Source organism: Ursus americanus, chromosome 32, assembly GCF_024610735.1.
Source record: "Ursus americanus isolate L20-20 chromosome 32, mUrsAme1.1.p, whole genome shotgun sequence".
Lineage (NCBI taxonomy): Eukaryota > Metazoa > Chordata > Mammalia > Carnivora > Ursidae > Ursus > Ursus americanus.
In genome coordinates, this window is record NC_142158.1 from 28,307,190 (window position 1) to 28,379,278 (window position 72,089).

The 72,089-nt window shown below is 40.0% G+C and overlaps 2 protein-coding genes and 1 pseudogene across 2 annotated transcripts; 2 read left to right on the forward strand and 1 right to left on the reverse strand.

The window, feature by feature from the left end:
- The first annotated feature begins 25,602 nt into the window (after positions 1-25,602).
- LOC148107340 (SLA class II histocompatibility antigen, DQ haplotype D alpha chain-like) lies at positions 25,603-31,634 on the forward strand. The gene is made up of 4 exons (XM_087858127.1): positions 25,603-25,751; positions 29,941-30,177; positions 30,627-30,908; positions 31,153-31,634. Exons 1-4 carry the CDS (start codon positions 25,676-25,678, stop codon positions 31,293-31,295), a joined length of 738 nt encoding a protein of 245 aa, XP_087714253.1. The 5' UTR covers positions 25,603-25,675; the 3' UTR covers positions 31,296-31,634.
- A 2,657-nt stretch (positions 31,635-34,291) lies between these two features.
- LOC123794091 (HLA class II histocompatibility antigen, DQ beta 1 chain-like) lies at positions 34,292-52,259 on the reverse strand. Its single transcript, XM_087858126.1, has 6 exons — positions 52,069-52,259; positions 50,305-50,574; positions 48,309-48,590; positions 47,694-47,804; positions 47,172-47,195; positions 34,292-46,583 (listed from the first exon to the last, which is right to left on the reverse strand). Exons 1-6 carry the CDS (start codon positions 52,121-52,123, stop codon positions 46,570-46,572), a joined length of 756 nt encoding a protein of 251 aa, XP_087714252.1. The 5' UTR covers positions 52,124-52,259; the 3' UTR covers positions 34,292-46,569.
- Positions 52,260-64,423: 12,164 nt separating this feature from the next.
- On the forward strand, positions 64,424-67,363 carry LOC123791055 (microtubule-associated protein RP/EB family member 1 pseudogene; annotated as a pseudogene).
- Positions 67,364-72,089: the final 4,726 nt, after the last annotated feature.

Consider the following 72,089-nt stretch of genomic DNA (forward strand, 5'->3'; position numbering starts at 1 on the left):
GGTAAAAGAAACTGCCTGTAAGAATAACCAGTTGTTGGATTTAATAGAAAAAGATTTTGAAGCAGCCATTATAACTAGGTTCATAAACATTACTGAAGGTAAGGTTTGAAAAGTAAAGCAAGGTATGATGACAATTTTTGTGTCAAAGAGAGAATATCTCTAGTAATAAAAATTATTTTTAAAGAATGAAAAATTTTCCACAGTTGAAAAGTATAATAACTGAAATAAAGAAATCATCAGAGGGGATCAACAGTTAGAAATAATAGGTATTGAACTTGAGGAGGTATCAATAGAAATGATGCAAACCAAAAAAGAAAGGAAAGAGAATGAACAAAAATGAACAAAGCCTCAGAAAAACGTGGGACACCATAAAATGCATCTTCATATATGTAATGGAAACATCTGTAGGAGAGGTAAGAAAGAAGAAGAAAATTATCAAAGAAATAATGCCTGAAAACTTCCAAATTTGTTGAAAAATAATCTTACACATCCAGGAAGCTCAACGAACTCCAAGTAGAATAAATCTAAAGTGATCCACAGACACAATATACTATAAAATGTTGAAAGTCAGTAACAGCACAAAGGAGATAGGAATGAGCAAAGCTCTAATGGGCAAGGAAATAATAATAGATGATAAATAATTATAACAATATACTGTTATTTTTGCAACATTAATAAATGTAATACATATAATAATTCCACATAAAAGGGGGATGGGAAATAGAGCTTTGTAGAGGAATATTTACATATATATATATTACTCAAATTAAGCCAGCACAATACTGAACAGGTATAATATAGATAACTAATAAAATTAAAGTGCTACATTAGGAAATATTTACTCAATTTAAAAGAATAGTAGAGGTACAGAAGAGGAACAAAAAGATATGCCACAAAGAAAACAAAAAAATAAAATGGAAAATGAAAATTCAATGATATAGAAAATAACATGAAATGTGAATGGATTTAATAATCTATCAAAAGGCAGAGCTTATCAGACTGGGCACAATAATTATCCACGTGTATGCTGTCTGTAAGAGACACGCTTTATATTAAAAACAAATAAAGATAGAGGATGGAAAAGGGGTATATTATGGAAGCAGCAGCCACAAGAAAACTGGAATGGCTATACTAACAGACAAAACAGACTTCAAACAAAAGTATCTTATTAGAGGGGAGTTGGAGGAAGACAGCAGAGGAGTAGGAGACCCTAGTTTCATCTGGTCCCTGGAATTCAGCTAGATACCTATCAAATCATTCTGAACACCTGTGAACTCAACCTGAAATCAAAGAAAAGAATTGCTGCAACTCTATGAATAGAAAAGCAACCACTTTCTGCAAGGTAGGAAGTGTGGAGAAGTGAATCTGGGGGGATATATCAAAAGATAAACTGCGGGGGGAGAAAACCTCCGTAAACCAGCTACCAGAACGTGATATAGCAGCAGAGCACAAAACCAGAAATTTTAGAAGTCTGCTCAGGTGAGGAACATCCCTGTCTGAAAATCACTCAGGTGGTGAAGTACGGCCGAATCCTAGATGGGACAGTGTGGTCTCAGGATCCCCATGGTCGCAGAAAGAGCAGGGGTGCCAAAGTGCGACACAGTTCCCAGGCATCAGAGCAAGGAAACCAGCTGCAATCAGTGAGCCCAGGAGTGGACTATCAGCTTTCTGTTTCCATAAACCATGAACCACAGCACAAATGGGCTACTACTCTCCAACCAGGGGCCCAGAAAGTAGCAGAACCCCAGTGAGACACTTCTCCTTCCCCTGGGAGGAACGGTGCAGATGTATGCCACAGAGTCTGCAAAGTTTGGAGACTTGAAGCAGGGTCACATGCCTGAGATTGAAACACTCAGTCACAGGGTGGGTGAGCACCAAGTGTGTTCAGAGACCAAGGAGACAGGAGTGATTAACTACAAATCCTGAGCATTGTCCACATTAGCTAAATTGTGGAAGGAACCGAGATGCCCTTCAACAGATGACTGGATTAAAATGTTGTGGTCCATATATACAATGGAATATTACTCAGCCATCAGAAAGAACAATTACCCAACATTTGCAGCAACATGGACGGGACTGGAGGAGATTATGCTAAGTGAAATAAGTCAAGCAGAGAAAGACAATTATCATCTGGTTTCACTCATTTATGGGACATAAGAATTAGGAAGATCGGGAGAAGGAAGGGAAGAATGAAGGGGGGATAAACAGAAGGGGGAATGAACCATGAGAGACTGTGGACTCTGGGAAAGAAACTGAAGGCTTCAGAGTGGAGGAAGGTGGGGGATTGGGATAGGCCAGTGGTGTGTATTAAGGAGGGCACATATTGCATGGTGCACTGGGTGCTATATGCAAATAATGAATCATGGAACATTACATCAAGAAAGTAAGTATATACTGTATGGTGACGATCATAACATAATAAAAAATTATTATTTAAAAAATAATAAATAAAAATAAAAAAAGAAGACCTAACAATTATAATATTTATGCCCCTATCTTGGGAGCAGCCAACTATATAAACCAATTAATAAAAAATTAAAGATATTTTGATAATAACACAATAATATTGGGGGACTTTAACACCCAACTCACTGCAATGGAGAGATCATCTAAACAGAAGATCAGAAGGAAACAAGGGTTTTGAATGACACACTGCACCAGATGGACTTCACAGATATATTCAGAACATTCCACCCTAAAGCAACAAAAAACACATTCTCCTCAAGTGCACATAGAACATTCTCCAGAATAGATCACAAACTGGGTCACGAATCAGGTTTCAACCAGCACAAAAAGAAAGGACTACTTCCCTGCATATTTTCAGACAACAGTGCTTTAAAACTTGAACTCCATTACAAGAGGAAATGTGGAAGGAACTCAAATACTTGGAGGTTAAAGAGCATCCTACTATAGAATGAATGGGTCAACCAGGAAATTAAAGAAGAATTTGAAAATTCATGGAAACAAATGAAAATGAAAACAACTGCTCAAAACTGTTGGGATGCAGCAAAAGCAGTACTACGAAAGAATTACATAGCAATACAAGCCTTTCTCAAGAAACAGGAAAAGTCTCAAATACACAACCTAACCATACACCTAAAAGAGCTAGAGAAAGAAGAGCAAATAACCAAGCAGGAAATGAGAAATAATAAAGATTAAAGCAGAAATCAGTGAGATAGAAACCTAAAGAACATTAGAACAGATCAATGAAACTAGGAGCTGGTTCTTTAAAAGAATTAATAAGATTGATAATGCCTAGTCAGATTTACCAAAAAAAAGAAAGAAAGGACACAAATAAATAAAATCATAAATGAAAGAAAAGAAATCACAACCAACACCAAAGAAATACAAACGATTAAAAGAACATATTATGAGCAACTATATGTCAACAAATTAGGTAATCTGGAAGGAATGGATGCATTCTTAGAAACATAAATTACCAAAACTGAAACAGGAAGAAATAGAAAACCTGAACAGACCCATAACCAGCAAGGAAATTGAAGCAATAATCAAAAACCTCCCAAAAACAAGAGTTCAGGGCTGGCTGTCTTCCCAGGGGAATTCTACCAAACATTTAAATAAGAATTAATACCTATTCTTCTGAAGCTGTTTCAAAAAAATAGAAATGGAAGCAAAATTTCCAACTCTTTGTATGAGTTGCCTTAATCCCAAAACCAGACACAGACCGCACCAAAAAGGAGAATTACAGACCAAATTCCCTAATAAACGTGGAGGCCAAAATTCTCACCAAGATACTTGCCAATAGGATCCCACAATACATTAAAGGAAGTATTCACCACGACCAAGTGGGATTTATTCCTGGCTGCAAGGGTGGTTCAATATCCACAAATCAATCAATGTGATATACTACATTAAAAAAAGAAAACACAAGAACCCTATGATCCTCTCAATAGATTCAGAAAAAGCATTTGACAAAGTACAGATTAATCAATTTCTTGATTAAAAGAAAGAAATTAACCAATTTATTGATTAAAACTCTTCACAGTATAGGGATAGAGGGAACATACCTCAATATCATAAAAGCCATCTTTGAAAAGCCCACAGCGAATATCATTCTCAACAGGGAAAAACTGAGAGCTTTTCCCCTAAGGTCAGGAACATGGCAGGGATGTCCATTCTCACCACTTTCACTGTTGTTCAACATAGTACTGGAAGTCCTAGCCTCAGCAATCAGACAACAAAAAGAAGTAAAAAGCATCAGAACGGGCAAAGAAGTCAAATTGTCACTCTTTGCAGATGACATGATACTCAATGTGGAAAACCCAAAAGACTCCATTGCTAGAACTCATACAGAAATTCAGCAAAGTGGCAGGATACAAACCAATGCACAGATATCGGTTGCATTTCTATACACCAACAATGAGACAGAAGAAAGAGAAATTAAGGATCTGATCCCATTTACAATTGCTCCAAAAATGAAATATAACTGAAAATAAATCTAATGACAGAGGTAAAGGATCTGCACTCTGAAAACTATAAAACACTCATGAAAGAAATTGAGGAAGACACAAAGAAATGGAAAAACATTGCATGCTCATGGATTGAAAGAACAAATGTTAAAATGTCTACGTTTCCCAGAGCAATCTATTGGACCAACTACATGCTGAAGAATGAAACTGGACCATTTCCTGTACCATACACAAAAACAGATTTAAAATGGATGAGAGACCTAAATGTGAAGCAGAAATCTATCAAAATGCTAGAAGAGAACACAAGCATCAACCTCTTCAACCTTGGCCCCAGCAACTTCTGTCTGGACACGTATCCTAAGGCAAGAGAAACAAAGGCAAACATGAGCTATTGGGACTTCATCAAAATAAAAGACTTTTGCACAGCAAAGGAAACAGTCAACAAAACCAAAAGACAACCTACAGAATGGGAGAAGATATTTGCAAACGTTTTAACAGATAAAGGGTTAGTATCCAAAATCTATAAAGAACTTATCAACCTCAAAACCCAAGAAACAAATACCAGTCAAGAAATGGGCAGAAGATATGAACAGACATTTCTCCAAAGAAGACATTCAAATGGCCAACAGACACATGAAAAAATGCTCAACATCACTCAGCATCAGGGAAATACAAATCAAAATCACAATGAGATACCACCTCACACAGGTCAGAATGACTACAATTAACAAGTCATGAAATAACAAATGTTGGCAAGGATGTGGAGAAAGAGGAATCCTTTCACACTGCTGGTAGGAATGCACGCTGGTACAGCCACTCTGGAAAACAGTATGGAGATTCCTCAAAAAGTTAAAAATAGAGCTACCCTAGGACCCAGCAAATCCATCACTAGGTAAATTTCCCAAAGATAAAAATGCAGTGCTCCAAAGGGGCACCTGTACCCCAATGATTATAGCACCAATGTCCATGATAGCCAAACTATGGAAAGAGCCCAGATGTCCATGAACAGATGAATGTATAAGGACAATATGAGATATATATATATATAATGGACTATTACTAGCCATCAAAAAAACTTTGATGGAACTAGAGTGTATTATGCTAAGAGAAATAAGTCAGTCAGAGAAAGACATTATATGACTTCATTCATAGGTGGAATTTAAGAAACAAAACAGAGAAGCATAGAGGAAGGGAAGGAAAAATGAAACAGGAAGTAATCAGAAAGGGAGACAAACCATAAGAGACTTTTAACTGAGGGTTGCTGGAGGGGAGGAGGGTGAGAAGGTGGGGTATCAGGGTGATGGGCATTAAGGTGGGCTCACGATATAATGAGCACTGGGTGTTATATACAATTGATGAAGCACTGAACTCCACTTCTGAATCTAATAATACGCTATATGTTAATTAATTGAAATTAAATTTTAAAAATATATCTTAACTATAGACAAAGAAAGCATTTTATAATGATGAAAGCATCTTTCTATCAGGAAGCTATGACAATTATAAACATATACGCTACCTCATAACAGAATATCAATTACATAAAATAAAACTTGACAGAAATGAAGGGAGAAATAGACAATTCAATAATAATACTTAAACTTTAATACTCTACTTTCAATAATGGATAGAACGACTAGAGAGAAGATCAACAAAGGAACATAGAACTTGGCTAATGCTATAAACCAACCAGACCTAACCAACGTCTATGGAATACTCCATCCAACAACAAAATATACATTCTTCTCAAGTGCACAGGAAACATTCTCCAAGAGAGACCACGGAGTAAGCCATAAAAAGAACTTCAATAAATTTAAAAGGATAGAAATATTATAAAATATGCTCTCTGACCTCAATGAAATGAAATTACACATCAAATGGGGGGAACTGTGAAACAAATGTGTTGAAATTAAAAAACACATTCCTAAATAGCCAATGGGTCAAAGAATAATCAAAAGGGACATGAGGCAATACTTTGAGATAAATGAAAAGAAAGACAAAATATATCAAAACTTATGGGATACAGCTACAAAAGTGGTTAGAGGGAAATTTATAGCTGTAAATACCCGTAATAAGGAAGAAGGATTTTTTTTTTAAATCAATAATTTAACCTTGCAACTTAAGACAAATAAAGAGAGGCGGGACATCAGAAAAATGGGGGGCTAGGAGGTTCTGACACTTGTCTCCCCAATAAAAACAATCAACAACTACAACCAAAATAGCTCTGGGAAAGCTCTGAATTGCAACAAAGAAGCAAAAAGACTGGCAAATTTCAAAAACTGAAGATGGCCACATAGAAAAGTAAAGGAAGCACTGATCCGTGTCTTCCCATTCTCCAGCCCCAAGAAATTTGGTGCCAGAAGGGATCCTCTCAGGGGCGCCTGGGTGCACAGCGGTTAAGCGTCTGCCTTCGGCTCAGGGCGTGATCCCAGTGTTATGGGATCCAGCCTCACATCAGGCTCCTCCGCTATGAGCCTGCTTCTCCCTCTCCCACTCCCCCTACTTGTGTTCCCTCTCTCGCTGGCTGTCTCTGTCAAATAAATAAATAAAATCTTAAAAAAAAAAAAAAAAAGAAGGGATCCTCTCAGAAGAATTATACCCCACAAGGAAAAGAAGAGCAGGAGAACCCCAGCAAGTCCCATCACTATGGATGTTTGGCAGCCTTTGCTCCAGAGACCTCCCATACTCTTCACCAATGTTGATCCTAGCTGATGGAGCTACCTAGAGCCCCCCTGCCTGCATCTACTTCCCCAGGCTAGAGCTGTCACTTGCAGTGAGACCTGTCTCCAGGGCCCCAGTTGCTGCCGTGCCCCACTGACCAGAATTGGGATGCCTGAGCACCTCACCATATACAGAGCCAGAACTGCCACTGCTCTGCACTCCCCTCCATGCTCCAGGTAGGTGCTTTGCAGTACTTACTGGGGCAGTCTCCTGATTACCACCCCCATCCTAGGTCACCTTCAACACCAGCCGCCCTACCAGCTGCCCTGAGCCCCTCTCCCATGGGTCCCACGTCATAGACCTGAACTATCGCTGCCAACACCACTTCCACTTCCTCAAGCCCCCACTCTGCTAGGTTGCAACATGGGGCTGTGATGAAGCATTTTTGTGGACTGACACTTCTGTCCTCTGACTCACCCCGGGCACAAGCTATGGCTACACCTTCCCATGCCAGGACCCTTGCTTCTGTGTTTTTTTCTCTCATCTTCCCAGACTCACTGAAGGGATCCCCAAGACCCAGATCTTGGTGCCATGGGATACCGGAACACACACATGCCTTAGACACCATTACCACTGCCTCAGAAAACTCACTTGAGCCCCAGGACCAGGTGTTGTGGTAGTTTTTGTACAACTGACTCCAGGATCCTGGGTCAACTATTCCTCTGGGTACCAGCACACCGGAGCAGTGCTAACATGGGTCCCCTAGGCTAGAACTTCCAACCACAGGCAAAAAAGGAGAACAGGAAGACCTCAACAACCTTCACCTGCAAGGATCTCATTATCCCCATCCACCACTGCCACTCTCAGAACCTCTGAGTCTTGACCACAAAAGACCACCACAGTATGGCCAATGTCAAGGTCAGCTGATGGAGCTGCACAGAGATATGCCGCTCTGCTTTCTAAGAACTAAAATGCTGCATCCCAGCCCCTGGTGCCATATCGTCAGGAGATATAACAATTGGAAAAATACATGCACCCAGTAGTAGAGTACTAAATATATAAAACAATTGTTAACAAATCTGGAGGAAAAAATAGACAGCAATGCAATAGTAGTAGGGGACTTCAATACCTCACTTTCAGTAATAAGTAGAGCATCCAGACAGAAAATCAATAGGACAAAAATGGGTGTGAAAGACACTTTAGACCAAATGGACCTAACAGATATGTACATAAAATTCCATTCAAAAGGAGAATATACATCTTTCTGAGTGCACAAGAATATTCTCCAGGATAAATCATGTTAGGTCACAAAATAAGTCTTAATAAATTTAAGAAAATTGAAATCATATCGAGTATCTTCTCTGACCACAGTGATATAAAAGTAGAAATCAGTAACTGAAGGAAAAGCTGAAAAATTCACAAATATGTGGAAATTAAACAACACACTTCTGAACAATGAATGGATCAAAGAAATATCAAAATGTATCTTGAAATAAACAAAAAGGGAAGCACAACATATCAAAATCTATGGAATGAAACAAAAGCATTTCTAAGAGGGAAGCTTATAGTAATAAAAGTCTACATTAAAAAAAAGAAAGACTTAGGGGCTCCTGGGTGGCTCAGTCGTTAAGCATCTGCCTTTGGCTCAGGGCCTGATCCCGGGGTCCTGGGATCGAGCCCCACATCAGGCTCCTCCGCTAGGAGCCTGCTTCTTCCTCTCCCACTCCCCCTGCCTGTGTTCCCTCTCTTTCTGGCTGTCTCTCTCTGTGTCAAATAAAAAAACGAAATCTTAAAAAAAAAAAAAGACTTAAAAAATAACATTACACCAAGGAACTAGAAATGGAAGAAAAAATTAATCCCAATGTTAGCAGAAGGAATGAAATAATAAAGATTAGAGCGGAAATAAATTACATAGAGACCAGAAAGACAATTTAAAAAGATCAATGTTTGGTTTTACGCATTAAAGTGCCAGGAGTTTAATGCATCATGAATACACAAAAGTATCATATCACATTTGGGAAACTCCCAAACATCAGTCTGAGTTTGATCCTGATTTTCATCCTTCATAATAAAACTGGAAATGTAAGTGTAGCAAAAAAATCAATGAAACTAAAAGTTATTGTTTGGTTGGTTGTTGTTTTGTTGTTGTTTTGTTTTGTTTTTTGAGAGAGAGAGAAAGAGTGCACAAGCGGGTGGCAAAGCACAGAGGGAGAGGGAAAGAAACCCAAGCAGGCTCCTCACCCAGCACGGAGCCCAACACAAGCCAAAATCAAGAGTCAGGCACCCAACCAATGAAACAACCCAGACACCCCTTTAAAAGTTGGTTTTTTTGAAAACACACTACATTGGCAAAGTTTAACTAAACTAATAAAAAGAGTCGGGGAAGCTCTCTTACAAGGACCTGGAGATTGTCCTCTGCAGTGAGCCCCCATGTAAAGGAGGGACAGGGGCTGTTTTTCCACTTCCCCCAAACCCTGCCTTCCCCTGTTGCCCTGCCACTTCTACCCAGACCCAAAGATGGTGAGCCCACCTCCTCTGTCCCTGCAGCCTGCACACACCCACCTGCAGAGCAGGAAAGGAGACATGGAGGGTGGGTTGTGGACGGGCCTTTGGGAGACCTTTCAACCTCCCCGAATCTGACCCAGCACGCTGCTCTGCCCGCAGTAGGGCACCACTCACCTGGAAGGTGGGCAGTGGGAGAAATTACAACTGATACCACAGAAATAAATAGGATCCTTAAAGACAACTGTGGACAATTATATGCCAACAAATTATATGATTTCAAAGAAATGGAAAAATTCCTGGAAACACATAACTTACCAAGACCAAATCATGAAGAAACAGAAATGTGAGCAGAACAATAGAAGAAAGGAGTTTGAGTCAGTACTCAAAAATCTCCCAATGAAAAAAATCCCAGGATTAGATAGATAACTTTACAGGTGAATTCTACCAAACATTTAAATAAGAATTAGTTAACAATCCTTCTCAAACTCTTCCAAAATATTGAAGAGAAAAGAACACTTCCAAACTCATTTTACAAAGCCAGAGTTCCCCTGATACTGAAGTCAGACAATGACACTGCAAGAAAAAGAAAATTACAGGCCAACATCCCTGACAAACATAGATGCAAACATCCTAAGCAAAATACTAGCAAGGTGAATTCAAGAACACATTAAAAGAATCATACACCATGATCAAGTAGGATTCAACCCTGGAATGCAAGGAAAGTTCAAAATATGCATGTAAATAAATGTGATACATGACACATACAGAATGAAGAATATAAATCATATAATTGTTTCAGTAGAAACCAGGAAAGCATTTGACAAAATTCAAGGTCATTTTATGATAAAAGTTCTCAACATACTGGGTATAGAAGGAATGTTCCTCAACATAATAAAGGCCATATTTGACAAGCCCACAGTTAACATCATACTCAATGATGAAAACGTAAAAGATTTTCCTCTAAGATCAGGAATAAGACAAAGATGGCCATTCTTGCTGTTTCATTTAAACTAACTAAAAGTCCCAGTCAGCAATTAGTCAGAAAGAAAGAAAGAAAGAAAGAAAGAAAGAAAGAAAGAAAGAAAGAAAGAAAGAAAGAAAGAAAGAAGGAAAGAAAGAAAGAAAGAAAGAAAGAAAGAAAGAAAGAAAGAAAGAAAGAAAGAAAGAAAGAAAAGGAAGGAAGAAAGAAGAAGGAAGGAAATAAATAAAAAGCATCAAAACCTGAAAGGAAGAAGTAAAACTATCGTCATTTATAAAAACCATAATCTTTGATATTGAAAATCCTAAAGACTCCACCAAAAATTGTTAGAACTAAAAATGAATTCAGTAAATTTGCAGGATACAAAATCAGTGTATAGCAATCAGCTGCAAATGCTATACACTACTGAGGAACTATCTGAAACAGACGTAGAAAAAACAATCCCATTTACAAAGCAACAAAAGCAATAAATACATAGGAATAAACTTAACTGAGGAATTTAAAGAACTGTACTCTAAAAACTGTAAGACACTGATGAAAGAGATTAAAGAAGACACAGAAAGATAGCCCATATTCTTGGATTAGAAGAATTAATATTATAAAAATATCCACACTACCAAAAGTGATCTGCAGATCCAATGCAATCTCAATCAAAATTCCAATGGCATTTTTCACAAAAATAGAAAAAATATCCTAAAATAGGTATGGAAACAAAAAAGACTCCAAATTGCCAAGGCAATACTGAGAAAGAACAAAGCTGAAGGCATCACATTTCCTGATTTCAAACTATATTACAAAGCTGCGGTAATCAAAACAGTATGATACTGGCATAAAAATAGGCACATGGATTGAGGAAACAGAAGAGATACTAGGCATAAACCCATGCATAGATAGTCAACTAATATTTGACAAGGGTGTGAAGACCACACAATGAGGAAAAGACATTCTCTTCAATTAATGGTCTTGGGAGAACTGGTATCCACATACAAAGAATGAAACTGGGTCCCTAACCTACACCTCTCTCATAAATAAACTAGAAATGTGTAAAGACTTAAATATCACACTTGAAACTGTAAAGCTCCTAGAAGAAAACTTAGTAAAACAGATCTCTGACATTGATTTGGCAATGATTTCTTGGATAAAATATCAAAAACACAGGAAATAACAAAAATAAGCATTTGGGACTACATTAAACTAAAGAGGTTCTACAGCAAAGGAAACCATCAATAAATTGACATGAGAACCTACAAAATGGGAGAAAATATTCACAAAGCATATATCTGATGAGGGTTTAATTCCAAAACATATAAAGTACTCACACAACTCAATACCAGGGAAAAAATCCCGAATAACCTCATTTTAAAATATGCAAAGGACCTTAAAACTATTTGCAAGGAAGATATACAAATGACTACTAAGTATATAAAAAGCTGCTTAACACCAATCATCAGGGAGATGCAAATCAAAACAATATCACCTCAAACCTCCGTGAAAATAGCTGTTATCAAAAAGACCAGAGATAAATGTTGGTGAGGATGTGGAGTAAAACGAACCCTTGTACACTATGAGTTGGAAAGCAAAATGGTAGAATGATATGGAAATCAGTATGGTGGTTCCTCAAAAAATTAAAAATTGAACTACCATATGATTCTGCAATCCCATCTTGGGTATATATCTGAAGTAATTGAAATCAGTATCTTAAAGAGATATCTGCAGACTTAGGTTCATTGCATCACTATTCACAAAAGCCAGGATATATAAACAACATAAATGTCCTTCAAAAGATGAATGGATAAAGAAAATATGGCATATGCACACAATGGAATATTACTCAGCCATAAAAAGGACATATTGCCATTTATGACAACATGGATGGACCTTCAGATTGCTGTGCTAATTGAAATTAGACAGGGAAAGACAAATACCATGTGATCTCACTTATGCGTGGGATATAAAAACAAAACAAACAAAGTCAAACTCATATTACAGAGAACAGGTTGGTGATTGCCAGGAGCAGGGAGTGGAGGGTGGGTGAAATGATTTATGAGGCTCAATGATATTATCTTCCAGTTAAAAATAAATAAATAACAAGGTTATAATGTATGGCATGCTTGTTATAATTCATAATACAGTATTGCATATTTGAAAGTAAAGGAAGTAGAAATTTTAAAGCTTTCATCAGAGGAAAAAAATTTGTAATTATGTATGGTGACCAATGTTACTAGAATTATGGTTGTCATTTTGTAATATGTACAAATATTGAATCATCATGCTGTACACCGAAACTAAGATAATGTTATATGTCAATTACACACCAACTTTTTAAAAAGGCAATTGTATAAACATGTATATACAAATAAATCAGATAAATTAGATTAACTGGATTAATTCTCAGAAAGACACAAACTACCACAACTGATTCAAGAAAAAATAGCAATGTGAAATCACCAAATTCTCTCACAGAAAAGGTTTCTAGAAACATTCTCAGAATCTCTTCACCATTTACCAGGGATGTGCGGAACCTTGATGTGAAGGAGATATTTTTTTTTAAGATTTTATTTATTTATTTGACAGAGATAGAGACAGCCAGCGAGAGAGGGAACACAAGCAGGGGGAGTGGGAGAGGAAAAAGCAGGCTCATAGTGGAAGAGCCTGATGTGGGGCTCGATCCCATAACACGAGGATCACGCCCTGAGCCGAAGGCAGACGCTTAACCGCTGTGCCACCCAGGCGCCCCTGAAGGAGATATTCATATCAAAATGTTCAGGGTGGAGAAGACAACAGTGGCCTTCACTGAATTACTTGACACAGTGCAGCTGATCTCCCCAAACCAACCCTGCAAACTCAGGCATATCCTTCATTTTCCCCATATGATATAGAAATAACTCCCATATTAAGGAGCCCTCAATAACTGAGATAATTAGCAGAGAAATGTATCCTCTGCTATGGAGAATAGACTCTCCATTTGATCAGACCTGTTGAGAAAACAAGGAAATAGAGAGATGCTTGTTTTCAGTGTCCAAGTGTCAGAAAGGATTCCTAGTCTTACATTTAAATTTTATTCAGGAAATCTACTGGGACAAAGAGATTACAGAATTTGCAAGCTTACTGGAGAAACAAAATCCAGGACAGCTAAAAGAGAGACTTTCATGGTACCAATCTTGTTATAAACTCCTTAATGTCATGTATCTTTATTCAGCACCAGAAGAGAACAGTGTGTGAATGGGTAGTGAGACAGAGTGTCTGTCACTGATAAATTTGCACAGCAAAACAAAATCCTATTCTTACACTTCGATTACCACATTGCTCTGGAGTCAGTAGCAATGTCAACCAACTTGGCTCGAATTATTAGCTCTCACTTTAGAAAATTCTACAATACAAAGCAAATTAGGGCTGATGGATCAGATTTACCATTAGGTAAATGGTAATGGGGTGAAGGGAGAGGAGGGTGCTGGTTCATTTAGCCCAGGCCCTGAGGGACTCACTATTCTGGAAAATACACTTGTGCCCTTTTTAATGGTCAGCATATATGCATATGCTGGCCTCCAGCAGGGGACATTTACTGCCTAGACCCTGAGCTGGCAGTCAGCATGGTTCCCATCTCTGTTTAAGTGTGAGTCCTATCGGCCCAGCCCCCTGTTAATGCAGCCCTCACCCTTCAAGCCCAGTCTCTCAGATGTTGAGACAGTGGCCCTAAGTCTGTCTGGCCTAGAGCTGAACACACTCTTACTCTCATACCAAACAATCTCAGATTCTTCTTATTGTAATGGGTTTCCCCATTGTGTTTAGAAAGTTTGGAAATGTGGTTACTAATATGTTGGAGTCATGTGCTTAGAAAGTGTCCTGTAAAATGTAGTGCTTAAAAGAAAATTGACTTCACAGTTGGGAGTATTCACATACACTCCTTGGATGTCTTTACTTATAAATAGTTTGTTCTGATATACTTCACATCTTGTGTGAAGCTTTTTGGAATTTACGTTGAAAACCTCAGAGAAACTAGCAACACATTTGCTGGTTGTAGGAAGGGAAAAGCTGTCTGGGCAAAGGAAGTAGTGATTAGACCAGGGTTGTGGTCAAAGAGGAGGGATGATGACGTAAATCTTTGCATAACCACACTTAAATAAAACCATAGTACATTATTAAATACTTTTCCTTCAAGCTAACAAGGCAAAGGAGGAAAGGCAGCATCATTTGTCTCTGGCAGACTAAACCGTCAAGAAGGCCTACCAAACCTGTGGGGGCATGTGGGGTGGGGGAGAGAAATCCCATTCACATCTCAGTTCAGGGAAATTGGCGTATGGAACACTCATTTATGGGGCAGTGTGCAGAACTTCTGAAGTTACTGCCCACGCTGTCCCCACTGGGTCTCTTCTCTGCCTTTCTCCTGTTCCCACAGGATTTCATGGTCCCCAAAGGCATCATGGTCACAAAGTTTCCAATCTTAGTTGGGCTCCCACCCACTTTTCAATCCTTTTGTATCTTAGTCATTTCTATTTCGCATTTCCCTCCAACGTGTTCTTTTTTTACCCATTCATCTCATGGAACTAAAATAACTACTAGTTTGTACCTCACACATAAAGAAAGGAGGAAAAACCTGAACACTCCCCAAAATCCAACAAAGCCTTAAATTCGGAACCCATGAACCGTGGTAATCAAGTGAGCACAGACAGAAGAGCACTACTGAGGTTCACCCTGCTTGCCCTGCAAAAGGAAACCTTCAGAAGAAACGCCCGGTCTGCAGTTAAAGTACAGCCACTTTCGTGCTGGGACTTCTGGGGTCGTGTGTGGCCTTGACTCTTCAGCTGCATTTAGCAATGGTCTCAGCACAGGAACTCTTGTTTGGTTTTTGAAGAAGCTGGAAAGTTTTTTAGCCTCAGAGTGTTTGAGCCTGTAAGATTTCTAGTTGACTGAATGAAATTTCAGCATCTTCAGCAGAGCGGGGTATCGCCCAACTGTGCCATCCCTTTAAACAACCCGTGGATAAATGACACAGGCAGGCACGCATGAACAAATGCTTCAACAGGTACAGAAACAGAGATGAGAAACAGCTCTTTTCTACACATAAGGTGCCCACAGGGAAGAGCTACAAAACAGCAACTCTCCACCTCGGGCTTATGCTGGTGAAACACTGCCAGGCAGAGGCAATCGAAGGTGTGGCCAGATGCGGCCGGACCCCCAAGCAATTCCTTCTTCAGAAGAATTATGTGAGGGGAGGTGCGGTCAGTGCCCTTCTGGGTCACAGGTAGCACGGCTGCCCCTCTACCACATCACCCTGAGGTTAGACTGCCTGAGTTTGAGTTCCGGCTCCACCGCTTCCCAATGGAGCAGCCTTAGGCAAGGGTCCTCCTGCTCCACGCCACGATTTCCTAGCTGGTAAAATAGGAAAGGGAGGGGATAATAATACACCTCTCCATGGTACCATGAAGATGAAGACAGTAAATACAGTAACAGTACCTAGAAGAGTGTCTGGCACGTAGAAATCACTCAGTAAATATTAGGCATTATTGTTATTATCATAGTTTTTATTAATTATCATTACCGTCATGTCTGGAAGGTAACCTGGCAATCTGTCTTTATTCTCTCACTAGCTGGGTTGATCAGGATCCAATACATCTGGGGGAAAGTCTCAGTGTCAAAAGCCAGAAGAAGCCTGGCTTTCTTTATATTAGGTGGGGAAGGGGAGGAGGGAAGGAGTAGGAGAGAGCAGCCATTCATACTTCAGATTCTGCCCTTTCCCTACTCACCTCCAGGAAACTAACCAGCAACAAGACATCTAAGCAAACAGCCGCATCCATCCCCTCCCTCCCTTCCGGATTTCCTTTCCACCATCGACATGTCCCAGAATGTGTTGGTTGACTCTGAAACTGCAGGAATCAGGTTCACACCTGATTGATTCAGGTCAAACATAAGTTGATTTGGGGATTTATTGGCTGTTTGGTGAGCAGAGCACATCCCCAAATTGAGCAGACATAGATAAATGAAGTAACCTTTGCATTTCTAGAAGTGGAAACACTTTAAGATGTTGATATTTATAGCTGTCATTTCCCTACAGACCCATGATTGGGAGCCCAAACTTGGTTTAAGTGCAACACTTGGTTGTGGTTAGATCAGAGGGATAATATGTATCCTGTCATCTGACTGCTAAGCCCTTCGCTTCTCTTTGCCTATGGAACATTTTTCTCCATAGAGAAGCAGAGCACTCTGAGAGGCACACCCATATTCACCAAAATCCGCAAGTCCACAACCCAGTTCTCTCTAGCCAGGCTGTGGTGACAATCTTTAGGGAAGTTGGTTTTAAGTGAAACCAAAATAAGACATGTGGTACATTCCTCTCAGGCCAATTAAAACCATGTGGGAGGCAGCATCATTGGTCTCTGGCAGACTAAGCCACGAAGGAGTATAAGAAAATCATATTTAGATATATGAGAAGAAAAAGATATCCATTAACAAGAAGAAAACAACAAAAACCCAAAATACTAAGTCACATATTTAACAAGGGATATAAAGAGTCATCGGAGAAAACAGTACAAAACTTTGCTGAGGACACCAAAGGTGAAAAAGTGGGGCAGAATACAATGTTCACAGTGAAGAATATAAACTATGGGTTTAATGCAGTTTCCATCAAGATCTGCATGACATTCTAAAAATTAGTAATGTGTTTCCAGAAGTCAGTATTCAAAGTACTCATAAATAAATAAATATGTGTGTGGGTGTGTGGGTGTATGTATATCTGACACTATACTGAGGAATTTTTAAGAATAATTAGCTTTTGCCTCCACTGTATTGCTTCCTTTATAAAAATATTTTCTTTTTTAAAACATTTTGTCTTCTTCTATGGAGATGATTTATTCCATCATCTCTGATTACAGTATTAATAATTGCCATTGGTCCAAAAGAGCTAAATCCTGGAGACAGACTCAGGATACCAGGGGAAGAGGAAAACACATCCGGAGTGGCTTTGCAGCCCTGCCTTGCTCTGTTCAACTCCCATGCCACCACCGCCTCATGCCCACAAAGAGGACATCAGCTAAATGAGAACGAGAACTTACTAAGAGCATTTGCAGAAGTCGTGTTTAGGTGGAACAGCCATTTGACATTGAACATGTTCTCTCCAGCCAATGAGGATCAGATCTAGTGCAGCATCACTTGTCTCTGGAAGACAAAACGGTCAAGAAAACTCACAGGAATAGAGCTACTGTGTATAGAAAAGTGTCTTTCTCACAATACCGACAAAATCTAAAAAGTAGGAAACAAAGAACATAATAACTTCACTAATGTATTTAGTGTAACATGAAAATCAAATATCACATAAAATTCTAAAATTAACAACGTGAATCTACTATTCAGTAGAAATAATAAGTAGGCAAGACTAAGGAAGAACACTTTTACTGAACCCACTAACATGCTTTATAATGACCCTCTTCTCAAGCACGCTATTTAATTTTCACAAGTGTTTCCTTCTTTAAGCATGCATTTCCTTTACTTAAGGAGACAACAGTTTCTCCAATATTTCTGTAATTTGGGGAAATACAAGGCTGGATAAAATCTTCTCAAAAATCTATGATGACCTCAACACGCTTGTAGCCTGGACACGGGACCCTAAGAAACATATCTACTCTCCCCATACCCAACACGTGTGCTTTCACCTACAAAAACTTGTCTCGTCATTCTCTTAAACTCCACTGCTATGTTTTCTTAAAGAACGAAGCTCTTCCAGATTTATGGCAGCTGTATTCAGTTATCTGGAGGACCAAGAATCTCTCCTTTTCAGCTACAAAATCTGGAAGGCTCTAAGAAAAACAGATGTCATTATATTCGTTATATTAATCCATGGGATGGGGAATGAAAAAATAAATTTCCATATTTTAGAAGTAGTCATCACAATATCATCTTTTTCATGTGATTTGGGCAGTACGTTATCCCGTCATATCCTAAAAGTTTAAGTTCCCCAAATTTTTCTTCTTTTTCTTTCAAAATTATTTTGGCTACCCCAGGTCCTTTGCTTATCTATACAAATTTATAGTTAGTGCAGCAATTTCTACAGAGGAAAAAGAAGGGGGAGGGAGAGTCCTGCTGAGAAATTGATAGACTCCATAAATCAACTTGAGAGAATTTATCTTAACAATACTGACCCCTCACTTTCATTATACATATATATCCACACATATCCATGAGGTATATTCATCAGTTGATTGCTTTTCTGATATATATGTCAATGTTTTAGATCTTTATAAATTTCTCTCAGCTGTATTTTGTGAGTTTTGGATAAGAGACCTTCCTTTTTTTTGTTATAATGATTTCTAATTATATTACGGGTTTTGATAGCTATGATTTTGGTTCTTTTTAAATTAAGGTATAATATAGAGAGTAAAATTCACCTTTTTTAATTCGCAGTTCTGTGAGTTTTGACAAACATATATAATCATGTGACCACGACCACAATCAAGATGTAGGATAGTTTTGTCACTCCAAAATATTCCCTTGTACTCCCTTGGAGTCAACCCCTCTCCCCATCCTTATAATTTCCTTTTACAAAAATGTCATATAAATGGAATTATACAGTATATAGGCTTTAGAGTCTGGCTTCTTTCATATAGCACAGTGACTTGAAATTAATCATGATGTTGCATGCATCTTTAGTTTGTTCCTTTTTAGGGTTGAAGATTATTCCATTGTATGGATGTAGGATGGTTTATTTACCCATATCCTAATGGAGGGATATTTGCAGTATTTCCCATTTTTGCTGATTAAAAATTAAGCAGCTTTACCTTCTTCTGGAAGTTTTATGATTTTAGGTTTACCTTTAGCTCTATAATATATTTTGAGTTAATTTTTGTATGAGATGTGAGTTATGGATCAAGATTTATTATTTTGCATAGGGATATCCAAGTTTTCCCACACCATTTGTTGAAAACTCTATCCTTCATTGAACTGTTTTTGCACTTATGCCAAAAATCAATTGACCATATATATGTGGGCCTAATTATGGACCATTCTGTTTCATTGATCAATATGCCTGTCCTTTCACCAATACAGTCTTACTTACTTTAGTTTTAGAGTAAATCTGGTAATCAGGTAGCATGAGTCTTTCAACTCTGTTTTGCTTTTTCAGAATTGTTTTTGGCTATTTTGTTTTCTTTTATTTGCATCTCCATATAAATTTTAGAATTCCATTGTCAATTTGTACGAAAAGAATCGTGCTGAGAATTTAAATAAGATTGCATTGAATCTATAGATCAAACTGAAGCGATTGACACCTTAACAATATTGAGTCTTCTTATCAAGGAACAGGGTATCTTAGGTCTTTGATTTCTTTCATCAGTGGTCCATAGTTTTAGCGTGCAGACTTGCGTATGTTTTCTAACACTTATAGGTAAGTATTTTATGGGTTTTGGTGCTAAGTAAATGGCACTTCTTTATTTTTCAATTGTTTATTGCAAGTAAATAGAAATAAAATCAGTATTTGTATATTGATCTTGAACCTTTGACCTTCCTAAACTCATCTGTGGCAGTAAGTTTTGTAGATTCTTTGGGATTTTATACATAGACAAATATATTGTCCGTGAATAGAGAGACTTTTATGTCTTCTGTTCCAATCTGTATGCATTTATTTCTTTGTTTTGTTTTACTGAACTGGTTAGGATCTGCAGTATGATTCTTAATTGGAATGATGAGAGCAGGCATCCTTGTTTTCGTCCCAATTTTAGGAGGAAGCATTTAGTCTTCCACTATTAATCATGGCGTTGGTTGTAGGTTTTTTGTAGATATCACTTATCAGGCTGAAGACATGCTGAGAATTTTTATCATGAAAGGAGGTTTAATTCTGTCAAGTGCTTTTTTTGCATCTCTTGACATGATTATATTGTGGGGTATTTTTCATTCACGGGAAGCAGAGCAAAGAGGATAGAAGTTTATTGTATACACCGCAAGGGAGCAGCTGGCAAGACCACAGAGCAGAGGCTGTTTGCAAGGAGGCAGTGGGTGGGGGCTGTGTTTAAAGGGGGAAGATGACTTACAATTCTCCAAGTTTCTGTGCTCTCATCTGGAGACCCTAAAAGGTTTTTTGTGAGAACAAATCATAACATCTAGTGCATGTTGGAATTCAACAGGTCTTCGTTCACATCGCCTTTGAGAAAGTTATGGGGAGGAGGTAAACTTAGTAGGTGAGTGGGTGGAATTCAGGTCATATATGGAAGCACTCCAGCTCTCACATGCAAACTCATTGATCTATTGTAACCCAAAGCCAGAGAACATTTGCAGTAAATTGCAAAAATAGTCACAAATCCTTGGCAGCTCGGAGTATTAAGAAGGGCAGTGGTAACTCACCTCTTGAATTGACATAGTACTGCGATGTGCTTTGACTAATAGAATGTAGGGAAGTGATGTTGTGAGTCTAAATTTAGGCTGAGGGAGCCCTGCAGCTTCTCTCTTGCCCTAGGGAGACTTCCAGCACCTTGTGAAGAAGTCTGAGCCCTCCTGCTGGATGATGAGCCCAAATGGAGAGGCCCGGCGGTCTGGGCTGACGCAGTGGATGCCACACACATGTGAGCACCTGAAAACAGCTGAGCTGGCCCAGAACAGAGTGCCCACATGGGCGTGGCTCAATCATGAGAAAATACTAAAACATTATCTGAAATCATTACATTTTACAGTAGTTTGTTATACAGAAAAAGCTGACTGATACAACATCCTTCAAAAAAAAAAAGTCTATTTCCTGCTACTCTCTGGGTGCTCCTGTGGCCCACAGGCTCTCCATCCCACCCTGCCACAGGGAGAAGGTTGGATGAATGAGGGAAAAGCTATAGGCCCTCCCTGGCCCAGCACGATTAATATTGGTCAGTATAGAGTTGCTATCGTTGGTGAGCATTGCCATGTGCCAGGCACTGGACCGCATTTAAACCTTCTAATTTGTACTTACTTATTATTTCATTTCATCCTATACTATCACGTAATGGTTTTCATCTCATTTTATAGAAACGTACACTAAGGCTCGTGTATTTTGAGTGACTTGCCCAAGGTGATGCAGCTGATAAAATCACAAGCATGTTGAATAATTACTTATTTGATTACAAAGCCCGGCTCTTCCCACTTTTGCTGCTCTGGACTCAGTAATTGCTGTGAATCATCCTGAACATCTGCAAGATGCAAGAGGCGTTGGCCTTTTTAGTAAAACCTCACCAATGCATAATAACTAGGGTTAGAACAGGGCAAAAGAGTTGAAAGTCAGAACTAAAGAATTTGAAAATACACAAGTCCTTAGAAAATGTTATAAATGTTAATTAGAACTAACCTACATTCTAAGTAATTTCTTAGAGGGTTTCCAATGATGTAAATTATAACGACACATTCCATTTGTATTGACATTTTAAGTATTAAATCAACTGAGGAAATTAGTGCTTTTTGAGGAAATTATTGGACAAAGTAATATTTTAAACTCCAATTTTATTTCTACGATGAATTAATGAAAGGGTCTTTTATTTTCCTTTTAGACAGTAGTAAAAAATTAGTTTTTGTCAAAAATGGTACACCATTCCTCTGAATCTAATTCACTACTAATTTTACCTTATGTTTAAATTATGACCCGAAGACAAAAGTGACTAGAACAGGTGCCTTGGGTGACAGCAAGAGGAGGTGAGACCCAGAGTCAGGTTACACACAGAGCTCATCTTCTCTTAGTTAATGATATGGGCTTGCTTGGACTTCAACATCCCCCAGGATTTGAGATCTGAGACTGGACCTTCAACTTCCCATCCAAGATGCAATTCTCTCCCACATGGCTGACACCCTAACTTCATAATTTGAGTTGAAATTTCTTTAAAGATGATATTAACAGGTAAAATTCTGGAGCATCATCAAGAAAGGTTTTGTCCATTTGTCAAAATCTTAACTAATTTCTGCAAGGAAATATCAAAGGTTCAAAACAGCGAAAGTAAAACCAATGAATCACTAACATAACAATTAGTAAAAATTTATTGTGCACACGCTAAAAAGACACTTTGCAAACCAGAAGCAATTAAATCGGAAGGCGGAAGGAGGCTCAGGGGTATCTTGTTATAAAGCAGCTTATGTTATGAGAAAGCAGTGACTGCTTTCTTTAGTCTTCACAGGGATTGGCCACAATACTACAGTTTTCAGTGATTACCCCATATCAACCATGGGAAACAGTTCAAGTTCCTTTGTCATTTCCAAAGGCACAAGAAAGAAATGATCCAGTTCAATTAGCCTTGAAAAATAAGCTGAATTAAACTTTGTTTATATGATTAAACTGGTTTTGTCTGCTTAGGGAATTTTCGAGGCTGGACTCCATTTGTTTCTGATTTTAGCAGTACAAAGCAGGTAAGTCTGGATCCAGGGAAAGCGTAGAAGCATGTTATTTCCTGCACAGGAAGAAGGACGCTCCACGGTAAATGAAACATGCCTCACTGGCACCGCAGCATCCCTCTTGATCCATAATGGCACAGACTTGAAAGACTAAATTCACCCATAGGGTCAAATATGTATCCTAATTACATTAGGACCCTGTATTCCACACAGGAATCCACACAGGAAACCCCCAAACCCTACAAAGACTTGTCACATGTCAGCTCTGCACTCACAGCTGCGTGACCTGAGCAAATTCCTTCACCTTTCTGAAACTCAGTATCCTCCTTGAAAAGCAGGGATGGCATTAGTGTGCTGCAGGTGCAGTAGGAGCCCTAGGGGTTTTTCATTCCACGTGCGGCGTATGTATGTTCCTCACAGCACCCTGACGAGGTGCCCTTAATGCCTCCAGCCAGAGACCATCAGGAGCACACCCGTGAATGAACAAGTTGGTTTTATTGTTCGTTGCAGTGAGAGAGAAAATCCCCATGGAGAATCACGGGGCATCTCAGTGGGAGGGTGTTGGAACCGAAGAAGCAGAGCCAGTCGGAAATATCCAGTAAGAGAATTCTTGCAAGGAGGTAGTTTACACAACTGTGAGGTGCACTAGGCAAATCCGATCCACAGGGCTGGCCGCTGTCAGGAAAGGCAGCCTGCGGCTCCCAGCACAGGGGGGTGCTACAGCCCACAGTGGAATCTCTTCTCCCTCAGGGAAGCCTCGTCTCTGCCCTTTTCTTTTCTTTTTTTTTAAAGTTGTCTCCACACCCAACATGGAGTCTAACACGGGGCTTGAATTCAGGACCCTGAGATTAAGACCTGAGCTGAGGTCAAGAGCCAGACGCTTAACCCACTGAGCCACCCAGGTGCCCACAGCTCCGCTCTGAAGACTTTGCAGCTAGTTGGTTCTGACTCATCCAGATTATCTAGGAAGACCTCTCTTACTTAAAGTCAACTGATTATGGACTTTAATCACATCTACAAAATATTTTCAGAGCAACACCCACATTAATGTTTGATTAAATAACTGAGGACTAGAGCCTAGCTGACACATAAAACTGAGAAATTAACTACTATAAGATTTCTGCTTGTGTTAGGTGATTTTGCAGAGGATTTAAGAAGCAGGGACTCTCCTCTTCATTGGGTTGGCAGGAAGTAGATGATGGGAGGGAGGAATTCTACCATTGGACATCCTAATAAATCTTACTTCGAAGGAAGAAGACTAGACTTAGGCTAAATCTCTAACTGGTAAGGAAGCAGAAGGCAGTTGTATCATCTAGGAAAGACGGATGCTTGGTCTTTTTTGTGGCTTGGACAATGTTTGTATTTTGTCTGTGTGCAGAAATGATTACTGAGTGGCCTTGTTTTCTGTGTTGATCCATTATGGTCACTAAGTGGCTGTCTGATGCTGCTGTTCTATGACGTGGTTTATGTTCACCAGGAAAACACCAGAACCTGGCTGTGAGCTGCAGACCAGCTCCTGGCAACACCAAGGCCTGCTTAATAGTACCAGGCAGCTCCCAGATGCCAGGGCATTTCCTGTCTACTCTTCTGACAGTCTCTGTCATCATGAGGTATGACAGTGTGCCGAGAAACAGAAGGCCATCTATCAGGGACAGAGCGATAGACTCTAAATTTAACCCTCCCCCCCCCCACATTAGCTTACGTCTTCCAAAACACACAGAAAATCAATTCTTCTGGAAAAAAAAATAAGTCTCCCTCTAATGACTGTCTTTGACATTAGCTCAATTCCTAGTCCCTCACGAATATCTGGAATATGTGACAGGATAAAGAATATGAAAAGATCTAGGAGGTTCTGGAAAGAAAACCAATTTCTAAGTCACAGAAATTCCCTTCATTCTGCCCTCCACATTTCACCTACATTCTTCATTGTAAGAAAAATTTAAAAGCTAAAAATCATAGAGTGAGATAGCCCAAGCTGTCTTCAGTGTAATCAAAGTCCCCAAATTGCCTTTAAAGGTAGATAGGCAGCACTAAAACACAGAGCACAGAGAATATTCCAGGCAGCGAAAAACTGTGAAAGACAGTGCAATTACTGTAGGCAGCATTCATGACATTACGACTTCTTTTATTGTCCCAGGTGCACATACTCGAGCTTTTGAGAACATGACAAGAGCTTACTGGATTTACATAAGTAAAAAGGCAAAGGTATCCCTTGCCTACCACCAGCAGAAATACCCTATGCATGTGAGTCAGCTCAAGTTTTGGAGCATGTTATATGCACTATGGAAGCAAAAAAAGAAAGACAATTAACCCACATTCAGAGGCCAGGAAAAGGGGAGGAATTAGGGATTGCCAAGGAGGGGAATCAATTTATGGGAGAATTTCTGGAGGTTGTTACCCAGAAAAGCCTGAAGAACACTATGTAAGTGATGAGTACATGAAGCTACTCAGAAATTCCCACCCCTCTTGCCACCAGCAAGCATACACACCCATAAGAAGATTCTAATTTAATACCCTCCCTCCTTCCCTAGATAATTCCCCCAGGTCTACTCTGAATGGAGGTTATATCAGAACAATTTGATTTCCCAATCCCTTCAAGTTTCTTTGTACAAACTCTTCAAGTGGCAACAGAGGTGTCATCATAGGGGATTTTTCTGATTGGCCAGAACCTGACCTTCCAGTGTTTGGTTTGGGTGTCTTTAGATTTTCTTCTCAGCTGGGTCCTCACCATTGCTCTGCAACTCAGAGCAGCAACTTCAGAAACTGCATTGAGAAAAGGATGAACAGAGCTCTGATTCTGGGGACCCTCACCCTGACCACCATGATGGGCCGCTCTGGTGGCGAAGACATTGTGGGTGAGTGCCCAGCTGAGGGATGTGGGGACTAATTTGGGAAAGGGTTTGGAAGGGGGAAAGATAGCGATTGTCATAGAAATAGCAGAGACTCCTCAAAGGTGTTCTCCATATTAAGCAGATCTAAAAATTATGGTCATTTTTCCTTTAGGAAACTAGAGAGCCAACCCACTCTCTTTGCTACCTGTGCTGTTGCAGAGTTCATCAAGGACATTATCCCTTTCTAATATCAGATCCAGTGATTATAGCCTGCAGGGCTCAGTGGCATTCATTTATGATTGTCTCAAAGATTAGAGATGTTTTCATGAGTGGATGTTTTGTTACTAAAACTTCATGAACTATTGTTCCCAAGTGTCTCTAAACAACTTCTGAGTCTCACTTGTGGTAAAGAGTTCCATGAATTATGTATATTATGTAGATATAGAGAAGATTGTCCTCTTCTTTGTCTCAGATTTGCATACATTTTCATGCTGGAAACTTGCATGGGGGGAGTGGGTAAACAAGCCCAGCTAAATACCTATAGACAAGTCATTCTACCACATGACCTCATATTGTCACTTCACAAATAATCAAATAAAATATGTATTTAGAAATGCTTTTCCACTAATGAAGACATATAAATGTTAATGTTCATTCTTGTTTCTTAATTGTTACTTTTACAGCTATGGCTTAATATTTTTTTTATTTTAATTCCAGGTTAGTTAACATACAGCGTTATATTAGTTTCAGGTGTACAATATAGTGATTCAACAGTTCCGTGTATTATTAGTGCTCATCAAGATAAGTGTACTCTTAATCCCCTTCACTTGTTTCATCCCTCCCTCCACCCACCTGACCTCTGGTAACCATCAGTTTGTTCTCTATAGTTAAGAGTCTGGGTTTTTTTATTTGTCTCTTTTTTTGTTTGTTCACTAGTTTTGTTTCTTAAATTCCATATATGAATGAAATTGGATGGTTGTTGTCTTTCTCTGGCTGACTTATTTCACTTAACAGTATGCCCTCTAGATCCATCCATGTTGTTACAAAGGCAAATTTTTATTCTTTTTATGACTGAATAATATGTCATTATAGATAGATAGATGATAGATAGATCGATAGAGATATATATGCTGTATATTTCTATATATATGAGAGAAATATATATATATAGAGAGAGAGAGAGAGAGAGACCATTATATATATTGGTCTATAGATAGATAGTTAGATATATAGACAGATACCATATCTTCTTTATCCATTCATCTATTGATGGACACTTGGGTGGTCCATAATTTTTATCTTTAACAAAATAGAGAATATCTGTATTTCTATTTTAAAACCGAAAACTTTATGATGAAAAACTTCATTAATACAATTATATTATCCTCAAATTGTCAACTCAAATGACCTGTATTTCATTCTATCTAATGGAGACCCCTTAAGAGGAAAACTGGGCTCGCATACACTAATTATGTAATCCCTCCAGCTCTTCTACCTTCATTGTCCACCTCTTCCCACCTTCTCTTCATGAATTCTTTTATCATCCTTTCCTTCCAGGATCTATCCCAGCCTTTTTCCTTGTTTTTTAATTTTTTTAAAGATTTATTTATTTATTTTAGAAAGAGAGAGAGAGCAGGCACATGAGTGAGGGGGAGGCAGAGAAAGAGAATCTCAAGCAGATTCCCTACTGAGCATAGAACCCAATGCAGGGCTTGATTCCATGACCCTGAGATCATGACCTGAGCTGAAACCAAGAACTGGGTGCTTAACAAACTGAGCCACACAGGCTCCTTTTGTTTTATTGACATGCAAAATGGGTTTGTAATAACCAAAGTAGAAAAACAAATAGTTAAGAGGAGACATGAAATGGAGCATACTTCAATTTTCACCAACTTTGTTAACTATGACTGCTCCCATTCCAATTTCACTTGGTGGTTTCACTTGCTTTTCCAAAGAATTTCTAATTTCCTTTCTTCAGCGTCACACCAGATCACCCCCATCAGGCTCAACTTATCCATTAGGTACAGTTAGAGCAGTCCCAAGGGCATGTGATGCTTGTAGGGTGCTGTGAAAATGTTTTAATTTCTTTTAAATTTAAAAGAAAAAAGTGAACTTTTAGGGAAGAAAAAAGTTTTAATTTTTAATTCAGTCCTCATTATATTTGTCTTTCTACCAATGCAGTCACACAATATGATTTTTAATATTTTTATGGAGAAAGAGGCCCATGAAAGCAATACTGCTTAAGTTCACAAGTCATAATACAGCCTTGGTTACTACTGATTCTGACTGCCATATGGTTCTGCTACTTCTGTGTCTGTCAATCTCCATGCCCCTAAATTTCTGTGATCCTTGAGAATAGCAATTGACATTCAATACACACTTTTGAGCACACAGTGTGACAAGTTTTGGGGATTCAAAGATGAAAAGACATGCTATCTGCCCCCTGGTTCAGGAAAGCAGAAGGACCATTGCTGAGCAGGACCATGGACCCAGCTGAGACTGAAACTACAAAAGTGAATTGCTTCCAGTTGGCCCAGCAGTGTGATGTTCATCAACAGTTGGCAACCCAACACAAGTACCAGATGAAAACAATAATTGCATATATTCATATTTGAGAAAGGAGTCAAGGATAAAGGGTAGAGTTTATACAGACTTTGTTGAGGCCCTTTAAGTTATCAACCAAGGGGGTCATACTGGGCAGGGAAGAGAGTCAGTTGGTTGAGGTATAGATAAATTTGGAGAACAAGACACTGGGATGGAGGTACTGGAGGTTTTAATGTGGTCAAAAACATGTTCAATGAGAGAACTTAGCTAAAATGTTGGTAACTAAGCAGGAACTTCGAAAAGGAATTGGAGATGTCCAGGAAATCTGTAAAGATAACTTTGTGTTGAAGAGAAAGACCGCTGCGAAGACCAAGGAACATGAAAGAATAATATACTTTGGTTTGACTGGCAGATGACGTATTTGCACAGGAGGAGGGACCAGCGGACACTTGCTATTCCCTTGCAGGACTCACCACAGAGCACTGTCTTTGTTCCTGTACTCACTTGACTCTCCCGCCATGTAATAAGCTCCTTGATGACAGAAACACCATGATTGGTGTTTCACTCCCTGCTCCTCATGATGTCTGAAATCTTGCTGATGTTGAGTAAATGAGGAAGAACATAAAGAGGAAATGATAAAAAGCTCACATATGTCTTCACAAAATTGTCCAGTTAGGCTCACTGGGTGGAGTCCTACTGCTGCCATTCTACTTCCAGGTCCTTCACAAGTACATTGTCCTTTGAGGAAAAGGGCCATAGTTTACCCGGAATTCTAAACAGATAGATATGTTGAGTCAGAATAAGGAGAGAGGTTTAGCAACCTCCTAGAAAAAAAAAAAAAAGAGGGGGGTGTTAGGGAGTGACAAAAATCTAAAATCTAATAAAGCTTTCATTTTGTATTTCTGATGAAATCAAGTGCTCTCCCCTGAGGATTACTACTGTTCACAAAACAGTGACCTTAGGAACATTGTTTACTTTTTATATTTTTTGTAATATTGTCACTGTCTTTGTCATACTCTTTCTTATACCCTAAATAGTTAAGGAACACTTTTAAAACAATATGGTCCTGTGTGCTCTTCTTTGGAAAAATAAAAAGTAGAAGGAGGAACAGGAGGAGTGGGGAGAAGGAAGGAAGGAAGGAAGGAAGGAAGGAAGGAAGGAAGGAAGGAAGGAAGGAAGACCTCTGTAGAAAATGTTCTACTCTGAACCAGTCCTGGGGGGAGAGGAATCAAAATGTATGTGTTATTAACTGATGAAAGAATTCAGTAAGAGTTAAAACTTATGAAGCAGAGGGAAGTAAAGTGAATTTCTGAGAAAGGAAGCTTAAGCTGTGATAATTTACTCATTCCTTCATTCATTTCATTATAGTATTTGTCATAAGCCGACTGAGTGTCCCAGGTGCTGAGCTAGGCACACAGACAACAGCAGTAACAAGACTGTTGTAATTCTGCTCTCATGGAGGCTACATGACGTGGAAGAGCAGACTGTATTCTAACTGGAAAGTTACCAACACTGAGAGAGAGGGAGCAGGAGCAGGTGCTGGGAACTAAAGACTGTGCCACAGATGAAGCCCACTATATTTGAAAGCCAGTTTCTTCTGTCACTTGGTTTATTAATATTCTTCTCTCCCTCTGTTTTCTACTTCTTGCTCCTCACCCCTACTGACCAGCTGACCATGTTGCTTACTATGGTATAAATGTCTACCAGTCCTATGGTCCCTCTGGCCAGTTCACCCATGAATTTGATGGAGATGAGGAGTTCTACGTGGACCTGGAGAAGAAGGAAACTGTCTGGCAACTGCCTGTGTTTAGCACATTTGCAAATTTTGACCCACAAGGTGCACTGAGAAATTTGGCTATAGCAAACATCCTGATTAAACTCTCCAACTATACCGCTGCTACCAATGGTATGTGTCCAATGCTCTGCCTCTCTTTACTGAATCTTCCCTACACACCAGGTCTCATTCACTTCCTCCCTAAGATAGATATCCTTGACTGCTTTCCAAGGATCTTTCCCCAGATTTTCTCATAGTAATTACTGAACATTCATCCTCTCCCATCTCAAAACTGAAATATTGCTATCTAACACAAGGATCCTCACTCCCATACCATGTTCCTTGAATCCCTCAAGGACAAGTCCTGTAGATCTCTACTTTAATAAGCATGCCCACAGAAGGAAGGGCACAAGGATAATGTACAGGCAGTGTATATACACCATGTCCCATGCAGAAGGTGAGCAGGAACTCTTCTACCATCAGATGGGGAACCGTCAGTGGGAGGACTCTTGCAGGACACAGTGCAGAACCTCAGGGCAGAGCTATTTACAGTTCATATCAGTGCTGCTTCCTCACCACAGAGGTTCCTGAGATGGCTGTGTTTCCCAAGTCTCCTGTGATGCTGGGTCAGCCCAACACCCTCATCTGTCTTGTGGACAACATCTTCCCTCCTGTGATCAATGTCACATGGTTGAAGAATAGACACTCAGTCACAGAAGGTGTTTCTGAAACCAGCTTCCTCGCAAAAACGGATCATTCCTTCTTAAAGATCAGTTACCTCACCTTCCTGCCTTCTGCTGATGATATTTATGACTGCAAGGTGGAGCACTGGGGCCTGGAGGAGCCACTTCTGAAACACTGGGGTATGTACGAACTCCACCCGCCTCGGCACCTTCTTTCTCTATCAACTCCAGAATATCCTACCTTTTAGTCTGTGAATCTCATTTCTTCCATACTTCAAAGGTTTTGAATAATAGACTTTACTCTCTTCCCTAACCATGGTGCCCTGAGTCCTCCTAGAACGAAAACCATCCCCCCCGTTCCATCCTACATATGTGTACATGAACCACACTCTGTATTCTGACTTCCACAACCTCATTTGCACAGAACCTGAGATCGCAACCCCTATGTCAGAGCTGACAGAGACTGTGGTCTGTGCCCTGGGGTTGGCTGTGGGCCTTGTGGGCATCGTGGTGGGCACTGTCCTCATTATCCAAGGCCTCCACTCAGGTGGTGACTCCAAACATTAAGGACCCTTGCAAGCTGCACCCTAGAAAGGAAGGTAAGGATTCAGATTTGTCAGAGCCGAGAGCTGGAGACACAGCACAGGAGGAAGGAAAGTAGGAGGAGTTTGTGAACACAAAAGTGGTTGAAAAGTTGTGGGAGACTGGGGGAGGGCATGGTGACAGCACAGGAGCCCCCTAGGATCCAGCCATCTCATGTCTGTCGTATTGCAGGTGCACTGCATGCCCACCGACCAGAGCAGAAGAGTGGACTTGATAGGTGACCTAGCACTATTTCCTAGCCCAGTTCATCATATTCCTTCTCTCTTCCAATGCTCCTCCTCTCACTCTCCCCCAATTCAGACATTAATGAAAGTAATATAAGCCCTCTGTCTTTGTATAGACTTGTTATAGAAAATATTCAAAACAAAGAATTAAGTTCATACTCATTTTAATATAGTTTTAAAAAGCTAGGACAGAAAAATAAGTTAGAATAATTGAATTTTGAATTTCAAAAGTACTGAAAGTCAAAATGGTTTTCCAAAACTTTAAAATTCCAATTTGTGAAGAATGAAAGATGCTAGGACCAGCTTTCCGCTCTTCTCTTCACCCATAAGAAGATAAGAATTCTTTAGGCAGGAAAAGAAATGGAAATCAGTTAGGAGAACATTAGAACAAGACCATAAGGTACGTATCTGAAAAGAACCAAATACTTCGTTCTTACTTAGGGATAGTAACAACAGGACGAGGAATGGGAGTAGAAACCACAGACATATTTAAGTTTCTGAGAACACAGGTGTAGTTTGCCTCACCTCCTACATGAATCCCTGCTAGATAAGCACATAAACTTGTCTGTGCCACCATGGCATGTCAGGGACAGTAGAGTGAATGTAGCTGCAGGATGTTTCTAGGCAGATCAGCTTAGGTCAAGCTCACCGAATCCCTGTGCAGCCCTGTGCACCCTAGAAAACAGCAAAACACTCCCATAACCCCAACCCCCTGCCCCTCACCCCTCACCCCTCTTGGTTAAGGAAAAAATGAGCCTATGAGTGAGACGTCTCAGGAGGGACAACATGGTGGAGATAATGTACTGGCAGCTATGGATGCTGACTCTTCTTCTAGATACGTTGTCTTCTAGCAGTAACTCTGGCAGAGGAAATGGATCAACAGATGGATTCTCTGGCATTCTTGAGTGTGTCCAAGACTTCACTCTTGAAAGTGTATGTGACTTGACTTGGAGTCATTTTGCCCTTTGAAATTGTTTTAGGCACAAATTTGCTTCAGTCTGTTCACTCTTCAACTACTGTGTCCATGCACTGTATCTAAGACACTACTATTATGGAATAGCTGTAAAATGTAGGAGGCTGTCCCTGTCCATGCCACCTGCATCAATGAGCTTGAAGTGTAATTGGGGTGAAAAAAGACATAATTTTAATACAATAGTTGATGCCACATAGTTTGATGGAAAGAAACCTAAATTCAATTCAGGATTCAGCACTTTATAGCTAGTATTTTAAACATTATAACACTGAGTAAATATATTCTGCGTTATATATTTCTCATCCATAATATGGAAGTGATAATACTTTCCTTACAGTTATTGACAGAATTTGAATAATCTTGATATATAGTCTGGCCTTTACTCATAGTATGCAAATACATAAGAAAACATTGCTAGTTATATCCATAATTAATTTATTAAAAAGAATGGATCATATCATATAAAAAGCACTTCTGTTTTTCTGAGTCCTTTAATAATTTAGGGGATTCAAACATGCAGCTATGAATTAATTTCTTTTCATAAGTTAATGAGAGGATTTTTTTTCCCCAGAAACTCTGAGAAATTGAGGTTGAGTTAAGCTAAGAGAATAGATAGGGTATAGCAGTGAGTGACATATCACTGGTGGAGGGCTTCTAAAAGAATTGTTAGAACAAGAAGTTGTAATACTTGACCTTGGGATTTCAATCTCTAATAAAAGATGTGTTCCCCACTATGGCACATAAATTTTTAGACAAGGTATGTTATATGTAAGAGAACTTATGCATGTCTACTTTGAGGGGAAAGTGGGAAAGATTCAAGGAGAAAAAGCTGCCTGTGACTTAGAAGTAAGATAATAATTAAAAATTCAGACTAGGAATGGTAAATTTCACTCAGAGGTGCTCATGAAAATGTAAGTAACAGAACACAGGATTTGAGGCCAGTGAAACTACTCTGCATGATATTATAATGGCGGATACATCCCATTACACATTTATTCAAATGCACAGAATCTACATCAAGAGTGAAGCCTAATGTAAACTACAGACTTTGGGCGATAATAATCTGTCAATGTAGTGTCATCAATTGTAATAAATGTACCACTCTGGTAGGGGATATTGATAGTAGGGGAAGCTGTGCGTAGTTGGGACAAGGATATATGGGAAATCTGTGTACTTTCCATTCAATTTTGCTGTGAACCTAAAACTACTCTAAAATAAAGTGTATTTAAAAAACAACAACAACAACCCGCGGGACGCCTGGGTGGTTCAGTCAGTTAAACGTCTGCCTTTGGCTCTGGTCGTGATCCCAGGGTCCTGGGATGGAGTCTCACATTTAGCTCCTTGCTCAGTGAGGAGCCTGCTTCTCCTTCTGCCTGTCACTCCCCTTGCCTGTGTGCTCTCTCTCAGTTTGAGAAATAAATAAATAATGTTTAAAAAAAATAAAACAGAAAAGGTCAGCAATTAAGATATCAAATGTATGAAATAAAAATTTTAGTGCAAACAAAGTAGATCACCTGAAAATGCACACATGTCCTCAGGAAGAGTTTTTGGCAATAGGCTTTCAAATAAATGTTATATGAATTTAAATGACTCACAAGGTGAGAACCCAGGAATTTAGACATGGTGTGTGTGTGTTTGCACATGTGTGTGTGTGCACGTGTGTGCATGTGTGTGTTATTGAATCCCACGACCAGTGTTCCAGGAAAATATAAATGCTGACCTACTCAGACTCCTTCCCAATGAAATACTGAGGAAAACAAATATAATGGAAGCTGCGTTTTATTAAGGGGATTCATTCATAAGGTCTTCATATAATTTTAAAATAGAATTCAAATTGTTTCTTAAGAAAAGAGCAATTATTTCATTTTATCAGCTAAAAGTTAAAAGTGGATCACCACATGACATTACCGTAAACAAAGTTAGGTATAAGTCCTCATGATATTAAATTAAATGTGATTCTTAAAAAAAATTATTTGAGTTATTTGAATTATTTCTGACTTCTTACATAAAGTATGACTTTATTAATATTTATTATTAGTATCATACTATTTAAAAGATACATAATTAGAAAACCACATTTTTTCAGCAAATAATTTGCAAGAAAAATAGAGAACAGAGAAACTTCATATTAAAAAAAAAGAACTGAACACGTATCAACCAAATGTTAGGCTTTGTTTGGATGCATATTCAAACAAAACAACTGTTAAAAAAATTCTTTTGAGACAATCACAAATTTGAACACTGGCTGTATTAAGAATTTTTTTTTTCCTGATTTTAGGGGTGGTAATGGCAATGTTAAGTTTCTAAAAAGTCATTATATTTTAGATTTTCATAATAAAATATTCATCAAGAACATGACATGACATGTAAGATACCTTGAAAATAATCCAGTATATGTGTAAGAGTAAGTGGGTGGGTTTACAAAATTATCCATGAATTAATAATTATTAAAGACAGACTGTTGACACATGGCACTATTGTCTCTACTACTACATATAGTTGAAACATATAGTTGAAATTTTCCATAAGAAAATAATTTTCAAAAGTATTCCAGGAAAGACAAAGAAAAAAAGATACAGAAGAAGCTTTCTTTTGAAATTATGTTGGTTTTTAAGGTTTCCCTCATTTTTTCCCAATTAGGAAAATGGGAGTATCCAAATCCTCCTCCAGACCATAGACCTCCCAAAAATATAACACTAAAGAATATGTATGTCACAAGCAATAATAGCAAAGGAAAGCAAAGTAATGTTCACTATATTATTGGCTGACCTAAGCCCCAAATTTGCTAACATATACACTAATTTAATTAATAATGCAAAAATAAAAATGGTCTTTGAATACCAGTGTTGTGGTATATACCATACTATGTTCTGAATGTATTAAAATAATGTAAAAGTAGATACATTCATTGTCTTCACAGAATTTACATTCCAGTGGGAAGAAATATACATATATAAAATAATTCCACTAGTGTATAATTATAAACTCTAAGAATTCATAAAGGAAAAGAACAAGGTAACATAAGACTATGTTATTTGGTGTAAGTTAGAGGAGGCTTGAATAAATATCTGAGATGAAATAGACATTGTATAATATGTAAAGCAAAAAACTAATAATAATCCAAATAAAATAGAAATAATGGACTTGAACTATATGTTAGACCAAATGGACCTAATAAACATTTTAGTGATCTAAGTAACATTTTCAAAGAAAGGCATTCAGATGTCCAACTGGTACATGAAAAAGTGTTCAACATCCTTAATCATTAGAGAAACGCAAATTAAAACCACAACGAGATATCACCTCACAACTGTCAGAATGGCTATCATCAAGAAAATAAGAAATAACAAGTGTTGGCAAGAATATGGAGAAAAGGGAACCCTTATACACTGTTGGTGGGAATGTAAATTGGTTCAACTCTATAATATGGGGGTTCCTCAAAAAATTGAGATATCTGCACCTTCATATCCATTGCAAGTTTATTTACCATTGCCAAGACATGGAAAAATTTAAGTGTCCCCTGGTGATGAAGGGATAGAGTAAATGTTATACGCACACACACATATACACATCACACAATGGAATACTACTCAGCCGTAAGAAAGCACGAAATTGTGCCATTTGTGACAACATCGATAGACCTTAAATGCATTACACTAAACAAAATAAGTCAGAGGGAGAAAGACAAATAGCATACATTTTCACTTATATGTGAAATTTAAAAAACAAAACAAATGAAAAAATAAAACCAGACTCCTAGATACAGAGAACAGACTGACTGTTGCCAGAGGAGAGAGGGGTTGGGTGGTGGCCAAAATGGGTAAAAGCGTCAAGAGGAATAAACTTCCAGTTATAAAACAAATAAATCATGAGGATGTAATGTACAGCACAGGCCATTATAGACAGTAATACTGTATTCTTCGTGTGGTGACGTGGTAACTAGATTTATTACACTGATCATATCATATGCATATAAATATTGAATTACTAGGTTGTACACCTGAAACTCATATAATATTGTATGTTGATTATATTTGAATTAATTTTGTATGGTGACAGATGTTAACTAGTATTATTGTAGTGATCATTTCACAAAATATACAAATATTAAATCATGTTGTACACCTGAAAATAATATAATGCTATCTGTCAATTAAACCTCAAGATAAAGGAATGACTGTTTTAACTCTGAAAAAAATGTCTTGACAACAATATTTTGGATATAAAACCAAAAGCACAAGCAACAAAAGCAAAAATAAAGAAGTGGGACTACATAAAATTTTAAAACTTCTGCACAGCCAAACAATCAGCCAAATGCAAGGACAAACTATGGAATGTGAGAAATATTTGTAAACCATCTATCTGACAAGGGGTTGATATAAAGGTGCTCATACAAATCACGAACAAAGAAAACAAACTGATTTAAAAACAGGCAGAGGAGGACTTCCAGGGAAGAGGACAGAGTAGGAGGATCCTAAGCTCACCTCATCCCATGGATACAACTAGATAACATCCACGTCACTGTAAATAACCCAGAAAACCACCTGAAGTCTGGCAGAAAAGACTCTCCACAGCAAAATGAATAGAAGAGGCCACATCCAAGAAGCAAGGAAGGGCAGAGATGCTGTTGGGAGCTAAATGGACCCACAGGGCTGGTCCACAGGAGGAGGGATGCTGTGGGCTCCAAGAAGGGGGAGAAACAGAACTTCCCACCACGCACTCCAGGCATGTGGAACCCACACAGGGAAGACAAATCCCCATAACATTTGACTTTTAAAACCAGAATGACACAATTCTCAGTTCTTATATTCAGTAGGGCTTAACACCTAGAACTTTAAAAAGCAGCAGACTTGGCTCCTGGGGAGCCAGAGGGCAATAGGAAACTGGGTCCTTGCCCTTAAAGAGACAATACAGCACACAACCCTGTGAAGATACAGCATGCAAGCAGCAGTTTGAAAACCACCTGGGGTATACAGGAGGGAGTTTTGTTTACTAATCTCAGAGCATGTGTTGGAGTGGCAGGGATCTTTGGGAGACTTCTTCAAGAACAAAAGAGCTAGTGGGTACCATTTCTATCTCTTGCCCTCCACCCCAGACACACAGACACCTGTAGGAACCAGAGTAGCACCAATACTTGTTACCTAACTTGCTAACAGTGTGCCCCACCTCCACATTCTCCTATGGGCACACCCACTTCAACCAGACCTCAGCATCAGGATTCTTCCACATCAGACATATACAAACCTTGATAATACCTCACACCCTGTCCACCTTCTCATGTGGACCTGCCACCTGCAGGCAAGGAGAACCTCTGCAGATGACTGACCTGAAGGATAGAGCATCCAAAACACAACAACAGAATATACACATCACACACCAGAGACACTCCCTGAAGTGCCAGGCCCTGAACACTATATGGCCTCTTCATAAAGCCATTACTCTCAGGAGCAGGAAATATAGTGGACTATTCTAAGATAGAAAAGAAGGCAGAGGCTTAGACAAAGTGCCAAGATGGAGTACTTTATCCCAAATGGAAGGGCAAGATAAGGTCATGGCCAGAGATCTAAGTGAAACAATATACGTAATATGCCTGACGGAGAATTTAAAGCAACAATCATAAGGATACTCGCTGGACTTGAGAAAAGAATGGAAGACTTCAGGGAGGCCCTAACCACAGAGATAAAAGAGTTAAAAAAGAGTCAGAAATGAAAAATGCAGTAACCGAGATTGGAAACAGGATGGATGCAATGAACACAAGGCTGGAAGAAGAAGAGGAATGAATAAGAGATATAGAACACAAATCAATAGAATATAATGAAGCTGAACAAAAGAGAGAAAGAAGGATTATGGAACACAAGAACAGACAGGGAACTTAGGGAAATTCATGATTCCATAAATGCAATAACACTCCTATTACAGGGGTCCCAGAAGAAGGAGAGAGAGAAGAGGGGGCAGAAAATTTATTTGAGTAAATAATAGCTGAAAACTTCCCTAATCTGAGGAAGAAAACAGACATTTAGATCCAGGAAGCACAGAGAGCTCCCATCAAACTCAACAAAAGCAGCTCAACACCAAGACATATTGTAATTAAATTTGCAAAATATAGCAATAAAAAAATCTTAAAACCAGCAAGACAAGAGAAGTTCGTAACTCACTATAAGGCTAGCTACAGATCTCTCAACAGAAATTTAGCAAGCCACAAGAGAGTGGCATGATATAGTCAACGTGCTGAATGGGAAAAATATGCAGCCAAGAATATTCTATTCAGCAAGGCTGTTGTTCAGAATAGAAAAGAGATAAAGAGTTCCCCAAACAAATACTACAGGAGTTTGTGACCACTAAACCAGCCCTGAAAGAGATATGAAAGGGAGCTTTCTGAGTGGAAAGGAAAGACCAAAAGTGACAAAGACAAGCAAGGATCAGAGAAAATCTACAGAAACAATGACAAAACAAGTAATAAAATGGCAATAAATACATATCTATCAATAGTTACTCTGAATGTGAATGGACTAAATGCTGTAATCAAAAGATGTAAGGTGTCAGAATGGATTAAAAAAACAAAACCTATCTATATGCTGCCTACAAGAGACTACTTTTAGACCTAAACACAACTGCAGATTGAAAGTGAGAGGAATACAGAAACACTTATCATGCAAATGAATGTCAAAAGAAACCCAGAGTAGTAATACTTACAGCGGACTAACTAGATTTTAGTCCAAAGACTGTAACAAGAGATGAAGAAGGACACTATATCATAATAAAGGGGGAAATCCAACAAGAAGATCTACAAATTGTAAATATTTATGCCCCCAACAGGGGAGAATCCAAATATATAAAAAAAATAATAAACATAAAGGAACTAACTGATAATAATACAATAATAGTAGGGGACATTCATCAATGGACAGATCATCCAAGCAGAAAATCAATAAGAGACAATAGCTTAGAGTGACACACTGGACCAGATGGACTTAAGATATATATTCAGAACACTCCATCCTAAAGCAGCAGAATACACATTCTCTTCAAGGGCACATGGGACATTCTCCAGAACAGATCACATACTAGGTCACAATTCAGGCCTCAACAAGTACAAAAATGCTGAGATAGTATCATGCATATTTTCTGACCTCAATGCTATGAAACTGGAAGTTAACCACAAGAAAAAATTTGAAAAGGCCAAAAATTCATGGAGGTTAAACAGCATGCTACTAAACAATGAATGGGTCAACCAGGAAGCCAAAGAAGAAATAACAAATACGTGGAAACAAATGAAAATAAAAACACAATCATCTAAAACCTTTGGGATGTGGCAAAGTGGATCTAAGAGGGAAGTATATGATAATAAAGGCCTACCTTAAGAAGCAAGAAAAATGTCAAATAAACAACCTAACCTTATATCTATAGCAGCCACACCTAAAGGAAAAAGAACAGCACATAAAGCCTAAAGCCCAAAGCAGAAGAAAGTAAATAATAAAGATTAGAGCAGGAATAAGTGATACCGAAACTAAACTAAACTAAACTAAACTAAACTAAAATAAAATAAAATAAAATAAAATAAAATAGAACAGATCAAGGAAACCAGGAGGTGGTTCTTTGGAAAAATCTGTAAAATTGATAAACCCTTAGCCAGAGTTATCAAAAAAGAAAAGAGAAGGGACCCAAATCACAAATAAGAGATCAGAAATAACCAAAACCACAGAAATACAAACAATTATAGGAGAATACTGTGAAAAACTATATGACAACAAATTGAACCTGGAAGAAATGGATAAGTTCCTAGAAACATATTAACTACCAAAACTGAAACAGGAAAAAATAGAGAGCTTAAACAGACCTATAACCAGCAAAGAATTTAATCAGTAATCAAAAATCTCCCAAAAAACAGAAGTCCAAAGCCAGATGGCTTCCCAGGAGAATTCTACCAGACATTTAAAGGAGAGTTAATACCTATTCTTCTCAAACTATTCCGAAAAATACAAATGGAAGGAACACTTGCAAATTCATTCTATGAAGCCAGCATAACCCTGATACCAAAACCAGAGAAAAACTCCACTAAAAAAGAGAACTACAGGCCAAAATCCCTGATGAACGTGGATGCAAAAATCCCCCATAAAATACTAGCACACCAAATCCAACAGTACATTAAAAGAATCATTTCAATCATGATCAAGTGAGATTTATTCCTGGGCTGCAAAGGTGGTTCACTACCCACAAGTCAAACAATGTGATACACCACGTTAATGAAAGAAAGGATAAGAACCATATGATCCTCGCAAAAGATGCTGAAAAAGCATTTAATGAAGTACAACATCCATTCATGATAAAAATCCTCAACAAAGTAGGATTAGAGGGATCATATCTCAACATCATAAAGGCCATATATGAAAAAACCATTCCTAATATCATCTTCAATGGGGAAAAACTGAAAGCTGATCCTCTCTGGTCAGGAAGAAGACAGGAATGTCTACTCTCAGAACTGTTATTTAACATAGTACTGGAAATCCTAGCTATGGCAGTCAGGCACAGAAAGCCATCTAAATTGACTAGGAAGAAGTCAAACTCTCACTATTTGCAGATGACATGATACTCTATATAGAAAACACAAAAGACTCCACAAATAAACTGCTAGAACTAATACACGAATTCAGTAAAGTAGCAGGACACAAAATCAATGTAGAGAAATCTGTTGCATTTCCTTACACCAGTAATAAAGCAGCAGAAAAAGAAATCAAGGAATCAATCCCATTTGCAATTACAGCCAAAATAAGGTGCCTAGGAATAAACCTAACTGAAGAGTTGAAAGACCTTTACTCTGAAAACTATAAGACACTGATGAAAGAAATTGAAGATGGCACAAATGGAAAGACATTCCACGCTCATGGATTGGAAAAGGAAATATTGTTAAAAAGTCTATATTTCCCAAAGCAATCTACACAATTATTGAAGTCCCTATCAAAATACCAACAGCATTTTTTTCACAGAGCTAAAACAAACAGTCCTATAATTTGAGTGGAACCACAAAAGACCCTGAATGGCCAAAGCAACCTTGAAAAAGAAGAGCAAAGCTGGGGGCATCACAGATCTGGACTTCAAGGTATATTATAAAGCTGTAGTGATAAAAACAGTATGGTATTGGCACAAAAACAGACACATAGATCAATGGAACAGAATAGAAAACCCAGAAATGAACCCACAACTGTATGGTCAATTAATCTTTGACAAAGCAGGAAAGAATATCCAATGGGAAAAAGACAGTATCTTCAACAAATGTTAGAAAATTGGACAGCAACATGCAAAAGGATGAAATTGGATCATTTTCTTACACCACACACAAAGTAAATTCAGGATGGATTAAGGATCTAAATGTGAGAAAATAAACCATTAAAATCCTAGACGAAACATAGGCAGCAACCTCTTTAATATCGGCCACAGCAATAAATTAACAACACAAGAAACAGCAGGTGTTGAGGATACAGAGAAAGAGGAACGCTCTTATACTGTTGGTGGGAATGCAAACTGGTACAGCCACTCTAGAAAACAGCATGAAGTTTCCTAAAGAAGTTAAAAATGGAATTACCCTACAATCCAGCAATTGCACTACGAAGTACCCAAAGAATACAAAAATACTAATTTGGAGGGATACATGCACCCCAATGTTCATAGCAACATTATCAACAATAGCCAAATTATAGAAAGGCACAAATGTCCATTGATTGATGAATGAATAAAGAATATGTGGTATATATACACAATGGAACATCACTCAGTCATAAAAAAAATGAAATCTTGCCATTTGCAACAATGTGGACAGAGCTAAAGAGTTTATGCTAAGTGAAACAAGTTGGTCAGAGAAAGACAAATACCATACGATTCCATTCATATGTGGAATTTAAGAAACAAAATGAACAAAGAAAAAAGAGGAAACCAAAAAACAGGCCCTTAACCATAGAGAATAAACAGAAAGTTACCAGAGGGAAGGGGGGGTGGGCAGTTGGGTGAAATCAGCGTTGGGGATTAAGACTACACTTAACCATGATGGGCACTGAGTAATGTACAGAATTGTTAAATCAATGTATTACCCACGTGAAACTATATAATACTGTATGTTAACCATACTGAGTTAAAATTTAAAACAAAATAAATGTAGCTTTGAAGACCACAATTTAAAAATGGGCAGAGGAACTGAATAGATATTTTTCCAAAGAAGACATACAAATTGCCAGCAGTACGTATAAAGATATTCAACTTAGGTAATCATCAGGGAAATGCAAATCAAAAGTACAATTAAATACCAGCTCACACCTATTAGAATGATTGTTATCAGAAAGACAAGAGATAAGTTCTGGTAAGGATGTGGAGAAAAGGAAACCTTGTGCACTCTTGGAAGGAATGTAAATTGGTATGGTATAGCCACTATAGAAAGCAGTACAGAGGTTCCTTGAAAAATTAAAAATAGAACTACTGTATCATCCCGCAATCTCACTTCTGGGTGTATATTAAAAGGAAATGAAAACTGGATATCAAAGTAATATCGGCACTCCCATATCTTTTGCAGCATTGTTCATATCTTACCACAATAGCTAAGATATGAAAATATTCTAAGTATATCCACAGATGAATTGATAAAGAAGATGTGGTATATATTTACAATGGAATTCAGCCATGAATAAGAAGGAATACTGCCATTTGATTGAAAGTAAGACCGCATACTCACAACCAGTAGGTTATTCTAGGACACCCATACATTTTTTCCTCCAAGGAATAAACCTAATAAGACTCAGCTCTTTTTATTAGCAAACTTGTTTGTAAAGGCTGTTCTTATTTTGATTAAATTATCAATTAAAGATTATGTTCCCCAGTGAAATGTGGGAGCAAAGAATAGTTGTTTCTATGAAACACTCACTGGACAGAAGGAAGAAGACTCTGATCCTCTCATTAAAAGGATACCTGGCTGGCTTCCTTGGTGGAGCATGCAACACGTGATTACAGAGTTATGAGTTTGAGCCCCACATTGGGTATAGAGATTACTTAAAAATAAAACCTTAAAAAAAAAAAACAAAAAGAAGGAACCTTCTTGCATGGGACCAGGATGACAATGCTGACCTGTAAGAATGTCCTAAAATACACTCTACCACTTACCACCACAATAGGGCTTATGTTTCAACTAGAAAAATCAGAGCTCAATGTTTCCCTAAACTCTGAATCTGGTTTAATCTCTAGACCTACTTCTTGACTTTGCAGGGTCAAAAACAAATGGTTACATACAGAGAAGAAGGGCTCCCTGGACACCTAGCACAATTCCTTCCCATTTCCCCAAGAGTGTCACTCCCTCTTGACTCCCATAAGGAATGACAATGCCCATGCTGAGGAAGATGACAAAACCAGTACAAAACCTCTGACCACTGAGCATCTTGTTCAAGGCAGATTCAGACAATGACCTTGGGAGCAAAATCCTGAATGTCAGTATTTGTCCACACTTCATAGTGCCAATGTCTGATGACCTGCATCACAGCCTGGACTATGAAAGACAAAGGCATCAAGGAAGCCTCATTCTCCGTTCTGACCTTGTCCCGCAGAGAGAAGGACCTGCCATTGGTTACTCAGACCCATTAAGCAAGTGGGAGAGCAGGGAGGAGAGATGCCTGCTACTCATTGGCATCACCCTTCATAACCTCAGAGAAAAGTTCCCAGCCACATGTCTTAATAACAAAACCTGGAGACTGAGATGGAGACCACCATTCATGCTGGGCCCACATCAAAGGAGCCACAGTGTATAGTGACCTCCTTACCACCTGGGAAGAGAATGCTATCAGGAATCAACAATTCACTATGTTCACGGACAAGGGGAACCCTATCCTCTGAGAATCCTAGCTCAGCAATGCCATTAGGAGAATGTGCAGGAGACAAGGGGTGGGACGGTTGTGAGCTGGTACCCCAAAAAGGGACTCTAGAAGCAGAGGGAACTCTGCCGCTTATCCCCTGGGGTCCATGATATAAGAACAAACTGCCCCTTGTGCCACTCCACTGTGATGGGCTCTGGAGGGTGCTCCACACGGCAGGTATGGACATATTTCCACTGGGGCATCATCTGCAGCATCACCAACATCTGGAAGGTCCAATCCCTCTCCCTAATAAAAGAGGTGGATGCAAGGATAGCTCTCTGCACCCCATGCGCATGAGGATGTTTTTGAGAGGTGTGCATGTCACTCAGGCTTGGCCAATCAGAATCTTTCCTGAAATTGTTCAAACTTTGGTAGATACTGTAGAATCACACAATGGAAACAGACAGACACATGCACACACAGAAACAAAGATGAGATAAGATGAGAGACAATGAGAAAGAGAGATGCAGACAGTGGAGAGAGAGGCAAAAAGAAACAGAGATAAAGGATCCAGATAAATAATGACAACAGTACAGATAGAAACAGAAAGAGAGACAAGCAGAGAGGCGGTGAAAGAGTGAGAGACACAACAGGGACAGAGATGCAGAGACAGACATAAAAAGATGCAGAGACACCCCTATGTTGACTGCAGCATTATTCACGATAGTCAAGATATGAAAGCAGCCCGTGTGTCCATTGATAGATGAATGGATAAAGAAGGTGAGGCATATATATATATATATACATATATAATGCAATATGACTCTACCATAAGAGTATTAGATCTTACCATCTGCAACAACATGGGTGGATCCTGACAGTATTAGATTAAGTGAAATAAATCAAAGAAAAACAAATACTGTATCATTTCACTTATATGTGGAATCTATAGAACAAAACGAATGAACAAAGAAACAAAAAAACAGAATCAGACTTGTAAATACAGAAGACAAACTAGGGATTGCCACAGGAGAGATGGATGGGAGGATAGGCAAAATAGGTGAAGAGGATTCAGAGGTACAAAATTCCAGTTATAAAAGAAGTAAGTCATGGAGAGAAAAGGCCAATATAGTCGATAATAAGGTGACAGATGGTGACTACACCTATCGTGGTAGCATTGAGTAACGTGCAGAATTGTCAAATCACTGTGTTCTACACCAGATACTAACATAACATTGTATGTCAACTATCCTACAACAATAAAGAAATAAAATATAATAAAAAGATGCAGAGAGACACACCGAAAGAAATATAAGGGACAAGGAGAGACACACAGAAAGCAAGGTGCACACACAGAGATAAAATGGAAACAGAAGAGAGAGATGAAGATCTCACCGAATGTCTAGATCTCGTCACTTCTGAAATCAACTTGACCCCAAACCTCCTTGTAACAGCAACAAAATAACCTTGAGTTGGGTTTCTGTCATGTGAAACCACAAACAGTACTTTTATTGCTAGTTATACTTTTTCAAAATAAAAATGGACCTTGATCAATGTGATTTGCCAAGACATATTTGAAACATCACTGTGGTTCTCTGTGGCACCAGCGCCCACTATATCTGTACCTGGATAATTCCACTATCAGCTTACACACACTATACTCACCAACCCTAAAGAGGGGCCGGCACACCCTTAGGCCATTGCACTGAACAATGCTAAATACCCATGAAGGATGTGACTATTGAATTGATTTTCTATCTTCTCTGCCTGCTTGTCACCTGGCACCCCGGATGCCTCTAGTCTCCCTTCAAGGAGCAGTATGTCCTTTCATTCTGCTCTGGTTTCCTGCCTCTACCCAGTTAAGAAAACACAGGATACAGCGAACTCAAAATCATGTAAAATCTCTACATTCAGCTAAAAGGCTTCAATGAGCTCCTCTTGCACAATCGGAGGAGGAAGAATGGAGACAGAAAAGCCCTTGGGGCTGGAGTACATGCTGCTGGCAGGGAGCGCACAGGCAGAGGCTCCGAGGCCAGTGCAGAAGCAGCATCACAGCCACATCCTTGGGGCAGGGGTCACAGGGGGTGACCGGGCGACTGCACCAGAGGCACTGTAGGACTCTGATCTATGTGGGGGACAGGTGGTCAGGCAGCTGGGAATTCTGGACAAGGAGAGGCAGGCATTACAGGAGACAGAATCCCAGGTATCCTCAGGCGTCAGCGCAGGAGCCCTGTCGAAAAGAGAGTGATCAGCCCAGGGGACCCTGAGGGACGTGCTCTCTCCCCTCCTCTCAGGGCCACTGCGGCATCAGAGAAAGCTGAGGTCTAGGACATATTGTCATCACCTCCCCCAATATCTCTGTAAAGGTGAAATCAACTCAAGGGAACATGGCACTCCAGCTGCACACAGATATGTGCCAGCCAATGGAGCAGCTGTGACCCTTTAGGGGGATATTAAGGTTTTAATAAGTGTAATGATAACTCACCTTTTCGCACCACTAGTAGCCTTTCATTTCTAAATTCACACAGGCAGTAGCTACCAATACGTAACACAACGTGGGCATCATCCTGGTGTCTAGCACCCAAGATGTGGCTCTGGCTCCAAGTTTCACAGAAAGATACCACCAAAGTTATGGCTTGGTGCTGGAGAGCAACTCTGGATCTGCTACAGAAACTGGGCAAACGTCTCCCCTAACTCTTGTCCTCTGTAGCAGGGACTAGGCCCTGAACTGAGACCATTGTGCCCAGTGCACTCACCTCATGATCTTCCCTCTCTCACCTGTGCCCAAACCCCCACTGAATCAGAGCAGAAAAAGTACCTGTTGGGGGAGACCCACGAGGTCCTGCAAAAAGAAGTGAGAGAAAAAGGTCTCATTACACAAATAGCCAGTCTCACACTCACCCCAAAGGGAGGTGAGATAAACAACTTAATTGGAATTTTACTTTCTCCCTACCCATCAACCACAAGAGCTTAACTGCCCTAAGCTAAAATCCCCCAAAATGAATGACGCGGTCCCTAGAAGGAAGGGAAGCAGATGCTCTGACCCTCTGAAATCTTTCAGAAAGGAGCCAGTGAGACAATGATGAACTGTAAGAAAGCCCTAGAACATACTCCACCTGTTACCTCTGTGATAAGGCTCCTTTTCAACCAGTAACATCAGATTCCAAAGCCTCCCCCTAGGTTGTTTCATGTCCTCCCACCACCAGTCCAGCCTCCTAACTTTCAGGGTCAGAAGGAAAGCGCTACATCTAGAGGTCAGCGCCTCCACCCCCCACCCCCACCCCCCGAGCAGAGGGCCTCAGGCAGAGCCCTTCTTCCCCATTTCCCCAGAGTGCCTTACCTTTCTGGCTCCTGTGACGGATGATAAGGCCCAGCCCAAGGAAGATCAGCCCCAGCACAAAGCCTCCGATGCCACTCAGCATCTTGCTCCGGGCAGATTCAGACTGTGCCCCTGGGGAGCAGAGCCTGAGTGTCAGCGTTGTCCCCACAACCCACAGGGTCCCTTTGGGGAGTGTGAAGTCCAGTCTGAGGCAAAGGAGGTACAGGTGCCAGGGGAAACTAGTGCTTCCTTCTGAGCACCCCTGGGGGAGGGAAGGACCCACTAAGAGATCCTTGCACAGGGTGGGTATGTGAGAGAGAGGGGGAACCTGAAACCCACTCCTCCAGACACACCCATAACCTCAGACTCCAAGACCCCAGTCACCAGCCAGAGGAGTAAATGCTTCAGAGCTGCAGGGCTGGGTTGTGGGGCCAGGTGTGGAGAACAATCTCCCTAGTATCTAGAAAGACAGTGAGATCAAGAGTCTTCTGTTGCCCCTGCCATGGGACAAGAGGCTCTCATCTCCTGGGATAGCCAACTCAGCCGCACCATCAAGGATGAGGAATAGAATGGGACGGGCGGGACGAAGCTCTGTCTTGTGCGGCCCACAGTGAAAGGAAACAGACTGGCCCTTACGCCACTCCACCGTGATGGGGCTCTGGAGGCTGGGATGCTCCACATGGCAGGTGTAGACATCTCCTCGCTGGGGAGTCATTTCCAGCATCACCAGGATCTGGAAGGTCCAGTCCCCATTCCTAATAAGTGGAGTGGACACGACACCAGCTGTCTCTTCCTGGTCATTTCGAAACCACCGAACTTTGATCTGGCCTGGGTAGAAATCTGTCACTGAGCAGACCAGCAGATTGTGGTGGTTCAGAACCTCCGTCCTAGATGGGGTGATGGTCACTGTAGGTTCCACTGAGGGGAGTAACAGACAAGAAAAGACACTGAGATGTGAGACTACACGGCAAGTCTCCCCGTACAAGAGTCCTCTCTTGGTACCAGGGTGGAAAGATCCCTGGATTCCAAGTCTTGGATTAGGATCTGAGCTTGGCCACTTTATTAGTTTAAAGAAACACATGAGTCCGCTTACTTTTCATTCTGATGAAATAACAGTAATCATTCTATGAATGTTATTCTGTCGATACTAACTGACAAAATGAAGCATTTTTAAATTGTAGATTGCTGTATTACACAGGACACTTTTCATAACATTTTTAAAAATAAAATTAATAAATCAGGACTTCTTTCCTTCCACACCTATTGACATATAACATGGTTGCTAATCCCTAACACCCAAGGTAGTTAGTTGTGAAATTAAATGGCATAATACAGATGGTGTGTGATAAGGTATTTGTCTAGAAATAGGTGCTTATTGTCTAGAAATAGTTGCAAGTGGGGCGCCTGGGTGGCACAGCGGTTAAGCGTCTGCTTTCGGCTAAGGGCGTGATCCCGGTGTTGTAGGATCGAGCCCCACATCAGGTTCCTCCGCTATGTGCATGCTTCTTCCTCTCCCACTCCCCCTGCTTGTGTTCCCTCTCTCGCTGGCTGTCTCTATCTCTGTCAAATAAATAAATAAAATCTTTAAAAAAAAATAAAAAGAAATAGGTGCAAGTAACTTGCAGAATGTCTACCCCTGAAGTGTATGGTGATGCCTGGAGGAGGGGATGCTGAGGGACGGAGGATAGGCAGGGTTCAGGCCAAAGGAAACCTGAAACAGTTTTTATTCAAAAATTTAATAGCATCAATTTATTGACTCTAAAACTTCAGCTCTTTCTAATTTGACATTTAATGAGATTTTCTAAGAACTTAAAATTCTGCCTTAAACACCATTCAAATATTGTTTAAATTTTAATAAACACTTCTTTCTTAGACTTTGCATTCACAAACTGTAACTTAAGACCCAAGTCACAAGGTTTACATTAAAGCATTAAGCAAAATAATAAAGACTGCTACAGTCAGACTTTAAGGTTTATTTAGCCTTCTATTTTCTCTTGAGCCTAAGTGGACGGGCAGCCGAATACATTTATTCATTAATTCCACAGAGGATTGCACTCACACTAAGTGCCAGTCGCCCTGTCAGGTACTAGGCAGACAAGAATAAGGCAGTTCCTCGCCTCAAAGAAGTCCAGGGCCAGTGACAGCCGTTTAAGAAACAATTAAGATGAATCACAATCTCAAACCAAAAAGTGAAATTTGGCATGCCACGACCCTAACGTATTTACCACGTGTGCAAGGTGCCCTCCCCCCCCCACCAGGCCCAGACCCCTAAGCTTCGCAGGGGCCAGGACTTCTCAGTGCAGGACCCGGGAGGGGACAGGGGGCTCACTGGGCTCCGCTTAGCGAAAGGTGGGGAGGGAGAGACCACTGTTAAGTAGGGGGCCGGGGAGGCTCAGAAGTGGCAGAAACAGCAGAGGAAGCGCAGCCTCACTGCCTCTGCAGGGAATGGCGGAGGTCTGCGGGGTCGGTCCCCCAGCTCGGCCCCGCGTCCCCGCCCCTCCGTCGCCCGACGCGCCCCGCCTCCCGGTCCCCGCGCGAGAGGCCGCCGCCAGCCGGCTGGGTCCCGCCCCTCCCCGCGCGGAGACTCCGCAGGCGGAAGGGGGCGCCGCGGGGCGCGAACGGCCTGGCTCACCTCGCCGCTGCAGGATGAACCTGTCCTCAATCTGGTAGTTGTGTCTGCACACCGTGTCCACCTCGGCCCGCTTCCGCTCCATGAAGTCCTTCTGCTGGTTCAAGTACTCAGCGATGGGCCGCCCCAGCTCCGTCACCGCCCGGTGCTCCCCCACGTCGTCGTCGTAGTGCACGTACTCCTCCCGGTTATAGATGTATCTGTTCAGGTACCGCACCCGCTCCGTCCCGTTGGTGAAGTAGCACTCGCACTTAAACTGGAGCACGAAATCCTCTGCGGGGAATCACCGCGGGTCAGTCAGATCTCCACCGCTTAGACCAAACCACAGCCACCAGCCCGGCAGGCCTTGTGCTGCACTACCAGGCGGCCTGATGAACCCAAAGGCCTCCCACCTTGGATGCCTGTCACTCAGGCCCTGAGAATCCTCTTTCCCAGGCCAGCCTGCCCTCCTCCCAGGGCTTCCAGAACTGCCTTCACACAGGAATGGGAGGGAAGAAAGCCTCTCTCTAGGGACAAGCCCTGGGACCTGTGAGCCCTGCCTGAGCTTAGGACTCAGTAAAACAGGGCAGTCGGGTTGATTTTACATCCGTCCCTGTACTTGGATCAGGATGTTCTCGCATGAAATCCCATTTCCTTTAGAACTCCGGAGAACCTCAGAGACAAGTGTCCACTAAGCACAAGAGTTCAAGGGAATGAGGAGAGAGGTGCAGAATTGAGCTTGACCTCGTCTGACAAGCATATTCTCTTAGTCCCCTGCAAGGGCCTTCCTTCTAATGCCTGAGTTTCCTTCTAATACACTGAGTTTCTGTCACACCCACCCAACTGCAGTGTGAGATTTGCTCACTCCTGCAAAGCTAAAAGGAACACACACCTTCCAAGTCCTAGAGAGAAACATTTTATTCATGGAAAGAACACAGTCTTGAGATTGAGATAAAATAGATTCCAATTAAATCCTGCCACTTACCAGCTTGGGTATGTTACTAAACAGAGTACCCATATCATACATATAATTTGTAAAACAGAAGTCATAATCCCTACACATAGGGGTGTTAGGAAGATCCAGAGAGAATTTATATTATACGAATCCTGTGGCTGAAATGGTTTCTAGGTATGTGCTATTTCTCTTCTCTACATTCTCCTTTCTCCTAAATTCAGTCCACCATCAACTCAAGTCTCTGAATCCCACACAAGTTACTATCTGACCATAAACTAGTGAAACTTGAACTTAAGTCTCAAAGTCTCTGGGCATTCAGTCAGCTTCACTCAAATACCAAGAGTTTCTGTCCACACGCACTCCACTCAGAATCAGGAATGTACAATCCTTTTTGTCAAATACCAAGACTACAGAGACCAGTGCTGCCCTACATTTCTCCAACACAGAATCCCATAGGTGTAAACTAGACAAGGTCTTAGGGGACCCTGAAATGAAAAACCCTGCTGTGATTCTTATTTTCTTATTTTCAAAATATTCTTATTTTCAAAAATAACCCAAATGTCACTTTGTCCCGTCAGTGGTAGCAGATGGACACTTCGCTTCCTGCTCCCCATTATAACATCCCCAGGATGGATTGAGCCCATGGGATGGGGAATGTCCTCATCCTTAGAAGTGGAAATGAGAACGTAACAGAGCTGTCTACCCCAAAGAGAGGAAACCTGTGATAAAAGACTGTATTCTGAGATCACAGAACCTTCCACACTCCAGCCCAAAGGTTCTTCAGAGCCTGTTCCCCAGAGCTCCGGCTCGGGGAGCAGGTGCCCTGCACTTACGTGGAGAGTCTCTGCCCTCAGCCGCTGGGATGCTCAGCAGCACCAGGATCATCATCACAGCTGCTGTCCAGAGGCCTCTGGGGATCCACGGAGCCGTCTTCCCAGACGTCACTGGGAACAAAGGAAAAAAGGAGTGGTAGTCAACACAGCTCCTACCTGGTGGCTCTCAAGTACTCACTTCAGAGAATAAAAACCTGTGACTCTTCCATCCACAGTAGGATTGGAGAGTCCTTCGGAAGGAAACCAATCAGCCTTGGAGCTGACATACCTCATCTGTCTCGGGGCAGACATTTTTTGATGAAGGTTCTCAGTTTTTATGAAGGTTCTCAGTCCTAGGTTCAGAATCCCTAGGAAATGAGCCAATCAGCACTGGAGCTGAAACACCTCATCTGTCTCTGGGCAGACATTTTTTATGAAGGTTCTTACCCCAATTTTTTATGAAGATTCTCAGCTTGGCAGTATGTCTTCATCAAATTACACTAGTGAACATTTGAGGTGAAGATTTTCTCCTACTTATAGAAATTCTAAAGATTGAATGCCTTAGGGGTTTAAGGAACTGAATGAAAAGAGACTCAAGAGTAGACATCTTTGTGACATTTGGGATTTTTAATTCGTATACCTGGGATTTTTGTAGGAAAAAAGTGGGATCATATTTCAGGGAACAGAAAATTATAGTCTCAGAGATGTTCACTTCTATTATCGTAGACACTCTGAGGTGCCTTAAACTGTGGTGGGAAGAGCACAGTTCTTAGGAGGAAATGGTATTGAGCTGCAGTTCTGCCAGGAACAGGCTTTATGAGGGTCAGCAAATTACTGAACCTCAATTGCCTCCGGCTCCTCTTTGTAAAATGCAGATCACATTTCATGCATTTTATATCCAGAGCACCGTATATACAAACTTAAGACTAATATGACTTGTTTAATATTGTAAAATGTTCCTCAGCTGCCATGTGTTGGGAATATCAAGTTAATATGTGGAGCAAGAAAACAAGCTAAAAAAAAAAAAAAGTGACACCCAGCCCTGTGGGCATGTGGTTCTTCATTAGGCAAGAATCTTTTACATTTGTGGTCTTTGACTGAAAGTATTTGAAAAGTTAAGCTCACTTTTAAGCACATTCATCCTATGTCAGCAAAGGCACAATCCGCAAACATTCACAGCATCAGACAGGATCACATTCAGTTACAAGGGTGGAGAGCAAAAGATGTGGAGAAGCATATCCTGGGGCCTGAATAGTGTTACTGAGGGAGCAGACGTTAGAGTTACAGACTGTGTACAGACGTGGCATTTACTGGGCCAGCCCTAAGTTATCAAACTGTGAATGGCAGCAGTAGTGATGTGTGTTTTCTACCAGATCTATTATTTATCAGGCTCCTCTGGCCCATGAGTAGGGTCAGTTCTAAATGGTTATAGGGCAATTAGAACAGGGTGTGGCAATATTAATAAACAAAACATTAAGTATCTGCCTCTCTTTTCTCCCTCCTTCTGTCTCTTCCCTATATTTTAGCTTCTCCTTTTATAAGAGAGGCTGGGATCTGAAAGCAGAATATGAGGAGGGCACCGGGTAAAAAGAAATAGAGCAGAGACAACAAGAAGTTTCCATTAGTGGCACATGAAAGCAGTGAGTCATTCCAGTATTCTATACTAGGTGCCTGGTTCCAGAGCACCTGAGACTTAGTCCCTGGGCTTCCACTGGCAGTGGTGTACTTAGGATCAGGGTAACTCCAGAATAAGGAGGGTTTCCATGGTGGGACGGAAGGAGAAAGGAGGAACATCAAACTCAGAGCTGGAATAGGGTTGGGGGTCAAGGAACCACAGTCAAAAGGGGGCCTGGAAGGGGCGCCTGGGTGGCACAGCGGTTAAGCATCTGCCTTCGGCTCAGGGCGTGATCCCGGCGTTATGGGATCGAGCCCCACATCAGGCTCCTCCGCTAGGAGCCTGCTTCTTCCTCTCCCACTCCCCCTGCTTGTATTCCCTCTCTCGCTGGCTGTCTCTATCCTGTCGAATAAATAAATAAAATCTTTAAAAAAAAAAAAGGGGGACCTGGAAGGTACATTATTCCCCTCCACCCCACCTCAGTGTCCCTCAGAATAAATGGAGAACTCTGGCCCATCCCTTCCCTCTTGTCCTCAGGGGAAATTCTCTCCACTCTATTGTGGGTCTGTGTGGTAGAGGCTGTGTCAGACCAGGGCATCGTCCAGTCTCACAGGCCTCTTCACACAGACTTTTCAAGGAGCAACAAAAGTGTCAGCTTAGAACCCTTTTTCTGATTGGCTAAAACCTCAACTGCAAGGCTCTGGCTCAGGCTTCTGCCAGCTGCCTCCCCCTGAACCAGTCAGCATTCTCTACATTTTCTAGAGCTCTCTGTGCTACTCATACTCTGTTGCATTACTCAGGGCTGCCACTGCTGGCCTGGCCTGAGAGGAAGGCAGCTCATATACCTGATTCAAGGGCTTACCTCAGTCACCCTGCTGGGCCTCTGTGGAGGCGGGGCACGTAGGATGAAGGTAGTATGTACCCCATGTGGGTAGTCAATGCCATCAAGAAATAGTCATGAAATGGGTCAACAGTAAGGAGACTCTCCCCAGGGGACATCCTCTGTACCTCAGGATGAAAAACAAAAGTTTTGGACTCTGTAGAAATTCAGAGAGAAGTCATCATCTCTGGTCAGCATGCCTTGGAATCTGTGCTTGGTCAGTGGACTTAATTGTGAACATAATATTAACAATCACCTGTGACCAGAAGGGCCATCCAGGACCTCATTCTGCATTTAATTCAGGAATTAAAAAATGTTCTATATTCTGGGGCGCCTGGGTAGCGCAGTCATTAAGCGTCTGCCTTCGGCTCAGGGCGTGATCCCGGCGTGCCGGGATCGAGTCCCACATCGGGCTCCTCCGCTGGGAGCCTGCTTCTTCCTCTCCCACTCCCCCTGCTTGTGTTCCCCCTCTCGCTGGCTGTCTCTCTGTCACATAAATAAATAAAAACTTAAAAAAAATGTTCTATATTCTGAAATATTCTGTGACTCCCTTAATGCCAGTAGTAATGTAATAGATAATAGAAATACTGCCCCACAATATTATTTCCCTTTAATGAAAATTTACCAAGCAATTGCCCCTAAATTTTTCTAAATCTTTATAAAGCTGCTTACATATGTCCCCTATATCAACCCAGTTACATGAATTTTCAATGACACATATAAAGCAGGCCCTTGCTCTTAGCACAGTTATCTTTTTAAAGTCACATTTTAGAAATCTGAAGCAGATTGGCCACGGATAAACCATTTCAGGTCTGAAAGTCTTAGTTTGCTTCATTTGTAGGAAGAATACACACCTCACTGGACCACTGTCACGAACACAGATATAATTTGTAGAAGTCCTCTGTAATCTATGCTGAGCTACACACACATTAGTTTTTAATATAATAGTAGTGAGCTCATTTTTTTCACATCATTAACAAAGACAGAAAAATCTTCTTATTTCTCATCTCTCCTCAGATGACAGACTCACGATAGTTTTGAATCCCTGCCTCTTACTTCTTCAGTACGGAGAGAAAGGGAGCAGAAAGTACAGTAGACATATTTAACCTTGACTCCACTTCGGGTCCCCTCTCTGAAGTGCCACGAATAGCACTGGACAGAACTACCATTTCAGCTATGATTTCAGGTCTCAGAATCTGGTCCTCCTCTCAGTGTGCTCACAAATGTGGAAACGTGAGAGCAAAACACAGAGTCTCAATACAAACTGAGGAAAGAAGAAGAAAGTGCATACAGCTTTGTGGGCTATGTGGGGAATTGTGGCACTCAACTAGGTTCGACTGAGAGGAAGAGGGACCGGCCACTTCTCACTGTGACTTCTGACAAATGTCTAAAAGCCCCATCCTGTGCCACATGCCCGAGTGCCCTATATTCCTCACCTCCATGATCACGAGTCCCCCTCTGTCTGAGCTCTGGCACATACATCTATGTAGTCTCATTTCCCATAGTTCTGTCTTCCCCAAAACCCAACAGATGTCAGATGGTGGGTAATGTCACGTAATATTTTTTACACACCCACACAGTTAAAGTCCTAGGTTTCAAAGGTGAACATGCATGGATCCTACCTTCTAAGAGGTCACACATTGGAGGGGAGATATATGGGGGGAAAAATAAAAGAGAAAACTTTGTAACAGCCACTAAAGGGCAATGTGAAATCGTGCTAACAGCAAGACCCCACAGTGTTGAAGGTTCAGGATACGCTTGAAACTACTAAACAGTAATGGTGTCCATTAGTTCAATTATTTTCTTTTCTCTTGGAAAGCGTTGGCAACATAGGACTAGAAGATGATGATTATTGGTAGATTTATTCACGAATAATAATTTTTCAAGATGCGAATGAGGAGTTTTTGGTGTACAGGTCATGAGAGAGTTGAAAGTCAAGCTTTTCAGGTGTGTCTCTTAGAGGAGTTGATGGCTCAGCAGATAAAGGGCTGTGTTCATTTCAGGCAAAAAGGCTTAGGTGAGTGCAGGGGTGGGTAGGACACTCACAGCATATGGTTTGGTGTGAGTAGAGAGCGGGATTCAGTTATCCTAGTCCTTGTGAGATTTGATGGCAACACCATTCAAAGTTGTCTGGGTTTTCCTCACAGTATGACAAGGAAACATAGAGGGAATTGAAGCAGAGGAGCGCCATGACATGCTGGTCCGTTCACAAAGCTGCCTTGGAAGCAGCACGGAGGGGACTCTTCAGAGGGTCTGTACACGGCCTTTTATGATCTGGAAGGGATCCACGTTCATTTGATGAGCCCAATCCACCAAAATCCAGTTTACCAAGGAACAAGTTTGCCAATGGCCAGTTTGCTAAATTTGCCAAAATTATTAATGTGCCCCAAACTCATTTCTTTTTTCCCCTATTTCAATAGTCTGTAGATATTCATATTGATGTGTTGGAAGTGTATTAGACTACTGTCAATCACAGGCCTCTGAGTTTCTGGGGCCCTCTCCCTCTCCCATGATCCCCTTTCTCTTATTGTCTGGGCTCCACTCCATCTTTCTGCTGACAAAACAACCCGCCATTTCCATGAAGCTTTATAGCAAATGCATTTACAAACACAAAACGAAATCTGGTCAATTATACCTCACAATTTCAAAGTTGAAAAGGTTTTAATATAAATTGGAATAAAAATTTTATTTAAATAATGTATTTGGGTTGAAATTGGTAAATGTGAATTGATCCTTTAGAGAAATTAGCAAAAAGCCTTTAAAATGCTAAAACTCATTGAATATAATACAACCCTTAAAAGGATTTGGTACCATGATAAATAGAAACTGAAGTGTTACTATCTGAAATGCTGACATTTTGTTATGTTCACTAGACAAGTAATGAGTAAATTGAGTAAAACTATTTCTCAAGCAAAGTTGTGTTTAATTACTAAACGTGCTACATCTAGTCAGTATGTCATTCAGCAAACTGAGGCTTGGGCATTCGTTAAGCGAACTGATCTTTTGGCAAATAAGCCCCCGACCTGTCAGGCACATCCTTGAGACTGAACAGGAACCGTCACCCACAAGTTACTTCTATCCTGTTCTTGTTTCTGGGCCAGACTTCTCAAATATAAAACCCTCCAACAGTAAACCCAACGTTTAAAGAAGGAGGAGAGGGTTGCCTTGGCTGAAGGAAGTGGTTACTACACCAGGGGCATAACCAAATATAGAATGTTCCTTAAAAAAAAAAAAAAAGATTCACTGAGGTTGTGTTTGAGTTAAATCATTAAATAGTCTCCAGCCAGTCAGCAGTTTGAGGTAGCATCACTTGTCTCTGGCAGACCAAGCCACTAAGTCTGTTAGAGAAAAAAGTTATTTATAAGAGCAATAAATATACAGAACTGAAAGCAATAAACTTCACCAGCCATGGGTACAATCCCCCAAAATGAAAAGAGTTGACCGAAGAATAAAAAGAAGTTTAATAATAAAGATAACCATGTTCTTGAACAGGACAACGTGTCAATTTCCCAAACAAAATACTTAGATTTGGTGATGCTTTAATCTAAATATCCATATGATAGTTTTATTAAGAAAATGTTTCTAATTTTTGTTAAGAATAATAATTGTATACAAATAGATGTTAATAAGTAAAATGGGGGGTCGCTCTAAGAGATGTTTATGAATCATTTTAAAGCCAAACAATTAAAACATGTTCATACTGCTACCAAATAAAAGAATAACTGTAGAATGAAACAAATGCATAGAAACAGAACATAATTTTTGTTAAGATTAATGAGATTGGGAAACATATTTACCATATTTGTAGGAATCTGTTAACTTTTTAAGAAAATTTTGGGAGGGGGGACAGAAACAGATTTCTAAGAAGGTTTCATATTATAGGCTATGCTCTCTACTTCTCCATGGCACAGAAGGGCCCACTCCTTGTTCTGGAGTCAATCCTGGTTTGTGGGGTAAAGGGCAGTAGCTAATGGGGATTGGAATTCAGTGGGGCACAAAGGTTCAAGAGACCAATCTTTTGAGATATGCTTGATCATCATGGCCCCTAGAGGTGGAATGGAAAGGAGGGCAACATTGTGGTAACGAAACCCTGGTGAGTGAAAAAATTCTACTATGATGTTTAAGGGGAAGAAAAAATTTTAAAAGAATTTTAAATCATTTTCCCATGGTGTTAGAAATATAATACAAAGAAAAAAGAAATATAATACAAATTTGATATTTCTTACGGGACTGCAGTTAAGGTTTAAATAGTTTTTAATTTTGTCCCCGGTCGTTTACTATTGCTGCTTTAAAAAAATAAAAAAGCCACACTGGACTAGTTTCAAGAACAGAACAAGTTATTCTGCTTTCATTTTGGATAAATTAAGAATGTTGCACACAATAAAAATAAAATTTTAATTGAGTATATTGGGGAAAATTTACTAAAACTAGCATTGGGTCTATTGATTAACTACCAGCAAAATAAAAAGAGCTCATACATAAACGCATACGTGGATGGTATTGAGATGGAGTAAAAGTTCACATGTGAATAAGAAATAAAATATAAAATATAGAAAATATAGAAAAATAAATATATAAAAAATAAAATATAGAAAAATGTTAATATTTATTGTATTAAAAAGTAGTGGGATGATGTTAAAAAACAATATGAAGAAATTAAAGAGAAAAATATAATATAATTAAACTATATTTTTTAAACTTCGTATTTAAAAATCATCATAAACACAACCACAAGTTAAAAGAAAAATCAAGAATTGATATGGGAAGTGTATATCAATCATTAAGCACTCCAGTAATGTAAAAAATGATTTGAGATGCGGTATGTAAAACTTAATGAGCAAAAGTTATTGTATTTGTTTCCTCCTACGGCCATAACACATCAGTACAAACTTAGCAGCTTAAGACAACACTCATTTATTATCAGAAAGTGAAAAGGTACAAGTGAATGCTGGACTCCATGGGGCTCTCCACTTAAAGTCTCACACAACTGAAGTCACAAGCTGGGGTTGCAGTTTTCATCTGAGTATTGGGGTCCTCTTCCAAGCTTGCTGGCTATTGGCAGAATTCATTTCCTTGTGGGAGTTCACTCCCTGCTCTCCAGCTCTGTATCAGCCAGGAGACACTCTCAGCTCCTACTGGCTGCTCTTAGATCCTTGCCACATCAACAGAGAATCTCCCTCAAATGGAATTTCCCTCATCAGGATGAAGTTCAGTCATTTTAAGGGCTCACCTCTATGATCATACCCACCCAAAATCATCTCCCTTTCTTAAGTTCAACTGTGGTCAACACGTAACCCAACCAGAGGAGTGATTTTCCCATCACATTTGCAGATTCCACCCATACTCAAGGGAAGGGGATCTTAAAAGGCATGGATACCAGGGGGCAATATTTGGGGGGCCATCTTAGAATTCAGTTTGTCATAGCCACCCTATGGCCCCCAATAATTCACATCCCTCCCAAATGGGAAATACATTAGCCTCTCCCAAGGTCCCCTAAAGTCTTATCCCATTACAGCCTCTGCTTAAGTTGACTATTTCACTAAAGTCTCATTAGCTTCAAGTCCAAGTTCTCATCACCTTCATATCAAATTATAGGACCTAGAGTTGCGAGAGTCAGGAACTCATTGAATGCCCAGTATGTGATGGCTGAAGAAGTCATGAGATGGGTTTATTAACTAATATCCAGGGAACAGTGTGTCAATGTCATCAGATCCCTGAGGGTAGAGATAGGAAGCACACAGATGTGGTGACATTTATACTCATTTAACTAGAAGGACTGGCACTATTTTTTCAACCCACAGCTAACTTCACCAGCAGGACACGGAGAAGGCATATCTAGGAGGAGAATCAGCCATACCTGCAGAAACCCCTCTTTACCAACACAAATACAAATGAAGTTGCTATTATTGATGTCATCTGCACTCTACTTATTTCTATTTTATGTATTGACATTGCATGTACCAGAATCTTTATAAAAGTAATTTCATTTCCAGTGAATTTATATTCTAGATAGTTTTACTCTTTTATTCTCTCTCTCTTGCTGCACCTTCCCCCTTTTTTCCTCCATACTCTACACTCGGTTTTTAGCCACCTCCACCCCAGCTCTGTAGGCTTCCAATTGAAAAGCCAGTTCTCCAACAGCCATTCAGGTCTATCGTGTTGTCACAATATCTGGGACAACTTTAATCTCAGAGAAGTCATGCTTGGCTGCTTCACCTCCTGATGGGGAACTGTTTCTATATCCTCTCATCTCTCTATCATCTCTGGTACACAGTGTTTGGAAACACTTTCCTCAACCTCCCTTAAAATCAGGAGGAGAAAAACCTCAACCCCTGCCAGAAGCAGAAAGTCCATCTTTGACTTTCCTTTCCATGTGGAACACTTTTCTTTTTTTTCCCCACTTAATAACCAAATATCCAGCCAATGAAGTCTGCTTCCAGACATGGAAGTCAAGATTTTAGCCTCATTCTCTATTTGCATTTCTGTGTTTTTGAAGTTCTCTTTTGTATTGAATACAACCATGTTTTTTAATCTTTTTTTTCTTAGTATATTGCTTTGTATAGCCTTTATGGTGGTTGCTTTAGGTGTTGAAATATACACATGTAATTAATCACACTCAATGGGTATTGATATTTTCCCAGTCCAAGTGAAGTATAGATTCCTTACCTTTAGTACCATTAGTACTCCTTACACTTTCTACTTTTTAAATATAATGATATTAAGTATTTCTTCTACATACTTTGAGCACCACTTCAAATGGCACTATTGCTTTTACTTCAACCATCAAATATGAGTTAAGGGGCTCATTAAGAGAAGGAGAGCATAGTATATTCTCTTTATTTTTTTTTCAAGACTTTATTTATTTATTTGACAGAGAGAGAGACAGCCAGCAAGAGAGGGAACACAAGCAGGGGGAGTGCGAGAAGAAGAAGCAGGCTCCCAGTGGAGCAGGGAGCCTGATGCGGGGCTTGGTCCCAGGACCCTGGGATCACAGCCTGAGCTGAAGGCAGACGCTTAACAACTGAGCCACCCAAGCGCCCCCATAGTATATTCTCTTTAGAATGATTTCTACCCATTCTGTAGCCGTTCCGCCCTTTCTGAAATCTCAAGCCTTCTTCTATTACCATTTTCTTTCTGTTCAGGAAATTTCCCTTAGTCCTTCTTACCCATTCTACCCATTTTAAGGATAGATTTGCTAGTGACAACATTTTCTTAGTTTTCCTTTGCCTAAGTGTCTTTATTTTCCCTTCATTCCTGAAAGATAGTTTTCCCAGATAGAGAATAAAATAATTAGGCAGTGAGGAATGTTTAGTATTTATTCTGTTTTTAATATTAATTACAAGTTTAAATAATTTAATTTTTAGTAATGCCTGTGCTTAACAACTGACTTGCAAGATTCACGAAACAAATTGCTCTTGCAAGCTTACAAGATTTCCCTCTTTGTTTCTGATATCTGTAGATCACTTTTCTTGAATTTTTATCTCTTTTTTGTTGTGATAATCTTCCAGTAGTTTCACATCTTTAGTGTATGTGGAGGTACTCCCCCAGAGACCTCATGTTGCAACACTGACAGGTACCCTGATTTCTTACATCCCTACCACTCATTCCCTACTCTGTAAATTAATGTTTTATCCTTTGTCCTAGAATTTCATTTGCTGACACTACAGGTAGAAATTATGGGTGTTTCCTGACCTGGCCCCATGACTGGTGGCAAACATTAAGATTTCATGCTACTATCAAGGGACAACTACTCAGGTTTTAGCACAGAACATGAGGGACATTCTGGGAGGAAGGAGGCAGTTGGAAGTTGGGTTTAAATGTATATCAGTCAGGGTCCTGGCAGGAAAGAGATGGCAAACTCAAATTACTTAATATGAAGAGAGTTTAATAAACGATCTATTTACAAAGCTGTGATCACCAGAGTGTAGGCAAATCATAGCAACAGAGAGGTTTCCTAGGCTGGGGACAGCAGGAGCACTGTTACCCTCCTCAAGCCTGAAGGGGTGGAGGAACGGAGTAATAAAGGGGCCTGGGAGGCAGACAGTACGTGTAGAGAGCCACCTGATAACCTATGTGACCTTCTAATTAAGTGAAACTGGCAGCCTCCTGTGACCTGCCCCGAGTTGGAGTAGGGGCGGGGAGAGGGGAAGAGGTCAGCCCAATTTCCTCTCTTCCTCCAATCTTCTGAATATGCTCTTCATTACTCAAAGCTATCAAGGAGCTAGGAGGTAATTCCATGTGGGTCAGCTGCTGGGAGCAGAGTAAGGCAGTGAAGGGGGGAGAATAAACAGAGAGGGAAAATGGAAGAACTGTGGCAGGGAGGGAAACATGGTAACTAAGAGAAAGACAGCCACAGATTGGAGGTGATGCAAACTCAAATAGGTCATTTGAGTGGTTTCTCCTATTTTCAAAAGATCAAAAACAAGGGTGATTTGGGAAGGAAGCTTGTCCTACACTGGCTGGATTTCAGGAAAATTTATATTAAAAAGAAATTCATGGCTGTTTCTATGAAGTCAAATGCATCCCAATCTTTCTTTCTCTCTCTCTCTCCCCTGTATGTACACACAAGGTGTAAAGATTTTGAATGATCATAATTCTTGGTTTATGACTCACTCTTATTCGTCTAAGCTTATTTTTTCATCTTTTTTGTTTGTTTTCAATACTATAATAAGCTGTGGTGAATCCAACACCCAGCACATGCATTAGAACTTTGACAATAACTTTAAATATATCCAAGTTCATTAGGTCAAGCTTACTAATTCTGTTGTTGAAATCATCTATATCCTTTCTTTCTCCTGCACGACCTATGATATATATTAAATATCCTACTACAATGGTTTGATTTTATCATCTTCTACCTGTACATTGTATTGAGTTTTATTCTTATCTTTGAGGTTATTGTATTAGATGCACATATGCTTAGCGTTGTTCTATGGTTCCTGGTAGGGTGAATGTTTATCATTACATGAGTCCTTCTGTTCCACAATGTTTTTCCTGAAAATTCGGTTTTTTTGAAGTAGACTCTACACCCTACATGGGGCTTGAACTTACTACCCCAACATCGAGAGTTGTGTGTTCTTTTTTTTTTTTGAATAAATAGAGGTACGATTTATTTGTGTTTGCTATCAGGGACTCCATGACAATGGAAAATGCACACTGGATACTTAATTTGTACACATGAACAAGACTCCTGGTCACCCTAATCTATTACAGTGTGATCTTTGATGTAATTGTGTATTTTTATCTCCACTGTGTAATTGTAAAACATAGAACATTGAAACAGAAAACAAAAACCCATAAAAATATGATGCTGATGACTCCTTTCCACTTCTCACTTCTTTTTTTTTTATTTATAATGATTTTTTTATTTTATTATGTTAGTCACCATACAGTACATCCCCGGTTTCCGATGTAAGGCTCGATGATTCATTAGTTGTGTATAACACCCAGTGTACCATGCAATACGTGCCCTCCTTACCACCCATCACTGGCCTATCCCATTCCCCCACCCCTCTCCCCTCTGAGGCCCTCAGTTTGTTTCTCATAGTCCATAGTGAGAGTTGCGTGTTCTATCAACTGAGTCAGCCAGGTGCCTCTTTCCTTAAAATTTAGTTTCTGACCTTAATATGTCCATACCAATTTTATTTACTTAGCACTTGTATGATGGATCCTTTCCATCTTTTGCAGTCAATCTCTGAAATGGCCTCTATGTTTTTAGTCACATGTCTCATGAATAATATCACCTGAATTTATATTTTGTGATCAATCTGTTGATCTCTGTCTTTTATTCAAAAGTTTAGTCCATTTGCATTTACTGAAATTAATGAGATACAAGACCTTTTATGCCATCTCATGTTTTTCATTTCATCTGCATGATTTCAATGGCTGTCGTTCACTGTCCACTCATGTCTGGAATCCACACTAGCATGTGTAACAAGCCCCAGGCTGCTGCCTGGCAGGTGGGTCTCCTTGGGCCTCTGCCCTGAGACATGTTTTCAGAATCTATTTAAATTGCTCATTTCTAGCATCTTCCTTCATGTAGGAATTATTTTTCCATACCCAGCCTTTTGCAGATATTAAGATTCTGTCCTGCTTTCATCATAGCTTGTCTCTGGACCCCAAGCCCCTTGTCTTCATGCAGACTGTGCTTCTTTAGACACCACCTGTTAATAGGATTCCCCCATTGCTTGTTGTTTTTTTTTTTCAGGAAAACTCCTAAAAAGGCAATTACTAGTGTTCTTGAGACATTAACTTGATGAGTCCTTTTCAAATCAAGTAATCTATTAAAAACTGTATGGGTTCTCCAAAGTACACCGCCCCCCAATAATCCTAACTTTTTGAGAAAAGTAAACCAGATTATGAGAGAGTACTTATACTCTCAGCTCTTGCAGGAGGAGAGGAACTGTCTGACACTGGAAAAGTTTACAAGACAAGATTTGTGGTGAAAAAGAAAGCATGATGATAAATAGCCTTTGCAGAAGCTCATTAATATCACTGAATATCATTGAATCATTGTTCTCCAACCACTGAGGAACATATGGAGAGGCAACATCACTTGGCTCAGTCATTCCAAGCTGCTGATAACCAGAAACAAAATATACAGTAGCAGCAGGGGAAGCAGAGAGAAGGTAGAGTGACTTTCATTCAAAATAGGAACAGAAATGTAACGTTGCAAGGCTTTACTTTGAGAAAGAAATATAAAGATTAAAATTTTTAATTACAAAAATTTACCATGGAGCATAAAACCATGAGTAATTGAAGAGACATACCATGTTCACAGATGGGAATATAATTTTGGACTTAATGTATTTTCAAACAAAACCCATATAAGAGTAAGAATACAAACAGTAGGTTAGATAAAAGTACTAAATTTAATGAAGTGAATAGGTATACTCTGGCTATATTTAAAAAAGGAATTTTCTTAGGAAATATACACTGCAGTATTTAAAGATAAAGGGCCATGATGTGTACAATTTCAGAAAAAATATTACATGTATATTTAGTACATGCATACTCTTTGTATTCTTTCAACTTTTCTCTATGTTTTACATCTTTATTACTAAAACAGAAAAAAATTACTAGGTTATAAAAATATTACCCCTATAAAATAAAAATAAAATTCTATGAAAACAGGGCAATCAGAGAACTGAAAGATTCTAAAAGTCATTAAAAATAATGAATGGTGAACACCAACCAAGTACAGGGGTGACTGGGCATCTCAGTCAGTTAAGCGTCTGACTCTTGGTTTCAGCTCAAGTCATGATCTCAGGGTCCGGGGACTGAGCCCTGCCTTGAGCTCTGTGCTGAGCGTGGAGCTTGCTTGAGATTCTCTCTCCCTCTCCCCCGTCTCTCTCCCCACTTGCACCCTCTTTCTCTTTCTCTCTCTTAAAAAAAAAAAAAACTAACCAAGTACAGCATTTCCTCCTTTTACTACATTACTTTTTAATTCTCTCTCTTCTCTATACACTGTTATAATTTCTAAAGAACAGTCTTGTTCTCCAATTGATTATTTTTTATAGCATTTCAAATCTCTGAAAATAATAATAATTTGTTTAAGTTGTTTTTTTTCCCTGCCTTAGCCCTGAGATCATTTTTTCTCTTTTTGTTCATTGAGTCCTTCTTCATCACATTGTTGGATTTCCAAAAAGCATCTTCTCTTCATTGGTTATTAGTTCACATTTTGAAATAAGGCATGTAAGAGGAGCTTAAGAGGGGCACTTGGGTGGCTCAGTCAGTTAAGCAGCCCACTCTTGATTTCAGCTCAGGTCATGATCTCCAGGTCTTGGGATCAAGCCCTGTGTCAGGCTCTGTGCTCAGCAGGGAGTCTGCTTGAGGATTCTTTCTCTCCCTCTGCCCTGCCCCCTGCTCAGACACACACTCTCTCTAATATAAATAAATAAACTATTTTTTTAAAAAGTGGCTTAAGGAACAAGATGATGATGGAACTGAAGCTGGGCACAGGCAGTGGACGTGGTCCTGCCCAGAGCCCAAGACAGCAGTGAACATCTACTCAACGTCAGTCACCAGCGATAACCTAAGTCAACATGACACGCTGGCCTGGATCAATGAGTCTCTGCAGTGGAATCTGACGAAGATCAAGCAGTTGTGCTCAGGGGCTGCCTATTGTCAGTTTACCGACATGCTGTTCCCTGGCTCCAATGCCTTGAAGAAAGTGAAATTCCAAGCTAAGCTTGAACATGAGTACATCCAGAACTTCAAAATACTACAAGCAGGTTTTAAGAGAATGGGTGTTGACAAAATAATTCCTGTGGACAGATTGGTAAAAGGAATGTTTCGGGACAATTTTGAATTTGTTCAGTGGCTCAAGAAGTTTTTTGATGCAAATCATGATGGAAAAGACTATGATGCTGTAGCTGCCAGAAACTGCAGTGGCTCCCTCCCTCGTTGCTCCAGTTCTGAACAAATGGAACAAACCCCTCAGCTCTAGCAGTGAGCTCCACAGAGGCCCATCGCAACACTCAGAACTACTGCAACCCCTAAGGCTGGCCGGGGGTGGGGGAGTGAGAAAGAATCCTGGTGTGGGCACCGGGGATGAAGAAGCAGCTGAACTGATGGAGCAGGCCAACGTATTGAAACTCACCGCCGAACACTTGGGGAAAGAAAGAGACTTCCACTTTGGAAAGCTAAGGAACATTGCATTGATTTGCCAGGAGAACGAGAGGGAATTGCAGAGGATGGTGGACATTCTCTCTGCCACAGGTGAAGGCTTTGTGATACCTGATGAAGGGGGCCCACAGGAGGAACAAGAAGAGTATGAACAGCCTGGACCAGCAGAGCAACATCTGAATTCTTCACTCTAAATCATGTGTTTAACTGTAAAATACCACCTTTTCTTATTCTTAGAGGACTCACTGGCTTCTTTTCACGAGCAAACAGTACCTCTTTTTAAGGTTCACTTTGCAGAAGTTTCACCCCTTTTCCAATTAGTTTAAGTTAGATTTTACCCTGTAGCAGAGTAGTATTAACATGTGGTTGGGTCACCTAGGGAGCAAAGAGGCTGACCACGGGGCTCACTGTGTGGACACTGGTAACACTGATTGCCGGAGAAGGTGTTTTTATGTGATACACTGAGGTGGAGACCTCAGCAGAGAAGTGTAAAGACTGATTTGAATTTTAAGCTAATGTGAAATCTTGGCAGAGAACGTTTTAATAAATAAATACCTTAAGAGTATTTAAAATATGTTTCCGTATGTCAAAATATAAAATGTAACATGATGGGAGCTTTTACATGTTCAACATTGTGTCTGAGAAGGAGGAAGGGCTTGACCTCCGGACCTTTGGAATCTGCTGTTCACAGGCCTAGCAGAGCTGCTCGAATCCTCAAAGACCTAGACCTCGGCCCAAAACGAAAGTTTAAAAAGTTTTTCTGTAAAGCCATTTGGTGTCCTTGACCAATAGTATCCTTGCTCTAAAAAGCAAGAAGCATTGTTGCCTGGATGAATAGAGGGTATGTTTCAGCCCTGAGATGTTTGAGTTGAAGAGCTTGAATTTCACCAAACATTTCTCTGACGATTTTTCCAGTTATCCCTGAAATTTCTACGTATTGTGTTTTTGGGAAATGAGGTCTGTCCGTTTTTTAAATCTAACAATTACTTTTGGGGACTTGCCCACATCTCTGGGATTTGAATGGGGGTTGTGCCTCATTTTGCTGTCTTTTAAGTTTACATTGAACATGTTTCTCTTCTCTGCTCCCCTCGCCCACTGGGGACTCCTATTTGGCTCCTTAAAAGTTTGCTGCTTAGAGTGGAAGTTCAGCAGACCAGTGGTCATGCTGCAAGTTCTTTCTGGACCTCTGGCAAAGGGAGTGACCAGTGAAGGCCATGGCTACCTTGAGTTCTGCAAGGCTGGGTCTTCGTACCTGCTGTCCACCGCCCCCCACTGTTATCAGAATACTTTGCCAGTGTGTTAATCTCTTGGAGATAAAATTTGTTAGAGTGTTACTAAATGTTAATTTTCTTTTGCAGAAGATACAGTACCATGTCTAAATTAATTATTAATATTTAAAATATTTCATTCCTTAACTTTTCCTCATTTGCTTTGCCCCTAGCCTGTTCAGTTCCTTTGTTCAGCAGAATTCTGCAAAATATGTGTCACCCATTACTGAGATTGTTCAGCCCCTGATGTATTTGTATTGATTTGTTCCTGGTGGTAGCTTGCCCTAAAATGTATGTAGAAAGCAAATATTTTATGATAAAATTGTTGTGTAGTGCATGCTCTGTGTGGAATTCTGAGGAAAACCCAGATTCAGGGATTAACAATGCCAAATAATGCAAGTAACCAGCCATTGTTCAAGTAACAGTGGTGCTATTTCTCTTTCGTGGCCTTTTAGACTTTTGTTGCCCTAAAATTCCAGTTTATTGGGAACCCATTTTCCACCTGGTCTTTCTTGACAGGGTTTTTTTTTCTACTTTAAACAGTTTCCAAATAAAATTCTATATTTCAAGAGTGTCATGTCTTCTGAAGAAAAAAAAAAGTGGCTTAAGAGACTGTAGCAGTAAGAGGCTTATGAAAAGATGAGCTTTGGGCTTACTTGACTGACAATTCACTGGAAATATCATAACGTGAAGTTTCTTTCTTTAGGTGACTCATATAGCCAAAAAGCAGACTTTCAGCCTTTTAGTAGGGGGATGGGGGGAGGGTATGGTTAATAAATTGATGCTCACATTCTATTGTAGGGAAAGCCAACCATTCAATAAAAATGCTTAAGAAGGTTTCAATTAATTTCCATAAACGTACAAAATTTTAAAGGACTAAATAAACTAATTATATACAGTCCTTCAAAACAATGTTTTAGGACATTTAGTGACAAAACAAAATTGTTTATCGTATGTGAAATTTCAAAGTAGTTACAAATTAGCCTATTCACTATGATCTCAAACCTCTAACGCTTTCTATTTATATCTATACCTACATATATATCTTCAAAGCCTGGAAGGAAACAATGTCGCTCAAGCATCTAGAATACAACAAAGGTGATCTTTTCTCCTCTTTCTGCTCCAAATATCAACTGACAAATCTGCGGTTGGCTTTAAAAACACAGCAGTTAAATGAAATCCGCATGAGGAGCTATTAGTCACAACAGACCTCTTGAAGTTAGTTGAGTGACCAAACATTCTCGCCCTTTGTTCATCTCTGCCAGGTTTGTGGTACCACCTACCGTCAAGGCAACACAATTAGTTTTCAATCTCATTTGAACTGCTAAACCCACTTCTCAATCTTTTTATTTACTTATTTCTTATTCATTCATTTTTATTATTTTATTTTAATTTCAGTATAGTTAACATACAGTGTTATATTAGTTTCAAGTCTACCATGTAGTGATTCAGCAATTCTATACATTATTCAGTTCTCAGCACAGTGAGTGTGCTCTTTTTTTTAATGTTTTTTTTTAAAGATTTTATTTATTTATTCGACAGAGATAGAGGCAGCCAGCGAGAGAGGGAACACAAGCAGGGGGAGTGGGAGAGGAAGAAGCAGGCTCATAGCGGAAGAGCCTGATGTGGGGCTCGATCCCATAACGCTGGGATCACGCCCTGAGCCGAAGGCAGACGCTTAACCACTGTGCCACCCAGGAGCCCCATTTTTAATGTTTTTTTATGATATTATGTTAGTCACCATACAGTACATCCCTGGTTTCTGATGTAAAGTTCGATGATTCATTAGTTGCATATAACACCCAGTGCACCATGCAATACGTGCCCTCCTTTCTACCCATCACCAGTCTATCCCATTCCCCCACCTCCCTCCCCTCTGAAGTCCTCAGTTTGTTTCTCAGAGTCCATAGTCTCTCATGCTTCATTCCCCTTCTGATTACCCCCCTTTCTTTATTCCTTTCTTCCCCTACCGATCTTCCTAGTTCTTATGTTTCATAGATGAGAGAAATCATATGATAATTGTCTTTCTCTGCTAGTGAGTATGCTCTTAATCCCCTTACCTATTTCACCCATCCCCCACCCACCTGCCCTCTGGCAACCATCAGTTTGCCAAATAATCTTTAGTTAGGAGTCGGTTTGGGGTTTGTCTCTTTTTTTTCTTTGTTTTGTTTCTTAAATTCCACATAGAGTGAAATCATATGGTATTTGTCTTTTTCTGACCGACTTATTTCATTTAGCATTATACTCTTTAGTTCTATCCATGTTGTTGCAAAGGGCAAGATTTCATTCTTTTTTATGGCTGAGTGATATTCTCTCTCTCTACACGCACACACACACACACACATACATTCTATATACATCCATATATATACATGATGGAATACACACACACACACACACACACACACACACACACACACACACAACATCTTCTTTATCCATTCATATAGCAATGGGCACTTGGGCTGCTTCCATAACCTGGCTATTGTAAATAATGCCATGACAAACATAGGGGGGTGTGTATCTTTTCAAACTAGTGTTTTCGTACTTTTCAATCATTTTACATGGCCTTTGCCATCAACCTTTCTCATTTCCCTCAAGTATAATTTAATACTTAAGAATTCATTTAAAAAATTGAAACAATAAATTTATATCATATTTCACTTAAAAGTGAGGAGAACAGAGACAAAGAAAGCTCTCACACTTTCCACATGATCTAAATCTTGGACCCATAAACACTGGGGTATTCAGATGTTGAGATGGGAACGCTGACGAAGACAGGGCACTCTCTTCCGTGGGAGAAGAGGGTTGTCTGAAGTATTCCCCTCATGCTGGTGCACATACAAGCCCTTCCCCTCTGAGCTGGAAATGACCACGGGTACTTGTCTTGCTGTGAGAGGAGAAGTTTTACTAACCACAAAGGATGACAGTTCATAAAATGTGTACATAAGATTAAGATATTTTCAGGTTTCTAACCCGTGCAGAATCTGTGGAGTATACATTCATACAGTCAAGCCTATGTGTGGATGTTTATTTATAAATTATTTATTTTTATTTACTAGGCATCTACTTCATAGATTCCAGGCATTATAATAACTACTGAGAACACAGAGATGTCCACGCAGACCTTGCCCATTAGTGATCTGACAGAACAGAACTGAGCAATAACAGTGAAAATTTCTATCTCCTGAGAGAGGGCTGGTCCTGGATAGGGGGGAAGTGAAGGAAGATCCAGGCAGACCCATATTCATTTACCTCTTTTGAATAATGGAAGTGGGGATCATAAAGACTGGCCCAGGAGCTATGAGAGGCAGTGTTGCATAAGGCCTAAGCATGTCCCTCTAGAACCAGACTGCTGTGTTTGAACTGTGGCTTTCCCATTGACTAACGTTGCAACAGCACGCAAGTGAACTCCCCTGCACCAGTTTCCTCATCTGTAACTATGAACGATGATTATCATACCTCCTCAAAGACTGTTGTAAGGACTCGGTGAGCCAATATTCATAAGGTATATAGAAAGATCCTAGGCATATAGTAAGTCCTCAATAATAAAAATAGAATAATAGAGGGGCGCCTGGGTGGCACAGCAGTTAAAGCGTCTGCCTTCGGCTCAGGGTGTGATCCCGGCGTTATGGGATCGAGCCCCACATCA

Bases quoted from the DNA above. Each gene is read 5' to 3' on its own strand.
- LOC148107340 (XM_087858127.1), top strand. From the start codon at position 25,676: ATGAACAGAGCTCTGATTCTGGGGACCCTCACCCTGACCACCATGATG. The intron at 30,178-30,626 runs GTATGTGTCCAA...TCCTCACCACAG, and splicing joins CTATACCGCTGCTACCAATG to AGGTTCCTGAGATGGCTGTG. The intron at 30,909-31,152 runs GTATGTACGAAC...TCATTTGCACAG, and splicing joins GCCACTTCTGAAACACTGGG to AACCTGAGATCGCAACCCCT.
- LOC123794091 (XM_087858126.1), bottom strand. From the start codon at position 52,123: ATGATGATCCTGGTGCTGCTGAGCATCCCAGCGGCTGAGGGCAGAGAC. The intron at 48,591-50,304 runs GTGAGCCAGGCC...TACTCCCCTCAG, and splicing joins GTTCATCCTGCAGCGGCGAG to TGGAACCTACAGTGACCATC. The intron at 47,805-48,308 runs GTAAGGGCCAGT...TCTGCTCCCCAG, and splicing joins CCCCATCACGGTGGAGTGGC to GGGCACAGTCTGAATCTGCC.